At 43.7% G+C, this 72,089-nt stretch overlaps 1 protein-coding gene across 1 annotated transcript; it reads left to right on the forward strand.

Moving 5' to 3' along the window:
- The first annotated feature begins 20,506 nt into the window (after positions 1–20,506).
- Positions 20,507–55,939, forward strand: PDX1 (pancreatic and duodenal homeobox 1). Its single transcript, XM_085621632.1, has 2 exons — positions 20,507–20,914; positions 54,849–55,939. The coding sequence occupies exons 1-2, from the start codon at positions 20,533–20,535 to the stop codon at positions 55,238–55,240; spliced, it is 774 nt and encodes a 257-aa protein (XP_085477758.1). The 5' UTR covers positions 20,507–20,532; the 3' UTR covers positions 55,241–55,939.
- Positions 55,940–72,089: the final 16,150 nt, after the last annotated feature.

Below are 72,089 nucleotides of genomic sequence, written 5' to 3' on the forward strand. Positions count from 1 at the left end.
GTGATTTTGCTGCCCCTTATCCCTTTGAGGCGGTGTGCCTTTGACTTCTGTGCTTCTACGGTGCTGAGATGTTGCATACTTGGCTGATTTGGGCTCTTGGGCATGGTTTATCCGCAGATGTGTTGTTGCCGTCAGGGGTTGTTTGTGCACGTGGATGTGTCAGGGTGTGACCTGCTCCTTTCCGGATGTGTTCCACACTCAGCCACCTCAGTGTTGTGGCACGCAGCATGTCATGATAATTTGGACTGCAGCCATGCTATTCGTCATGCAGTGTCACTTAAATTGTCAGTGTGGCTCACAGATAAGCAGTTTTGCTGGTTTTCACACGTGTGCATAGGTTGGTTGTGAGATTGGTTCTGTGGGGGGGACACCTTTATGCTCATAGTGGACGGGGGCCTACTTGGTGTTTGTATGTGTGCTGCATTGTGCCAAGGGGATCAGGGACATGATCCAGAGTCATTGAGGGTGTGCAGTGCGCTCTACTTAATTGTGCATGTGTGCCATTGTGCCCATCTCTCCCCGTCCCCCAGTCCCCGTTGGGTACTCACCCTGGTGCTGTTGTGTCAGGTTATGTCGAGCAGTGTCCGGACCCCCAACTCCTGCCACCGTCTCCCCACTAATGACTGTGGACACCATTTCCTCCATCCCATCCAGCTCCTGGTGTTCCGCTGGACTGCCACCTCTAGTCTGCATTGCTGCCTCATGGTTGTCAGCGAATTTCTTCTTGGTTTTGCGCTTCACAATATTCCAGCGCCTCTTGACCTCTCCAATTGTCCTCTTCCTCGCTCTGACTGCATCCACCTTGTCCAGGATGGGCTGCCATGTTGCTTTTTTATTTGCCAATGGCACTTGGAGGTGACAAACAGTTTTTGGTGGTGTTCTATCACCTCCGTGATGATGATCCTGTTTTCCTGGGGACTGAACCGCGTCTTCCTCGTCTTCTTCTCCTTAACCTTCCGTGATCCCGAGGTCCCAGGCAGGTCCTCATGGGGGCTTGTGGGGTTCTGGTAGTCCTCTGTACTTGCTCCGGCTTCCTCCAAGGTGCTACGCAGTTTGAATTATTTTGTTTGTCTTTCTCTGTGTTTTTATTGTGCATTTTCCCGCATGGCGCGTGGGAATTGCAGGCCTGTTGCAGGTTATCGTTGATTTTTGTAACGCGATTGGCCACATCGCAACTTTTTCCGCGTTCGAGTTTTGCATTTTTTCGGCGTCACGTTAGTTTTAACAAGGTCATTTGGCACGTTGTCATGAGACTATCGCATGGTGCCGACATGTTGAGAATACAACGTTAACGTGGCGTTATTTTCCCGCGATAGACTGCGATGTGCAAAGTTGCGTTAAGCAAATTTTGCGATAGTTATCACACGTTCTTGAGAATACCCCCCCCTGTGTTGTTAGCACTCTTGGTGTATCTATCATACCCGTTAGTCTCTGATTGCACTGTCTATTTGTTTAGTTATTTTTCTCTGTACTATAGTACTGCTTTGCTTGTAAATGATTGTGTTTGGAGGTTGTTCATTTTAATATGTAATTTGAATTTGTAATATTATGTATGTATGTAAATAATGAATCTCATTCTATTTCATGCGTAAGCTATATTGTAATTGACATTAATTATTGCCTCATGCTGATATCATGGTCTAATAAAAAAGAATAAAAAAGAAAATTTAAAAGAATGATTAACTTCCAAAACAAGTACAAAATCAACGTTAAGGAAAAATATTTTTAAAAATTAAGTATATAACTTAACCAACAACTGGAGTAAACTAATAAAAAAACAGTAAACTTAATTTAAAAAAAGCTAAATATAACTAACAAATACTTTTCTATTAACAGCTTCTACAGACTTCAAAAAAACAACAACATAAACGAAATAAACTTCATCAACTAAAAATAGTAAGTATTTTTTTACAATTAAATAAAAATAGAGACTAAATAAACAAAATAATCAAACTACATGTGAAACTTTAATAAAAAAAATTAAATTCCCTTTTAAACCAACAGAAAAAAAGAAACCAGTGAATAAACCAAAAACATCAAAAAATATCCAACAAGAAAATTAAAGCATGACAAATGTACGTTTATTTTCAAATATGATAATTATACAAACATGTTTACTCTTCAATACTTTATAAATAAGAAGCAAATATATAAATATATTCACAGATATACAAAAAAGTGGCCGAAAGAGCACAATTCATCACATCACAAAAGGGAAAACTACTTCTGTGAAACATGGGCTATGCTTACATGCGAGAGAAAATAACAGGAAACAAAATCCATTGGAAATGTAGTAAATACTACTCCAATTCTTGCTACGGGAGCACCACAACAGTCGAAACAAATGTTGCTAATGTCAGGGAACACAACCATCCCCCCAATGTCACAGAAATCGGGGTCAGAGATGCTTTAGAAACCATCGGGGAAGCAAGCACCAGCTCCCAACAGACCTGTACCCAAATATAAAAAAATGTATTAATTAGGGTTCCTGAACATGTCACAGAACAACTAGAATCCATCCCCACTCTAAAAAGGTTAATAGCCAGAACTAAAAGAGCTATTGCCCAAACGCCACACTGGCTGCAGCACCGTTCACAATGTTAAAATGCCACGATGTGCATTTCCATGCACAACGAGGCAGGCACCGCGTGGTGCCTGCCTCCTTGTGCAAGGAAATGTAGGGGGGTACCATGGGTCCCCCTCCAGTGCACAACTGCCTCCCCCACCAAAGAGGGGACCCGTAACGGGCCCCCCGAAGCCAGCCTCCACCAGCCTTTCCATGGCGGTTCCACCACCATGAAAAGGCTGGCTGACGCCAGCATTGTGATCGGGTGGGCGGTGCCTGCTAGGCACCGCCACCATAACCCTGGTCTGCATCACTCCACCAGGCAATCGCAAGGATTTCCTGTGGCGGAAGCGAGCACCCGCCATGCTTGTGGAACGATTCTCCCCGCCATCCTAATGTGGCAGGGAGGAATGGGAGCCCGATGGCGGAGGCGGTGGCGGTCCCTCCGCCATCGTAATGAGCCCCTAAAATAGGCCCTAAAACCAGTAAGCAAGCAAAAATAATGTATGAATACCTACAACACAAAACCCGACTATTTCCAAACACTAAAGGGCTAGAATACCTAGACATGATTGCTAAATCTATACTTTTAACAAAAAACAATACTAAGCATCATAAAGCATTTTAAAATTATAAATTATTTAAACAACATAATTCTACTCTTTTTTAAATTGATAATTAAAATTGTCTTTTAAAAATTTAAAACTTACATATATATAAGACATATTATAATAATTAAAATAAAAAAGAAACAAACAAATCAAACGTAACAAAAAACATTTCACACACCATTCGGTATGTATGCTCTCATTGAAAGGTATAGGCATGCGACCGCACAGGGTTCAGTCACATCCTACTTGCAGGTCTGTAACCGACGACAGGAGGTCGCTCAGTTACAGTTCCTGACCAATGTCGGATGGATTCCGGTCCAACCGTTATCGGAATCAGGCCCTTAATTATGAACAACAAAAATAAATACATGTGTTTGCAAATAAAAACTTTAACAATAAAAACTGACATACGTCTCCTTTTTTATTTTAATTTACATAAAAAAGAAAATACTACATAATAAAACCATAAAAAGTTACTATTGCTAACTCCAAAACCAACTAAACTCAGGGAAAGTGCTGGATATTAAACCATAGCAAATTACTATTCCAACTCCAAAATCAACTAAACTCAGGGAAAGTGCTGGATAAAATAAACCATAAAATAATTACTATTTGTAACTCCAAAACCAACTAAACTCAGGGAAAGTGCTGGATAATGAACCATAAAAAATTACTAGTCCAACTCCAAAACCAACTAAACTCGGATAAAGTACTGGATAATAAACCATCAAAAATTAATATTCCAACTCCAAAACACACTAAACTCAGGGAAAGTGCTGGATAATAAATCATAAAAGATTACAATTCCATCTCCAAAATCAATTAAACTATGTGAAAGTGCTGGATAATAACTAGGGCTCCCAGTTTTATGGTGTTTATTTTTTAAACCTTTCCGTCTGTATTTATTTTTGGGCCATCTTATTGGTATTTATCCATATTTATTTTGTGTTATGAGGATCAATGCAGCTGTAAAATGGTATATTTCCTCATTTATTTAAGTCTTGAATGTGCACTCATACATGGATACCTATCAGAATTTAGCAAGTTAAGCAGCCACGTATAACAAAACGCTACACTCACAGGTACATATTAGGATTATACTACAAGTATATGCTAGCATATGACTCTATTTAAGGAAATCTCACCAGTTTTTTTTAACTCTCAATTCTGTCTATCTGCTAAGCTGTTGCCTGGAAATCATGAAAGACAACATGGAAAGTCTGTCACACAAGCACCATTTTCAGTATTTTTCTGCTTTTTAAAATAAATACAGACAGGAAACACATTGTTTTCTGCCTGTATTTATCTTTAAAAATCAGTGAAAACTGAAAACTGGAAGCCTTAATAATAACCCATAAATAAATGACTATTCCAACTCCAAAACCAACTAAACTGAGGGAAAGTGCTGGATAACAAACCATACAAAAATGACTATTCCAAACTCCAAAACGAACTAAACTCAGGGAAAGTGCTGGATAATAAACCATAAAAATGTATTATTCCTACCTCCAAAACCAACTAAACTCAGGGAATGTGCTGGATAATAAACCATGAAAAATTACTATTCCAACTCCAAAACCAACTAAACTCAGTGAAAGTGCTGGATAATCAACTTTAAAGAAATTACTATTCGAAATCCTAAACAAATAAACCAAAAGAAAATACCAAATAATTTAAAAATTATAAATATATAAAACTGTAAAACATTTCAAAACTATGAACAAAACAACAATGTATAAAAAAATATATATTTTCAAAACATTTCACAATTAAGGTGCCGATTCCAATCCTGTAAAACCCGGGTACGAATGGTCATACGGAGCGTTTTCTCCGTACGACTCGTACCCGGGAATTCCACCGTACAAACCAGCAAGTACGATTCGTACAGAAATACCATTGCCACACGAATCGTAAAAAACACCGTACGGCCAAAAAATACATACAATTCTGATCCTGGACAGCGCGTACGTGACGGACCGTACATACGCGAGGATTGGGGTACGCCTGGGGTACGGTGTGGACATACGCGGGTGGGGGTAGGCCTGGGGTACGGTGCGGACATAGGCAGGTGGGGGTACGCCTGGGGTACGGTGCGGACATATGCGGGTGGGGGGTACGCCTGGGGTACGGTGCGGACATACGCGGGTGGGGGTACGGTCCGTACGAACGGGAGGGGTGGGGGGTACGGTGCGGACGTACGGGGGTGGGGGGTACGGTCCGTACATACGAGGGGGGTGGGGGTATGGTGCGGACATATGCGGGAGGGGTGGGAGGCTGGGGGGGCCGTACGACTCGTACCCGAGGTACTCGGGGTAGGGGTCGTACAAAGTTTGGGCCTTTTCCATGCGCTTTTGTTTTCGGACGGGCGGTACGGATCGTACTTGCGTGCTCGGACTTCAGTTTTACAATTTGTAAGTAAAACTGTCCGGGGACGTCTCGTAGACTTTTCCCGAGGCGATTCGTATGTATTTTTCACGTACGAATCGTACTTCGCTGTTTGAACGGGACTTGTACAATTCGTACGTAAAAAAATACGGATACGAGTCGTACGGTAAAATTTTTTTAACGGATCGGAATCGGCACCTAAGAATTTAACACACACATTTTTTTGAAATTTCCAAAAAAAATGAAAATGAAAAAACACATATTATAAATCACAATATTTTTAAAAAGTAAAAATGAATACTAACAATTTTATATACCCCTTCTTACATAAATAAAAAATATATTAACATTAAATTCTGAATTGCCACTAAATTTTTCACATTTTAAAATTCTAAATTACTCAATTAAAAGAACAAATGTATTAGTACTATAAAATAGTAAAAAAACAAAAACAATAAAACAATTATATATAAATACATTTCAAAATATTTATCCTATCATATATTTCTTTAAATATTTTTTTCATTAAAAAAATATTTGTATATATTTTATGCAATTTATATCAAAATATTTGCACCCCAAAAAAACTTCCATTTCAAATAGTTTTATTAGTTGTTTTCAACCCCGAAAAAAGTCAACATTTTTTACAGATTTACATTTCACATTTTAATTTTGAAACAATTATTTGTATCTTTCAATATTTTTTTTATTAAAATGTCTTTTAACCTAACATTCAAAACTTACTCCAGGCCCTTATCCTCTGTAAACCCAACATCCTGCTCCTAAAATTTTACATAAAATCAAAACAAATATAAAACTTAAAAAAATATTTTTAAAATACTCCCCACCCTTATCCCCTATAGACGCAACATTCCGCTCCAAAAAATAGATAAAAATGTTAAAATTAAAAAATACATTTTAACTTATAAAATAACTGCTACCAAAATAATAAAAATATTAACAAATAAAAAATAATACAGTCGATATTATTTACAAAATTATTTTTGCCATCGATATTTTCAGATTCGATATTTCTACATTACACAAAAATCAATATTTTTAACAACGAAAAAACTACACCTCGATATTTTCCACCATCAATATTCTTGACTCGATATCCATGCAACTCGCTATTTCTACATTGATATTCTGTCTCTGCACCGATCTTTTAAATACTCTGAAAGAAGCAAAATCTTCATGAGGCCTATACCTAAATGTAGAAAGTTAATCTAGTAATTCATTTTTAATTAGATTTAAGTCATCACTGGCTTTTTGTTGTGTAACACTGGAGAGAACAGTCACAACACTGATACCTTAGAGCAATACAAGGTCATCTATACTTGGCGCATATGAAGTTAGGAATTGTTTACTGGAGTCACCCAAATAAATCATGCCACATTCATAGCTTTCAATGCTGTCATGATATGGATATTTAGGTGAGGATGATACCACATTACCAATCCAGTGTTTGACTATGCTAAAATATTCCTATTGCTCACCTGTCTCCTGCAAACAAACCATATCAGGATTTTGTTTACAATATTATATTTAATATGTTCTTATTTGTAAGGATATTTTTATCCTTTAAAATTTAATAAAACCACTTGAATGTAATATAAATAGCCACATTTAACAAAGGAAGCATGGCTTTAAAAATAGAAAAAAATAATAGCATGAGATATCATGTATTAAAATAAGCATTCTTTAAAGGATTTCCTCTCTATAAGTCCTTAAAAGCACTCTGTGCATAAAATAAATGTTCATTACTGCTGATATAGAGGTACATATGCATTTTCCTGTAGTGGATGCATTAGTCCTGTGAGCCATCAGATTCAAATTTAGTGCGGTACATTCAATTAATTTCAATTAGATCAAACTTGTTCAACCTTCAAACCATTAACTGACCAGCAATAAACATATTTTTGCAGCCAAATGTTAAAATATTTGCTTGCCCAGATTTATTGATAGAATGTCATCTAAGGGGCCGATTCCGATCCGGGTCGGAGAGCACTCCGACCGAGTCGGATCTGGAGTGTTTTCCGACCGAGCCGGACCCCTACAGTCTGACCGAGCGAGTACGATATGCACATATGCTCTCGGACTCGGTTCGGTCTGACTCCCATAGAAGTCAGTGGGAGCCAGTTGTACGACACGTACATGCACTCCCATTGACTGAATGGGTACGTCTCGAACAAGTGCGCCCCCTACAGTGGGTACACGTCGGTGCCATCCGCGCCGTACATGCCTGTGTGGGGGAAACCCATGTGTCTCCCCCTATGTGCGAGTCACACGGCTGCGGGTGTCAGGGGGTCCGACGCGGACCCCCGAAGTCCGACTCCAGGAGCTTTTGCGAGCCGGACACTCTGGCTCGCACAGGCTGTCCGACGCGTGCATCGTACTGGCTCTGTCGTGAATCGCATCCATTGCACGCCCCATTGCACGCCACGGTTTGCTTCCGACCGAGACGTACGGAGCGGTTCGGACCCGGAAACGACTCGGTCGGTGAATTTCATGTAGCTCGCATCGTACTAGCTCGCTCATACAGCTGTACGAGTCGGGCTGAAAACATGCGTACGGCTCGTAGTTTTTCCGGCCGGATCGCGTTCGGTGCCCTTCCGACCCGGATCGGAACTGGCCCCTAAGTTGTAATGTTAGCATATTTAACAAATGATCGAGGCCAATTAGTCTTTTCTAATAAAAAGAACATGATAGTCGGTATACATCATAGTTCATAGCCATTCAGAAGTATGAACCTTCCTTAGAAAAGAGAGGTCTGACGAGTATAAAATAAATAAATCAAAAAATGTGATATTAAACCCAAGTACCAACTGTGCTTACTCTCGCCCTATAATGACCTAGCTATGTAATATCATTTGGAATGTACCAGATAAATAGAACAGTAGCATTCAATATTTACCAGAAAACATGTTGCTGACATTATTTGATCTCATTCTTGGGAAACAGGCAGTTCCATTTTAACTAGATTTTCATGGTCTGGAATGCAATTAGCTCAGGAAGAGAAGTGAAATATTTAGAAAAGTCGCCTTTCCGTATTTGAATAATGGAAGGCTAAATTAAGCCATACATCTACATATATTCTTTCAGTTTTCCTCATGAAATGTGATCTGATTGCATACAGCAGTGGTTCTTAACCTTTTGACTTCTATGGACCACCACAGAATCACTCCTGAAAGCCATGGGCTCATGCATAATAACATTCTATGATTTGAACTTCAAACAATACACAAAAATATAGAAAAAAGTATACATCAAACCAATGCACAAATTATGAAATATTGAATTTAATTTAAAATAAAACATACGCAAAACTCAAAATGTTATTATTAATGGTAAGGTTAAAACTTTTCAGAATTTTGTTTTATTTCTGAAAATGAAAAAATATGCTAGATTCTAGCATATATCTTTTGTCTATGTTGTGCCTAATGAATGCTCTCTTTTATCAGGCATACTAGCGTTTCAATTTAGGCCCCCCAATGCCGATTTTGGATTCTGTTTGCCATACTTATGCTGCTCCCAAAAATCAAGACAAGAATAGCAACTTCATTGTTAGCTTCCAATGTCGAATTCCGGCACATTTACAAAGTGTTTTCAAATTTGCAGTTTTCAGCTTTTCAATTTTAGTTATATGTACTTTATTTATCTGCTAATATTATTTATTTTCTAAACAGTTGTAGACCCCCCCTTTTCACCCTGATGGGTATTGCAGAACCCAAAAGGTCTGATGGCCACAAGTTAAGAACCGCTTGTGTATGATATATATTTATTTTGCATGATGTTATTTATGTGTATCTAATTTCCTTCAGCTGTAAAAGAAAGGTTTTAGGTGACATTTTATTCATACATGAGTAAATGATCATTACTACATACATTAAGGGACTCATTACGATGTCGGTCAGAGTTGCCCCCGACCAACATCGCAGCAGTCTCGGGACCAACCGGTCTCTGGTATGTTGTCCCGAGGCCGCAATTACAATGCTACTGCACATGGTGCGGTCCCACAGTCCAATTTCTCTATGGGAGCTTGTGTCGCGGTCGGAAATCGGCCGCAGCACAAGCTCCCATAACAAAATGGGAGCTTGTGTAAATCCATGCACACTGTGGCAGGCACCACATGGTGCCTGCCACAGGGTGCAGGGATTTAGAGGGTGAAGGGTTCACCAGAGGGTACGGAGGCAAGGGGGCCCTGCTAGGGCCCCCAAAATTCACTGTCCGACAGCCTTTCTACGGCGGAAAGGCGGGCATGGAAAGGTTTTTACTGAAACCGAGACGATCATCCTGATGGCAGAAACGCGTCCTAAAGGGCATTATGTTGCGGTTACGACTGGCCGACGGGCTCCTTAAGCCTGTCGGAAGCCAGTCGGTCAGACCGGCCAGTTTACACACTGACCACCTTCATTGTAATGCTGCGGTCAGACTGTAAACCTTAGATGTCAGCAGCCACGGCCCGTATAGGGCGTGCTACCGGGTCAGTGACATAGGGCGGGGGAGGGGCTGGGTGGGGGTTTGTGAAATGCGGAATACGGCCGATTTCAGGCAAGTAACGGAAAAAAAAACTAATTTCGCTGCGAGCGCTGCATCGCATTTGGCGACAAAATTCGTTTTGTGCCACTGGAATCAAGTTTTACGTGGCTGATAAGCCCTTATCAGGGTGAAACTCTGGTTCAGAGAGTACCTAGCTTAGCAGTTTGAGCTGGATTGTTCTCACGAGGAGCAGAGTCAAGACTGATTTGAATATGGCTGGGTCCAAACTGAGGTGGCATGGTTGTGAAAAAAGATGGATTGGGATGTGGCCCGAGTGATTTCCGGTGGCTGAGATTAATTCAAGAATTCCATCCATCACCTTGTTGCTGCAGCTCATTATGTTTCCAGGGCAAGAAATGCTCTATGATTTGCTAATTTTAATTTATCATCAGATTTAATGACTAAGCTATTAGCCATTAACTTTTTCAACTGAATTACACTGTCATGACCCTTCATTTTCCATGGTGAATTAAATATGTGTACATTATATCGCCTACTATATCTCTTTTGATGGTGGTTTTGATACTAATTGAGTAATAATATTTACAAGGAAAAAAAATGTGGGCATTTGCTCGTGAATAGGACAGTACAGAGGATTTTAGTCATTCTGTACCGAAACTAGTCTCCCGTCAACTTCTGCTTTATGGCATTCAATTAACCTACACCCTTCCACAAATCAATGTATAAATGTAATTGACTCGCACTTTCTTGCACAGTGTGCGAGAAATTACCATGTGACATTTCCTTATAACCCTGTGCATGCTTTAGGCCTCTCTCCCATCCTCTCATTAATTAAGTCAGTCAAATATTTTCAACAAATGATGCCCTCTGTGCTGGTTAGGGGAGTGTAGTGTGAGGCAGTTCCATCTGATTTTAGATCAACTGTAAACTTTGTGGGAAATGCTTTAATACGATGGCTGTTGCAAGTGTATCAGGGAAGAACGTCCCGTTTAAATGCGGACTTATTTATGTGTGGACATGTAGCAGCGTTTTCCCTCATCAGTCATCCAGTCATCTAAGATAGGAATGCCTTGTGAGACAATAGTGATCAATACAGTCCGCTAATGTCTGTCCTCTGAGACAATACAACTGTGTTGAACACATTTTGGAAAGGGTTGACCGCTTACTTCAGACCATTTCAGACCTTTCAGGTGTATTTTTCAATTTCTCATTGATTCAGACTCTTTCTTATTTTCATATAAAGAATTGAGCTGTGTGGGCAGGAGGCCATCTTATGATATTTGCTATATGTTATGGGGTAAAAACGTGAGTGTTCAGTAGGGATTCAAATGGTTTTGGTATGCACTCTAAACCTTGATTTCAGGGGCAGTAACCACCAATCTTGCCTGTTACACAGCCCCACAACCTTGCATCATTTGATGAAATCTCCTAGCATTCCTGGCTTATAAGTTCTTCTATATCTTTGTGACAAGCTAACGGTCTGAGGAAGGGCTCCCACCTCAGTTACTATGGGCCTAATTATGATGTAAGGTGGACCGCCACCGACAAGCTGTCGGTGGCAGGCCACCTGACCGTCAGCCCTTCAGTCTGGCTGCCTCATTATAATACAGGCGGTCGGATCCTGGTTGGACGGAGACAAGCTACTGCCTCTGACAAGATCTATTGGTCCTGACAGGGCGGCAGTCAGAAGCGCAATCCCTGATGACAGTGTTGCAGAGGCAGGCACCGCCGTCGGGATTACGATGACCCTTTCCGACAGCCTTTTCATGGTAGTCCCACTGCCATGAAAAAACGGTCAAAAGGGGACTTTGGGGGTGACTGGAAAGTGTCCCAGGGGGGGCACATGTAGTGCCCCAACACAAATGTATACACCATGTGCCATACACCACATGGTGCATGGCACACAGTGCATGGATGGGCACAAAGTGCTCTTTTACACTGCTACTTGTGCTGTGGCCCTTTTCCAGGGCCGCAGCACAAGTCGCAGTCTAAAAGAGAACTTTCCGACTGTCAGCCTGGCGTTTTCATCATAATTTGGCCGTCCCACCACCACTTGCTTGTCGGTCGGTCTCCTGACAAACGTGATAGCAGGCAGTGGTCCGACCACCTGTTATCGTAATAAGGCCCTTAGTTCCAAATCCAAACTCCCTGAATGGTCTGTGAACCCCACTTTACATTCAAATGTAGCCATTTTACTGTTTTTTTCATGTGTATTTTAAGTGCATGTCCTGGTTTGAGGTATCTAGAAAGTCCATGTTTCATTAGAAGGAAATAGCTTCTACATATGTCCTTGAGGCAGTGAGGAGGTTCTTAAATTGTAGCCAACCCATTTTAATTTGCAATTTCTATATAAATATTTTTATATGTCAAGAGTTCTACTGATTTTATCTGTTGATTATTGAACTATTGTATATCATAAAATGGAGGGGACAGAGAGGAATTCAAGTCCAGCACACATCCTCACTAGAGTTCATATATCAACTCCTTGCTGTGCAGTTCCGTAGTGAAGGTCCGGGTCGCCACTTTAGGTACTCTGACCTACCTATTGAGGTCCTCTGAGGCGTCCTGATTTTGAAAGCACAAATCCTCATCCACCAAAAGGTGGCATGCTTCACCAATGGGCTGTCCTCCTCATTGAGCTGGTGCTTCAGTGCTGGAGACTGTTTATCTTGCCTCGAGGGCTAGAATAACCAGGCCAGTGTCTTCCAAAAGTAAGTATGAGGAGGAATTTACATGACAAGTAGATTGGTCTGAGGAGTGACAAATTAAAATTAAGTAAAGGTTCCCCTAACAACCTTTTTTATTGCTGGGGCCTCTGTTAAAGGGTAAGAAACTATAGGAATCCTAAGGATAACGATGCACCCTGAATTCATAAGAATCCGGTCAACATGTTTCTTGAACGCTTCATCCCAAGAAGGATGAATGGTAATTTACCAGGACTTAAATACAAAGCCAAATCTACTAATGGGGGTGTCCTATACGGTGAAATGTGTATAACCCCACCTACAATGATCTGCAAGAAGTGTCAGAGAGAAAAGAAATTATTTAACTTGCTACCTACATCCCTGATTCGATGTGTTGTCCAAAAAAACACATCTGACCCTAATCCCCGAGTAGTCGATCCCTTTGGGACTCGTGGAGATGGGTAGGATCAAAGTAGCAACTACGGACGGGGCAAATGACCTCCTGGTAGTCTGGATCCCACAAATAGGACAGCAGAATAATCTGGAATTGCTAAAGCTTTCGTATCTGCACAGGGGTCCTGTTGCCCTACCTGCCTTGCCGCTGTTTCTGGGGCCCTGACGCTGCGTGTCTCCCCTGCTGCCGCTATCCACCATCGCGCGGCTTCAGCAGGGGGAGACTACAGCTCCCAGCTTCCTTAGCGGGCACCTGACGCATTCCACGTGCCTGGAGGCGCTGAAAAGTCCGAGGCTTCCTCCGCGTCGCGGGACGCGTGCGGGCGGAGCCGGACAAAGGGCGGTCCGTCTGTGTCCGTCAGGGTCTGGAAGAGGCTGGGCTGGGCCACCCCCCTTGTCCTGAGCTTAGGTTGGTGAGGAGTTCATGGACGAGAGATCCTATAGTCGCCCGACGACTGTGCCAAATATATTACAAAAGGAACAAGGCATATATTGTTGATATAGGACCCACCTGCTGCTGTGAGACGTGCAGAACCGGAGGTCAGCTCCTGGGGGGGTCTCCCTGTTGCCTCCTCGCACCATCGTGCGGCCAGAGTCTACAGCTCCCAGAGAGCTTTTCGGGCACTTTTACTTTCCCGCCCTGATCGCGCCTGGAGGCACTTCTGAAGTTGAGTTGCTCCCTTCACGCCTGGGAGAAGGGAGAAGGGTGGGGCAGCCTGTTGCAGTTCGGTTAGACCGAGGCTACCCCCCTGACTGTTGCTCTACTTAAGTACGTATTGGACACAGTAATAAGATTGTTTATTTTAATTTGTGATTATTGTTTGGGACATTATTCAAGGAGTATTTGTAAGGCTTAGACACTGCTTTGGTAGTATTTATTTGAGGTTTTTCTACATAGTACTGAGAGTTAAAAGGGTACTATCGTGTACACTAATGGCTAAAAACAAATCAACCATGGATAATTACTTAGTCAAGGTGGTGAGTAAGATTAATAACGATAGAAGGAAATCACTGGGCCTGGAGAGTCTCCCGGAAATATTATCTTCTCCCCCTGACGTTAGTAGTAGCCCAAATGTTGTTGCACCTCTTGTCACTGATGCTTTATTAGTGGAGATTCCTGTAATAACGGCCGTAGACCAGGATGTATTAGATCAGGACCCACCAGATGATTCCATGGTCACTTCAATACTACGCTCTCCTGTTAAGAGAGCGGTAAGGAAGTGTAGGAAAACGCAGTTTAAGCGGGGGGGTGCACCACACAAGCTAATATCTGAATCAGTACAGAGAAGTACTATTGCCCATAAGGAGACCATGACCAACAATTGTGGCATCAATATAGATATGAATTCTGATTTTTTGGGTCATATAGCCAAGGTACTCGAAGCTAAATTAGAAGTTGTTGTATAGCCACTTGTAGAAAAGATCGATTCATTGACAGCTGAAGTGACTAGATTGGGTGGCCTCTTAACCCAAATAATCAATGACCAGAGTCTAATACAGAGGGAGATAGTGGAACAACCTGGAAATGTTGTACAGATGCCGTTGATAGAGAGAGTAAGTACATCTAATTCCAGGGAGATAAGCCGAACGGTCGGCAATACTACTCAGACTAAAGTGGCTTCAACTAGCTCAGTGTGGTCTTCAGTCCCAGTGAGAGAAATACGCTCCCTTAATTTACCACCAGATTGTGAGCCATATGTTGTCGTTCTCTCAAATGTTCCACCCCTAGACTCTTCACTACCTAATTCACGACATGAATCACATGATTCCCTTAAACGAAAAACAATTTCATGGTTGAACAAAAATTGTGGGTTTCCTACAAATTATTCGGACCAGATATTGTCTACTAGACGGGCTTCTTGGATTGGCAACGCTAGGAAAACCTGTAGAGGTGAATGTGTAATTATAAACTTTAGACATCCCCAACATGTTGCGACTGTGTTACTTAGAGCGGCATCACTGGCACTGGGGGAGAATAGTGTGGGTGTGCACCCCTTGGGATATTTTTATAGTCATCTAGGTAGGGTCCCCCTGGTCAGCACTATAAGTAGGCCTCAGAATCCCAGCAGATGCCCGATCTTCCAGATTCCTACTAATAATAGATATCTGGCATTGAGTACATTGGATCAGAATGATTGATTCCTGTCGGTTGGTAATTTTGATTTAGAGGTAACTGCAGACACTCAGGCTGGGAAGTTGAATCCGAGTATCATAGAGTTCGAACAATTAAGGATGGAGGCTCCCACACTATCTTATGATGTTAGATCTAGTTCTGCCTTGACTCGTAAAGTTGTGATAACAGATGAGCTCCCAAATAGTGTAGGAGCTAGCAATGTTAGTCTGGGCGAGGCTGGACAGTGTTGTTTTAAGAGCACTGAGGTAGAGGGAAATATTACTGAAAATAATCCAGTTGATGGAATAAATACCTCAATTAGCCCTGTAGATGGTTCAGCTAGGCATGATAGTTTGGCGAATGTATTTTCACCTTGCCCAGAAGGAAATTTACCTGTAAGATTAACATCATGGAATATAGCAGGTATAGCTAGGAACCTACGGGATGTAGCTTGGTGCTCCTATATTGAGGAGTATGACATCATTCTCCTTCAGGAGACTTGGGCCGTAGAAACGCCCCATAGGCTAGGGTACAAAACATTTTGTTGTGATGCAATCCTGTCAGTAAGAGGGAGAGCGTCAGGGGGGTTGGTGATTTGGGTAAGAGTCACTCTAGAAATAGATGTTACCCAACTGTCGATTTCTTCTCCCGACTTATTGGGATTAAAAATGGTGACCAGGGAAAAAGGTGTCATATATTTAATAAATATGTACAATAGACCACATTCATCTAATAAGGAATCCAAGGTGGTAGAGCTTTTGGATTCTTTTTTAGATACACTAAGACCAAACGCACAGGTAGTAGTCGGAGGGGATTTTAATTGTAAATACGAACCAGTGTCGGGTCTGGATAACTTATTCGATGAGCAGGATATTGCAAATAATGTCCTGTCTCTGGATTCCACTGGGTCAGCTAAAAGCACTATAGCTGCTATTCAGATTTTACAGCTGTCCGTGGCCCATGATTTAAGGGCATGCAATGGCCGTTTCCAGTCCGACAGACCATCGGCTCCAACATTTTGTAAAGGCAACTGTAGGTCACATATAGACTTTATATTGGTCTCTCTGAGCCTATGGTATTTAATAATTGATTTTAAAATAGATCATAGGACAGAGAGTGACCATCTTCCACTTCAATTATGGTTAGACCCTGAGCCTTTTATATCCAAACTATCTGGAGAAGCTATGTTAAATAGCTCTCTTGGGGAACCTCAGGCAACAAATAATAGGCGTGCTCTAAGATGGCCTTATATCCTGGCTAAAGAAGAGACGATGCTAAATATCTATAATACATTTGCTGATACCATTGAAGCATGCCAGATGCCTCTATTGGGCACCCACGGTGTTTTAGATTTGCACTATAAATTGGTAGATGTGCTAACTCCCCTCTTAAGTAAAATTTACAAAAGGGACACGAACCGAAAAGAAAACTATTTAGAGTTAGCTAATCAATGGTATAATAAGGAATGTCGCATAGCTAAGTCACATTTGATTCAGGCTGTCAAATCTAATAACCCGCAGGGTATAAGAGATAGTAGACAGGCATATAATAAAACATTGACCCAAGGAAAAAAAGCTTGGGATGATGCCTTATGGGATGATCTTTTAAATGCGGATAAATTGAGAGATCGGGGCGCTTTTTGGAATTTCATTTCAAAGGGAAATAAAAAGGGCAGATCACCTAAGGATATTTACCTAGATGAAAAAACATGGTGCGACCATTTTTCTAAACTTTATTCAAACGACAATGAGGGGTTGCCCATAGGGGATCAAGAGATCAACCTAGCATTGAGTATTGCTCCCTTGCGATTTAGCTTAGAGGAGACTACCCAGGTATTACATGCCGTCAAAATGGGCAAAGCGCCAGGTCCTGATAAGATCCCCTGTGATTTATTGAAGCATGATGTGGAAGTTTGGGGGCCCTATATTAATTTTTTATGTAACTCCATAGTGGCCGGAACACCAATCCCCGAAACCTGGAAAGGGGCAGAAATCGTAACAATTTTTAAAAAAGGTGATCGTTATGATCCGGGCCATTACCGTCCTATAAGTTTAATAGATCTTTTACAAAAGGTTTTTGCCAGACATATTTTAAATAGACTTTTAGAATGGATAGAGGGGACCCAGATATTAACTAAATCCCAGGCAGGGTTCAGATCAAAAACCAGCACGGTTGATCAGGTATTTAGGTTCACGTGCATCTGCTGGAAATACATTAATATAAGGAAGGGCAGTTTGTACGTGGCATTTATAGACTTGAGAGCCGCTTTTGACCTCGTTCCACGTAATTTGTTGTGGTCCACACTTAAGAATATGGCGGTCCCTGGTGAGTTACTTAAAGAACTCATCAGATTACATACAGGGAATTACGCCAAAGTCAGATGGGGGAAGGGTGGTGAAATCTCAAAGGCCATACCTGTAGGACGGGGTGTGCGCCAAGGCTGTGTGCTGGCGCCTACACTGTTTTCATTACACGTTAATGATATACCTATCTACTTAAGGGACTGTGACCATGACTCCCCGAAGTTAGGAGATGAGGCGATCACGGCATTACTTTTTGCCGATGATACGATTCTCATCTCACAGACTCCAAAGGGTTTACAAAACTTAGTGAATTCCTTCTATAGCTACTGTGTAGGGAAGGGGTTAGAAATAAATTCATCTAAAACAAAATATATGTCCATAAATTCTCAGAAGTCTTTTAGGAAGAATTTGGCCTTAAATAATCAAAAACTAGAGTACGTGGGGAGTTTTAATTATCTAGGAATTATGCTGGATAGTACCCTTTCATGGAAGGGGCAGTTGGAAAAAAGTAAATTATCCTTGAAACAAAATTCTATGCCTATTTTAAAAGTGCACGGCGGTAGCCATTCTAAAGCCATTACGCTGGCTCTTGAGGTATTTAAGGCGAAGGCCCAATCAGCGGCACTTTATGGTGCTGAGGTATGGGGGCATTCCTGTAAAAGCAACTTTGAAAAGGAAGAAAATTATTTTAGGTAGATTGCTTAAAATACCAATTAGAACCCCCCTAGTCCCAGTGTTCCTGGATATTAATCTTAAAAGGACAGACTATCAAGCCATTTTAAGGCCACTGCTGTATTGGGTTAGGTTATGGACAACCCCGGAGTTGATAGAAATAATTCAGATCGATGGATATAAGTAAATTGCATGGTTAAAGCACATTTTCCAGTGGTATAACAGGTTAGGGCTCTCCCATTTATGGGAAGAACCTCAGAACATGACGCCGCCCTTCAAAAAGCTTGTAAAGTCTACTTGCTGGTCTTATGTCAATGGTGAATTATTTCATAGCTCATCGATTGGCACATTGACTCAGAAATGTTTGACTATAAAGGATAATCCTGAATTTGAACAATTCATGGATGAAATAGGACTACCATTAGCAAAAACGTTATATCTGCAATTCAGATATGGGGTCCTACAGACTGCCGCAACTACTTGCAGGTGGGGGGGGTAAAAATGACAGTGATTTGTGTACCCTCTGCTCTCTAAAGGCAAAAGAAGATGATGTCCATCTATTGTTGTTTTGTCCAGTCTATAAAAAAGTTAGGGACCATTGGATCAAACCCTTATGTAAAAACATGGGAGTTGGGTCTTACAAAGAGGCAGAACGTATAATCAAGTCAAATACCTCGCTACTGGTAGTGTTTTGTATAAGTAGGTTTTTATTTAACGTGTACCTCATTAGGAAACAGATTGGTTATAAGTTGTAATGTATTGTTGTGGTCTGCAGTCTTCCTTATCCCTGTTATAGTTAGTATAAAATGCACTGATTCCTTCTTTTAATGTGTTTTAAAAAAATATCTTAAAATCTGGCTTTTTAAATTAATTTAAAAAAATATGTTTTTGATTTTTAAACCAGTAATTGCTCAATCGTTGATGTAGATTAATTGTTGTTCGCCCCACTGTATGTATTAACTTGAATATTTGGTCTGTGTATTTGTATACAATTGTTGGAAATGTCTTTTTATGTACTTCTTGCTTTTATGGCTATATTAGCCGAAATAAAGCTCAAAGCTCAATCTGGAATGATGATCTGATCATTGAAGAAAAGTAGAACCAATCTTACTCCTTATGGATTGTGGCGAGGAGGACAGATTTGGGGGCCATTAATATATTTCTTGCTGGTGATCTGTATTACCTGAAACCTTAGTCCTTCGGTCCACAGGCATATTTCCCTCCCTGCCAAGGTGCTTGTTCATCCATGTCGCTTTAAAATGAGGCAGGGCTGCAGGGGAGAGTGGCTTTGACTAAGGGTAGCGCAGTTCTGCTGCATAGAGCAAGAAGATTTTCGTGTGTACACTGGTATGTCTAGGAGGCAGGGCGCCTCAAAGTATAGACTGTGCTGGGGAGGGCTAAAGTGTCTGATCATGAAGATCGACGGATGAGTCAGTGAATGCTCAAACCTGGCTCTAGGCAGATGCTTCATTTGGGTCCAGTTTTAGGTCCTTTTGGACGGTCAGGCTGAAAACGAGACATGCCTTAATATTTCCTCTGCCTTCCCTCTCACCTGATAGGAGGTGGAAGGGGGGTTGACAGACCGATATACAGATATCTTGATGGGGGAGTACTCGGAACGGAACGTTATGCTAATATTTTTTTTTCAATCAGCATTACACCTTCTCCATGTGCACAAGCATCACTCAGCAGCTTCTTCACAATCAACCCCCCTGGCTTGACCTGTCAATCAATCCTCCTCAATCAAAAAACAGCAGCGTGGTCACTTTGTGTGAAGTCTAGCTGCTGCTCTGCGCTTAACTTTGTCTCAATGAAGACCTGTAACTCCAGAAGTCAGGCACCACCCCTAATGCCAACTCCACTCCTCACTACCTGCATTGCACCGCTCGAATCTCCGCTGGTCTTGGGGTTTGGAGGCGAGCAATATTCCGGTCCCGATTAAATTCCCTCTCCCCTTCTCCACAAGCCTCTGCCCCTGTTCTCGTCGCCACCTCACATATATCCAGGGGCAGTGAAGAACTCCAAGCTGTTCCAGTGTGGGCTCAGTGGGCACCTCACCTGCATGGCCACACTTATCGCACTCATCCCCAGCCCCGCCCAATGACTGGCCGCTGCGAGGTCACGTGGAGTTCGGCGCCCAATAGAGAGTGTTAGCGGGGGCCGAGCATGGCCTGCCCTCAGGTAAGTCAGGCACCTGTCACAGGTGGCCAGCAGAGCCCGGGGAGCGGCGAGCGGCCCCGACATGAACGGCAGCGAGGAGCAGTACTACCCGGGCCCTCACCTCTACAAGGAGCCCTGCGCCTTCCAGCAGCGCGGCCCCGACTACAGCCCCGGGCCGCCGCCTGCCTGCCTCTACATGGGCCAGCGCGCGCAGCAGCACCTGCAGCCGCAGCACTCCGCCTTCCCCGGGACGCTGGGCACGCTGCTGGACCCGGGCAGCCCCCCGGACATCTCCCCCTACGAGGTGCCACCCATCGCCGAAGATCCGGGCCCGCCGCAGCTGCACCACCAGTGCCACGCACACACCCTGCAGCAGGGGGCGCCCTATGCCACGCAGGAGCAGCGCCTACCCTTCCCGTGGATGAAGGCTACCAAGTCACACGCCTGGAAGAGCCAGTGGACGGGTAAGGAGCGGCCGCGGCGCTCAGTGCCTGGAGGCTGTGACTGAGGGTCCGATCTGGACCCTGTCTTCCACGTTCTAGACGGGGCAGGGTATTCAGTTGTCAGGAGAAGAGACAACTTATGTCTACATCTGTATGCGTGCATACACAGAGAGAGCTATCTACGCATCCAGATACAACCAATTAGGCAGTTATCGAATGAAATCGATGTGCCTATGGGGAGAGGGAGATATACAACCCTTTATTCAATTGTCACGGTAAATACGAGAGTATATCTGCGTTTCTATAGACAGCGCGACCGACAAATTCAACTCCTGATTCTATTGTCAGAGAAAATAAAACCGCATATCTACATAGCCATGGATCTGTGCGTATGGAGAGAGATAAATATACAAAGATACAACTAATTATTCAACTATTAGGTGAAATGGCCGAGTCTATAGCAATTTATAGCGAGAGATATATGGACACAACTATTTATTCAATTGGCACACTAGAATCGCAGAGTATCTATATATCTATAGAGAAAGAACCTTAGGTACAACAAGAGCATATCTATGTATCTATTTATCTGTCTATCCATATCTTCATAGATAGATAGATAGATAGATAGATAGATAGATAGATAGATAGATAGATAGATAGATAGATAGATAGATAGATAGATAGATAGATATGCAAAAACAGTTTTCTATGTACATTGCAAATTAACCATAATTACACAGTTGGTGTGTATATTTTTGTAGCAATACTAGGAGAAAGTTCATAATTATAATACATTTTATCATCATCCCTAGTGGCGAACTGGGTTGACACGTTTATACAGATGCTGTAAACAAAAAGTGAAAGTTAATAATCGTGGTGACGATAACAAGAATAAAACTTATACTACGTAGGATGGCTAATTGAGGCAACTCCGGGAGCCCCCCTCCCCATCAGGTTCCGGGCATGTAGTGAACTTCATATGCTGTGGGGTGGTGGCGGGGTAAATACGACTATTCTTTGCCAGTGGAGTTCCCTCGAAGCAGCATAGCACAGGCCCGCAGTGAAGGTGCGTTTGCTACCCAATGCCCAGACTTATTTGCCATTCTGGGGAGTGACCGTGTTTTCAGTTTTTTGCACGAGTAACTTTTCTAAGCGGACGGGACCCCTTTAACACTGCCAGACCAGAGAAGAGCGCGCGGCCCTTGTGTGTACTGCGGCGGCGGCCGCGTGACCGGGAACCGAGTGAAGACGATGACGCGGCTGCGCAGGGTACGGTCTTGAATCTGCGGAGATATAGCCCTCGCGCTGGGCTTGTGTTCGAGCCCTTCGTGGAATATCTGGGTGTACGCGTTTGTGACCCGCCTTAGCCCTTCAGGCAACCTTGAGTTTAGCCTATGTCAGGGTGCCGAGTCGACTTGAAAGTTAGTGATTTAACTGCGAAAGTCGCACGCATAAATTCATGGTTCTTTCGACGACCTTTACTATCTTGTTTAATGCTTAGTGGGACCCCAATAATTCGTCAAACGAATTATCTTTAGACCTCGTCATCTTCTTTTCACTGCTCTCTCTTCAACGCACAGGCACGCACACGTATACTTAACTACTCCACCATATAATGCGATGACTTTCAGACAGTGCATGTGAACAGGGTTAAACTATTGGGGCCCGTGGGCTTATATTCGCACTACAAGTCCTATTACGCTCAGGGCTTTATTCCGAAAGGTCACAAGTTTCAGGAAGTCGCCCTCTATAAAATACATATTCATATGGCCCCAACACGAGCGCGCTCACACAAATACAAACCCGAAAATACTAACACTCAAACCTATATACGTTTGGAAAACAACCGCCTTATTCGAGCATATAGACAGCCACTCTGGCTATTAAAATGTCTTCACTTAAGACCACCGCAATAGGTGTCTAATTTTGTAAGTACATTTTATTTTTGTGCGTGTGTAAAGCGTCTAGTGTGGTGTCCTTTGTTTTTTATCATTTTGATACTACATTCATCATAGTATGTTCACCTGAATGTGGATTCCACTACTGTAAAGGCTCCCTGCCTGCCAGATACTAGGCAGCACTTTCTACTCGACACTTTTCTCCATTATAAAATTCCAATATCGGTGTAAACAACATGCCATGTCAACAAATCGCAAATAATGTTTTAACTATGGGTCACTTTCTCTTAGCAACATTTTCTTGACAACACAGTTCAGCAAACAGAGATTTGCTTCCCGGCATCCCCCATGCTTAGGTATTTGTTTGACATTACCCGCTCTCCCCTATTCTCCACACTTCAATTCCACACAGTGTGTCGGTTGCCGATCTGCCACTGATTCTGTGTATATCGGGAGGGCAGAATGACACAATGGCCCCAAGTGTGAACAGACCAATTAGATGCAATTCATATATCGGACATTCACGTGCAATCGGTTTGTTGAGACTGTTATAAAACAGCTTTAGCACACATTTCTAGCATTCTTTAACTCAAAGGACTCCCGTTTTATAACAATGTGCCTTACAAAGCCCAGTACCTATTCGCACTGAGGTCTAACTCAGAAATATGTACCGTATCGACCTTAATGCCCGTGCGATCGATATCAGATTTCCCGGTGTAGTTATTCATCATGCCATTAAATAATATTACGCTTAAACACGCATTAAATATCTTGCTTTTATTCTTTAAATGATTTGAACATTTATTTTCGTTTATCTTTCCAGACAGAGTAACTGCTTTTAGGCTGGTGGTAACCCCTCTGCACCTCCTGCATTACAGTAATATCAGACCGTGACACGTGTTTCGTTCTCACTGGAGCTCTTCAGAGGAGTATAGCCGGACCCAGACAGGAACAATGCACGAGGCGCAAGTGAATCTAAGCTTTTCGGAGGCTCAGAGTAACACCTCCAGGATACACAACAGACTCTCTGGCAAGCTCACTGTTAGGCTCTGTTAGGCTGGGGCATCCCAGGTGAACGGCACCAGTCCACCAGCGTCACTCCCTATCATTCACTCTCTCTTGTCGCCAATTTCCAATATTTATCGTCACTGAATCAGCAAAATTCCAGTCAAGCTTTAAAACAACACAAGTATCTATCGCTGCACATTTTTTGTTTCCTATATGTAATCAAAGCCCACGTGAAATGTGCAAATTCAGTTCAGGCAGACATTGGGTTCTGAACAGTTAAGTGACACTAGTAGGTCTTAAAATTGTAGGTGTCACATATATGTTTTACATTTTATCTACATCATGGCTCAAAATTCTTAAAGTTGACACACACATTAAAATTATGATATCTCTCTATGCAAAATGTTATTTTGTCCAGACGCTACTTTTGCCCTTAACTAGGTGTTTCTAACTTTTGGTAGATAATGGCTCTAAGGCTCAGAGCATGAACAACATTTTCCTACAGTCACACAATTTAAACAAGCGAGAAAGCTGATACTCAAACCCTTGTCTCTAGTCTGAAAATGAGTCACTGGAGTGGCGTTCCTACCAGTAAACGGAGTGGTTAGTGTCAGCCTAGCTGTCTGCAGCAGGGTGTCCCTTAGCTTTGTCAGTGAAATCCTTGCCGGATGCGGATAAGCACGGGTTCACCGGAAGCCAGGCGCTGGTCGCCGCCGGAAGAGTCCACATCTGCACTCTGAGTTCGGTTGGCGCACAAGTGCTCGGTATCTCACCGCACAATGTTATCGCTTGCTCCCCGGGCACCTTTTTTTGTCACACCTGGAATGCAAATATTTTATTAATCATTCTGTTCAAACAGACGGTTGGAATTGTATATTCTAGCAATATTGCACATGCGATATCCTCTGCCCTTTAACCTTTACAGTGTGCAAAAACACCCAGGAACAGATAGAGACCACAGTTGGCTGTAGTGCACACACGTTGAATAATGGATTGCTTTATTTAACTGGGGAATGTTCACACTGCTGGCTCGTGATGACATTGACATACTAGTCTCTATTGAGTGGCAGCTCGGGCTTCATAAGTGCACAGTACAGTAGTTTACAACATAAAGTAGCCTGTTAGAAGAGCGATTGCAACCTATGTGTTGTAAAATGTGAACAGTGTGGTCGCCCACTCCTTATGGAGTTTAATTTTGGGAATCGCCCTTGAGCCACTATTCTCAATTTGAGTAAATAAGAGTGAATTTTAGAAAGTGTTTTTCTCTTTCTGACACCCCCGGTTTGTTATGCATTGAGCATCCTTATAAATAAACCACGGTGCAACGCATTGCCCGTCTCGAAGTCCAGTGCCCACAGTATTGCTTGGTCTAGCTTTGAACCAGTTCATCGTCTTTCCTTGTTCCCGGATCCCTTGGCACTGTGTCACATTGGCTAAAACTCAATTTGTCCAGGTGCATCAGTTCCCAAGTTCAGACTGTGGTCCCAGCTTACTCAAGAGAATGAAATGCATGTATTCCACACAGGGAGCACCACACAAGCATGGCAATGATTCCTGACCTGACCTGACCACCAGCACCCTACACAGTTGCGACACGTATCCCGGCCACACAAATACCCTGGAAATTTGCCATTTAATTCCTGATGAATTCATTATGTTTTGTAGCAGGATCACATGTCACCTTTTGGCCGCCTTGCAATGCTAATGTTGAGCGGAAACATCAAAGGCTCATGTCCCATGGGTTAGTTGGTAGCATCACTTCCAGGTGGAACAGGGATCTACGTGTTCGATAAGAGACTTGTCAATCCTCAAATATGTGTGTGGGAGGGTCCCAGAAGTGCTTCCCTTAGGAAGGACAGCGGACACGGCTCCCTCTGCATCTAGGATTTTCCTCTAACAAACAGGGGTTTAAGAAGGGTAGTTGGTGTAAAGTGGGAATGCTGGAGTACAGAAGGAGAAACGGAAATAAAGGAGGGGTCTGATAATGAAACAAATGTTGTGGATTTTGTTCTCATAGAAGGGGAGCAGTGGATTGAAGCCCTCCTTGAAGGTCAGGAAGCTGAGGAGGAACCCCAAAGAGTGCCGGAACGTGTTCAAAGTGAGTGCCCTCCTCAGTTTGGGCACTTCCACATTGTGTTACTTCATTTGAACACAGTTGTCTCGACTAGTCTGGTACTACCTGTTCTTACGTTTTCCCTTGGTCGTAAACAGTGGGGATCTACTCGAAATCGATAGCCGTAGCTGTGTACTTCAAAGACTCCATTGTTAGTCGTGGAGATTATAATCTAAGTCTTCGCCACTAAGAGTCAATGGTCTTTTTTCAAGGCTGGTATGAGATCGTCTGATTTCTTTAGATAGCAGTGTAATTGGGTTGTATGATTTTAGATCTGGATCTAAAGAATCTGGATGTCTTTTCTTTGGTAACTGACAAAAACTATTGGACCTATTCACAAAGGTAAATTTACATGAGTAGATCTACTTGCACGTAGATCTACTCCCACCCATAGTTGTAAATCTACACTTTTTTGCTAGCCTTCATTTCTGAGTGGAGATTTAAATCTAGGTATAGATTTAAGAGTTTTGATGCCCTCAAATGAGAGGGTGGAGCCTCTTACAACCCATTTCACAACTTAAATTACTAGCTTCCGCACTCTTGGTGGTGATCTCTGTCACTGGGGCGAAGTTCTCCATATAGCCAAATATAAGGGAAATTATCAAAGCTGGTCATTAAAAAAAAAAGAATATTTTTAATATAAAAAATAAATGTGAATTATTTTAAAATAACTACTATTAACCTAGAACTAATAAAATAAAAAGTTACAACACAATACCTAATATACATTTGTATTACACTTTAATAGAATAATTTAAAAATTGTTTCAATTTATAAATATAATTTTTAGACAACAATTTCAAAACAAAGAACATCATCACTAGCATTATATAATTTCTTTTGTAAGAAACGTGCTTAAAAGTAATTCTTTTAATTCAATTAAAATCATATAGTTTTTTAAATGAGTTTTAAAGTTTGTTAATTTTTAAATTAAATGTATTCAATGTATGAAAAAAATCATACTTGCATATTATCTACATATTAACATATATGTGTAAATATACATGTATTTATATATAATATATATATATATATATACATATATATATATAGATAGATAGATACTTTATAAGTTACATTTAGAATTCATTTATCATAAATTCCTATGGGGTGTTATTCTACACCCCTGCCTCCATTGTGTTCTATGGGAGTTTGTTGCAGTACTAGTAGTTAGCTACGTATGATGTTTGACTGACTCTAACGCTGGCTGGATGTTTGTGAACTACATTTTGCAGTATGTGAAATAATACTACACAAGTTTTGCTCCATAAGTTGCTGTAAACTAATTGGACAGACGGTTGGTCTTGGTGATTTTTACATTTTTTCTCCAATAACGGCTGAATTTCCTTCAACATCAAATGTAGCATCACTGCTAAGATCTAGAGGGCAAAGAAGGGGCTGACATTGCTTTAGGCAACTAGATTATTTGTTTTATTCACAGGGTGGTCCACAGTTCTTTGTGGTGAGTTGAAATCTAGACTGTTATCTGTGCTGATATTGAGCACCATGATTTCTGTCCTGGATCGACTGAGGCACAAAAGTTCTTCGTTAGATAGACACATGTGTTGAATGGAAGTGTGGAGATTTGGGGAGAGCGGGAAATGTAAAACAAAAAGAGCCTGGGAGCTTACCCTTGTTTGCTGAGCTGTAATGTCAAGAAAATGCTGCTGAAAGAAAGTGAACCATAAAACATTGTTTGAGATTTGTTGACACAAAACCTTGTTTACGCCAAAATTGGAATTTTCTAATTGAGAAAAACGTTGAGTAGAAACATAGTATTGCTGCTTAGTATCTGGCAGACTGGGAGCCTTTACTGTAGTAGAATTCACATTCAGGTGAACACCTATGATGGATGTAGTGTCAAAATGCAAAAAACGAAGACCAAAGTCCTAGACGCTCTACACCTGCATCAAAATAAAATGTACCTAGACAAATAGGCACCTGATAAAGGAGTCTTGTGTAATATGATGCCATTTGAACAGCTCATTTTAGAGATGTCTATATGCACAATCAAACATAGTTGTGTGCATGCTTGTATAAGTTTATTTTTTTTGCAGAGTTTTATATAGCGCGAACTTGACACGAATCCAATCAGGTATCAGAGCGCTTTACATAGCACCAGTTACGTTACATGAGGACACACATTCATTTTTTGTTAGGCACGGGGAGATTAAGTGATTTGCCCAGAATCACAGGATGTTCAGCGTCATTACCGAGACTCGAACCCAGTTCCCCAGGTCCGAGGCCGAGCGTCCTAGCCGTTAGGCCAACTCATCTCCCCAATTTCCACTTCCAGTTTCAGTGTTCTCATTTTTTCAGGCCTATATTTGTGTGAGCGTGCCCCTGATGGTTAGGGCCCCTAAATGTGTATTTTTTAAAGGGCGACTTTCTGCAACTTTTGGATTAAAACCCTGAGCACAAAGGGACTCAGATGATCTCCAACACAATGGAACTGAGGTGTTCTCCAGTCTGATGTGGTCATGTTGTGATTCTGTATGTCTTCCAAATATTTGTAAAACTTAAAGTACAGCTGTGTTATCATCTGTGCTAATGCGCCTATGCACATATTGAAAAGGAGTGTAGAAAAAAGATGAAGTAAACACAAGGAAATGATGGACGGAGCACTGAAACTTTTCAGACACTCACCCCCAGTTACAGATCAGGGTTGAATCCATCATCGTTCTATAGCTCCCTTCGCCCCCCAGTTCAGACCCAGCCATATGCAAATCAGTCTTCCCCCTGTTCCTTATAGGAATAGTCCAGCCCGAACTGCCAAGCCAGGTCTTTCCTTGACCGCAAACCAGCATCCTGGGATCGGTTTCGGGGTAACACCCCTCATCAGCCAGGCTAGCTTGAATCTGCTGTCAAAGTGAGCAAGGGGCCCATGTCTTGGCATACCCTGCCAACTTAGGGCGAACAAAGCAAACACAAGGAGATGATGGCCAGAGCACTGAAACCTTTTAGACACTCACCCCGAGTCACAGATCTGGATTGAAGCAAAAAAGACGAATCATGTTGGATGTGACAGTATTGACCTAGGAGGTAGTGGTACTGCCTCAGATTTGCTGGGTTCAGCCAGTAAGAAATAATGCTATTGAGAGCTGTACTTCTGACTCCTGTCCATTTCTGTATCTGAGTGATCCAAATTCAGTGTTATAATCCACTGATAGAGCAGGCCCAGGACTTCGAATGGCTTAAGCTAAAGAAAGTAAAGGTGGACAGTGAAGGTGCAGGAATTCCTTCTTATTGGTCTATACCCCGATTGACAGTCACTGAGGATTAAATGAGATTCTACTAAGTTTTGCAGCTATCGTTTTACATCACTTGTTGGGCTCTTGCTTGTTAAGGGTGCAGTGTTCATGTTTGTGACACAGTCTTTTGGCTCATCTAATCTGCTATAAGTTTCTTCAGCAAGGGGCTGTCAAAGAAAGTTTCTAACGCCTTTTGGAGCTGACTGTTTACAAATGTATTCGGCACCTTCAGGATTTGCGCAGCTCGCTGCTTGCACAGTGCACTCTTTAAAACTGGGCCGCGTGCGCCGTTGCGGCGGACTTTATAATTTATTTAGTGACACACTGACACACTGTGTCCCTAAATAAATTATAAAGGCCGCCGCAGCCGCAACGGGCCACCAGTGCCGAGCGGCCGCCCTAAATATAGTGCCGCCGGGGGCGGTCCGCCCCCACCGCCCCCCCCTAGCTACGCGCCTGTTCAGGAAGCCCAAGGCAAGAACTTCCATGCAATTCTGACGGTATGACAGTGCAGGTCTAAGGCTTTGCAGTAGTATCATCGATTTATAGTTTTATGGGAGGCTGGCAATATTGAAATAATAATTGAATGAAAGTGAGACTCTATACGAGTTGTTTGAAATGTATCATCATATATATGACTCTTGATCTTGATGAAGTTGAGAACTTCACAGGGCTTGGAAGATCAAAAAGGGTCTGTGTTTGACAGACTCTAGTTCCCTAATCTTCTAGAAGATTCTGAATAGCTTGTTGGTTTGGTTTGTTTCACCAACGAAGCAGAAACCGTACTGTGCCTTTTTGGCCCAAGTATTAACCTGACCACATCCCTCATAAGAATTTTGCTTTGGATTGTATTTGCTGTGCCCTCAAGTTCTTCCTCTTGCATTGAAATGTCTACCCTCTGCTCTTCATGGTCACCAGGGATAGGTCCATTCACTACTTCATTGCCTTATTAGCTGTCTCTGAATTTTGAATGTGATTCATGTCACAGCTTCCAGGTCCCCGCATGTTTATCTGCATGTTTTCTAGTAAGCGGATTAGCATTAGGGAGTGGGGAAGCAAAATCTCTGACAAGAAATTCTTGATCTCTGAGAATGACACTTATCGTGTAGTGACTGAAGTGTCAAGGATGTTGGTTTGGTCATGGACAATTTGGGTACGATGTATGTTGATTACGACCATCCATCCGTAACTTTACGAGGCCTCTAAGGCTGGTAATTTTAGGATGAGAGCACCGATCACGGATTTACTTATCTTTTATCTTATTTAGATACATTGCATCAAGAATATAGATATATATAGTTTTAACTTCTTCTTCCAGGGGCAGAATGCAGCTCAGTATCTGAAAATACACAATCCACATCTGAACGCAGTAGAAACCATTTACAAATGGCCAAATTAGTTTTCCACAAGTTGCCCTTTGCAATGTTGTCTCTTGATTTCATCATCATAGAAGGTAGCATTAGTGTTTGCATGAGTGTGATGGTGTGCCCTAAGCTAAGATGCAAGGATTCCTGAAAGTTACATACGCTTGATTGTAGTTTCATAGACTAACATGGGAGAAACAAAAAACATCTCCGAGAGTAAGTGCAAAATCTCACCCATCCAGCAAATGTACCATGATTTTTCGCATACCCCTTGCAAAGAAAATGAGTGTTATTTACATTTTTCTTTCTCTGCTTTGTTAATGCAGATCTTGCCAAAGCTCCGCAACCGATCTCCACACCGATCGGTGTTTGTTGTTGTTGACAAAGAACCACGTGGAATTTGTGGTCTTAAATATTTCAATCACCAAACTGCCATCTTCACCTGATACTGAGCTGTAAAATAATGTTTTCTGTCTGAGACTATGGGCCTGATTTCAAAACGCATCTGAGTTGAACATACGCATTCATGTGGCCTAGTTAACGGATGCAAGGATGTCACCAAAGGTGGCCTTGCACATGGAAATCTGTGCAGTTAATGCCAGATGGGTTCTCTGGGTGCAGATGGAGGGTTGCTGGAGGAGGGCACTGGCGCTCATGTTTGTGGAAAGGGGCTTTTCTTCTCATCCTAAGACCCTACCTCAGGTCAACAACGAGAAAGGCTGAAAAGGGAGGAAACAAACGATAGGAAAATGGTGACATCCGGTGAAAACAGAGACAAAAAAGCCAACATGAGTGACACAAAGAGACAGGAAGAGGGATGTTGGAAGGAAGAGACATGGGAAGGATTCTTGGAGATCAGCAACTCCAGCATTTAGCAGCACAACAGTGGGCTCCTAAGAAAATATGTAAATCTTGGAGTTCCTGCACCTTTTTAAAAAATTTTTTTTTACATTAGGCACTACCTGGTGCAATATTTGCCCACCAATATGTAGTAATATTCAGGAGTAAATCTATGCAGATTTGCAGAGTATTCCAAGACTACCTGGAAACTTTTCAATCACTTGCGTTTTCAATACTAGCAAACTTTATTCTGAACACATCTCGCCCTGGAAATGATAAGAGGTTTACCCCTACAAAGAGCAGAGGTAAATCCCTTTCAGGGTTGGAACTGGAATATAGCAACAGCAAATGCGGTTTATCGTGTAGTTTGGTAGGTTTTGTCACTGGAAAAATATAATATGAGTGAGTGGCAAAAAAAAGTGCCACTACACAAATTCGATGACATTTTATTTTGCACGGTTTTCCGTAATGTGGAAGTTTGCATAGTTCAAAGAGTACATTATTCAGAGATGTTACTCGGGCGTACTCCTGGAAACTAGAGACTGCTGATGGTTTCCACGCGCACTACTTGAAACTTTTGTGCATTCTCAAAACAGAAATCTTAATCCATGCGAGATTGTAAACCTGCAGGTGCAGAGCTCCGATGTTTTCCCGCGCTGCTGTTACCTCAGTGCACTATACCCTATACCCTTGGCCTTATGTTGTAGTAAAGTCATGAAGGTGTTGTGTCTGTAATCTAATACACCCCAGTTAGCGCCCTTCGCGTGCGTGTGGTGCGTGCATCTCATTATTCAGATTGTCACGTGACTTTGGCAACTGATAAATTCAACAGAATGTCCCGTGAAAATGTAAAATACAGTTTTTCCGAAGGAGCAACGTAAGAAAAGTCGGTTTTTGATTTTACCAATACTTTCTCAATATGTTTTTAATTTAAAAAAAAATCGTGAAAGGAGCACCGTCATACAATCAACATAAAATATATTATAAAATCACATAAAAAGAATCACATCGAAGGAACAGCTGTGAAAGGTACTAGACAGATTGGAGCTGAAATTGCGTGCATTCAAAAGGGGCCTGGTTCCACTAGATTCGGCAGTCCGTATATCAAATTTACATTTGCTTATAGTGCACGCACGTTGGAGAAAATACATTTGTATTTGAAAATGTTGCTGAATATTTGGCGACGTCAGGTCTCCTTGAAATATAAACGAACGACAGACCCGTGGAGCTTTTGCGTTATTGTGTTCCTCGCACTTTTCCTTCAATATTTTGAATGTGCAATTGTTTTTTGTTTTATAGTCGTGAATGTTCTCGCTCAGTCGCCGCCACCTCGCCAGTCCTCATTGGATAGATGAATAAAACCCTCAGGACTGGGCAGGTTCCAGCCACCTCTTTAATTCCAATCTTTTACCTCAGATCTGTGACATCTTTCATTTATTTCCAAACTGCGTGTGTCTGCCGTGTTGTCACTAGGTTCTAATTTACGGCGGGTACCTTTTTCCACATTTCCCTTTCTGAGCACTTAACAACGCTCTCAACTACAACTGTCTTCTATTTATTAACAAAAAAGCCCATTATTTCTCCCAGAGGAGCAACACGGCATATAACATAGCGGCATTTCATTCCCTAGATTTAAGTCAGATTTAACGTACGTCGGTAGTATTGAAGGTGGATAATTAGATTTTCTTTGCCGCAGGTGCGAGAGAGCACAGGTGTCAATGTTGCTTGAACGGTCGCGCGCTGACTGCCCCTGCCCTCCACCTCCCCTCATCTTCTTCCATACAGACATGGAATTATGAATTGTCCTCCCATCAGGCTGTGCGCCCGGCAGCCATTACTTCCTACCCCTTGGTCCAGGTGTTGAATTCTCCTCACTCTTTGGATAGATGGGGCAGCCTTGACCCTCGTTCCAACCGGAGCAAATGGTGTACATTTATAGCTAGGCATTAATGTAGTATTACTGCTCCTGAAGCCAGTTTGTGACCTCCCTGCTGAAAATTGAAACCAACCAGTTATACAGACATTCGAGGTGACCAGTTACACATGGTTTCTACTGGATCCAGTGGTAGCATGAAGGCTTTCGACTTTGGCTTTTATGTACCCAGTTGAAAAGTCAACTGAGAGTGTACTGTCTACATGCTGTCTCTAAATATGAATGCACGTGCTTGTCGGTATCTTTGGAGCAAAACCAAGCGAGTGCACAGCATGCCCCTGCTCTTCATTGTAAGCAAGCAACACACAAGTGCAGAAGCAGATCTTGACAGCAGAGAAAGGGTTAATCTCATCTCACAGCTGTCTGGTAGGAGGTCTGGCCTCGGGGTTAGAGTTGCCAACCTTGCACCTGGAGAAGCACATTTGAGTACCTGCCTCTGTTCAATGCTTGTGATTGTGAGCAAATGTCTTAATCTTCCATCATCTAAAAATGTGTAAAGTCTGTTTATATTGTGATGGCCTCTGGGCAAATTCGCACTACATAACACAAAAAGAAATTGGGCAGGTATGCGCAAACCCCTTTCGGTGTTAAGTTAAATGTTTTTTGGATAACTTTTATTAAGTTAATTACTAACTTCTAGGAGTTAAGGGGTGGGCTTGACATGCCGATGGATGTTGATTTGTAGTCATGGTGTGTATCTGACTAGTGCTCAACTCAGGGTTTCTTTTTCATTGCACTGTCCTCCAGTTTGATTGTGTCCTGGCTCCTTGTGTTCTGTTGCCTCCAGGAGATCTTTAGTTTATGGGCAGCTTGGGAGCTGCGATATTTGTTCAGGGGATTGCTAAAGCTGTTGTGGGCTGGTAGGTCCTCAGGGAGGGAGATGTAGTCCAGATCTCTTCAGTCCTCTGATGAAACGTGCAGTGGCATGGAGAACACTCCTGGGCGTGGCCTAGATGGAATCTGGAACACCTCAGAGCTGGATATCTCCACAAGCGCCAGGGCTTGAGCAGTTGCTCTGAATTCTGTTTTGGGACAGTGTGGTTTAACTTCGAATGGGGTAAGAATTGACAAAACTCTTTTTAAGTTTTTTTTTTATGTTGTTCGTTATAAAACAGGCCAAAGTCAATGGCAAAGGCAAGTGTTTTGTACATAGGATGAGATGACACCAGTCCTTCCAAGTTCAAATTGGGGAGTAACTCCAGGATTTAGTTTCATTGATGTCATCGGGGAGGGGAATGCATGTCACCTTGGTTTGTTCACTTTCAGGTGTGTGGCCAGCCTTCATGCTTGCGACATAGTGAGGCATTTTTTATTGCAGTCAATGTCTATGGCTGTGCGAACCGCCTGGATTTTCCCTTAGGAAATGTTCTTTATTCATAACTCCAAAACTGCTGTACTAAGGTCCACCAACGTTTTATGGTAAAATGATCTTTCCCACGTTCTTTCTGTAACTTACCTGCAATCGGCCGTATGCCGCATTTTGCAACCCCCCACCCTGCCCGTCCTCCGCCCCACGTCACTGCCCCGGTAACACGCCCTATACGGGCCGTGGCTGGATCAGGTTCAGTACTTTAGGGCTTTTCTCAGGTCTCAGACAGCAGTTTCATTCCCCTTTTGATGTTCCACAGGTCCATGAGTGTTCTCAGGTGGGTGACTAGAGATTGCACATTTATGTCTGGCTCAAGCCCAATGAGATAAGTTTCCCAGTGCCAACCGTACCCTCTTTTTGCATTTTAAAGATGGTTTAAGTCATCAACCATACTAAACGTGGACTCTGAGGGCTGGGGTTTGAGTAAGGAGTATACTATGGTAATCCTACTGTCTACCCACATCTAACAATGATATCTTGTTTTCGGCAGTCCCTCTACCCACAACAACCTCAGAGACAGAAGTAAGACAAAGCTGAAATTTCAGTAATCAGACAGTAGGTACATACAAATTGTTTTGACCCTCTGTTACCCTCCTTTAAAGTGTGCCAAAATGTCATATAAAAAGTCCAAGCAGACCTGTCAAGCAGGCCTTGACAGCCCAGCAGGATCTGACACTGTGATGCCAACAAGAACCCTTCTGTGAGGGTGGCCGGTCTGGCTGGGGCACGATAAAAGGGTGTAGATCTGGGTGTATTCTACATCTGCTTGTTATGTGTATTTTTACAGCCCGCTATCACCCGCAAGGGTATCCTGGCACTGAGCAGGTGTGTGTGCCTAGCCAAGCCTATGGTAGGTTGGTTAATTGAAAAGCCAGGTCTTCAGCTTCTTGCGGAATTCAATAATAGAGGAGGAGGCTCTGATGTGGAATAAGAGGCCTTTCCATGCTTTAGGAGTGATGTAAGCAACTGCCCATCCTCTCGGCCTGGCTCTGTGTATCCGTGGGATCTGTGCTAGTAGCAGTCCTAAGGAACAGAGGTGTGTCGGTGGTTGGTGAAAGGAGATGTGTGTATTCAGGTAGGTGGGGCCTGAGTTGTGTAGTGCCTTAAATGTGTGTCTGAGAAGTTTGAATTGTGGACATTTGTATATCGGGAGCCCGTGGGGCTCCCTTAGGTTTGGTGTGATGTGAGTTCTGTACGGGAGTTTGAAGATAAGCCTGGGTGCTGAGTTCTGGATGGTTTGTAGTCTTTTAGTGACTTGCCTGGTGAGCCTGGCATAAAGGGTGCTCTCATAGTCCAACTTGCTGGTGTCTATGGTGTGAGTGACAGTTTTTCTAGTGTTGCTTGTGAGCCAATTGAAGATCTTCCTAAGCATCTTCAGGGTGTGGAAGCAGGATGCAGTAACAGCGTTGACTTGACCAGTCATGCCCAGTCTGCTTTTGATACTTATTCTGAGGTTCCTGGCATGGGTTCTGGGTGTGGGTTCGAGTTCCGCTGGCCACCAGTTCGAGTTCAATGGTGAGGTGTTCTTGCCGAAGATCACTACTTATGTCTTGTCGGTGTTGAGCTTAAGATAGTTGGTTTTCATCCAGTTAGCGATTTCGGTCATGCACTCAGTGAACTTGTTTCATGTATTTGGGGTTTTGTCCGAGAGGTATATGATGAGTTGCATGTCATTGGTGTGGGAAAGGATGTTGATGTTGTGTGCCCAGATGATGTGGCCAGTGAGATCGTGTATGCGTTGAAGAGGATGGAGCTGAGCGATGAAACTTGTGGCACTCTGTAGATGAGTTTGCTGGCTTCTGAGGAGTAAGGTGCCAGACTGACAGCTTGTATTCTATCTGTGAAGGAGCCGATCCAGAAGGGAGTTGGTATATGGATTCCAATCTCATGCAGGCCCCAGATGTGGATAGGGTGTGAGACTGTGTCAAAAGCTACAGAGGGGTCCAGAAAAATTAGGGCGGCCATGTCTCCTCTGTCGAGGATCATGTTGATGTCGGTGGTGTTGCCAATAAGTGCTGCTTCTTTTGGGCCTGAATGCTGACTGCATGGCGTCAAGGAGCTGGTGGTTGGTGAAGTGGTTGAGGAGGCATCAGTTGATTAGTTTCTCTAAGAATTGTGCTGAGTGTTGTAGGAGAGAGATGGGTCTGTAGTTGAAAAGCGTAGTTGGGTCAGCGGATGGATTTTTGAGCAGGGGCATGGTGGTGGCATGTTTCAAATTGCCCAAACATGTGGCTGAGTTGGTGGAGGCATTGAGGATGTGTGTTTGTTAGTGCTTTCCTGATCAGTAGGAGTCCATTGCTAAAGGCCTGTTGGGGTGAGATGGAGCCCCCAAGTGGTTGGTCTTTATGGTAGCCACAATTTTAATGGTGGTGATGGCAGGCCATGAGGTCAAGATTAGTTCTTTGGCCATGGTGGGAAGCTGAGCTGAAACAGTGACAGGGTCCCTATGGTATAGCCAACACTGCAATGTTTGAAAGTATTTTCTCTGTAAGGACATGTTAAACATTAAACTGTTACATGTCCTACTTTTAGATACTATGCACCCTGCCTTAATGGTCAGTAGGGCTCACTTAGGGGTGACTTATAAATATTTAAGAGGTGTATTTAAGGCTGTCAAAAGGGGTTATTATGACAGGTAGAATTTGTAGTTTAAAACCTGCATAGCCGGGCTACTGGTGGCAGTCCTAGATTTATGCTTGCATTCTCACTGCAGTGGCTGGCACAATAGGTGCTGCAGTACACTTGTGGCATTTAACATACAGGCCCTGGAAACACCTTGATACAATACATTAAGGACTTATAGGTAAGTCAAATAAACCAATCAGGTGTATAGCAGTTTCATCATGTTGGAGGGAACAGCACAAGCACTTTACCCATGGAGGTAAAGTGCATAGAGTTCTATAGCCAGCAACAATAGATTTAATCAAAGAGGCAAAAATAATCTGGGGTAGCCCTGCAGAAAGGGCTTATATCCAACAGCAAAATGTACAAGTATGGAGTAATTTCACACACACCTCCTCGCCTTGCCCAAAGGGTGGTTCACATATGCTCCCCTCCACTCTACTTTGCAAAGTGCGCTGGAAGATTACCTTAAAAAAGGGGAACTTGGCAGCTCAATGCTGCCTTGGTGCCTTTAACTCCCACCCATCCATGCCCAGTAGAGGGGTATTTTGCATCCTGTCACCTTACGCAAGGTTGGAGAGAATGTACACCCTTCCCCCAGCTTGAACAATGATGGGAGGATGCTGATTACATCCAAGCCCCACATTGTTGAAATATGGAAGTGGTGGATTTCCAGTGTCTGCACTCCTACCTTGTGCACGTGTAGAGTGTAAAATAATAAATAACACACCCTGCTCTACCAAAGGGCAATGGGGTAGGGTTCAACTGCAGGCACATGCTAGGGCAGCTAACAGATGCCCCATCACCCCAGCACATTTACTGTGAGCATTAAGGGCCATTCTTCAGCGTCAAAGAAATGAGGGTGATGAAGGCTAAGGACTAGCATTGGGTATAACTTGCGCTGTTTGCAGTAGCATGATTACAAAAGATTCTGCAGAATTACGTGAGGACTGTAACCCTGCATTTAGCACTATTTTCTGAATGCAAAATCCATGTCCTAAATGAACTCAAAGGGGCATTTTGTGCCAAGATATTAGTGGTAAATGTAGCAGAACAGAAGTAGCCAGCAGCGGCTTGTGCTCTGTTCTCGTGCTCTTACGGAGGCATTTTTGCCAGAAATTACACTAAATTTTGCTAGTGGTCATGACTGTGTAATTTTTGGTAATTTTTTCAAGAGTAACACAAACATCAAAATTACTTGATTACTCTATCAGAATTACAATTTTGCTTAGACCTAGTGAGGGCGGCCAACAGTCGTCCTGTCATCAAATTGTGAAAAATGGTGCAGGAAAACTGATAGTTATGAATGGTTGTGACAGTTTTCTGCTGTCTGATTTGCAAATGCACACAGTGCAGTGGTGCAGATGTTATCTGCCTTGGGGGTCTACTTAATGTCACCATTTACCCATAGAAAAGGCGGAACTATGCAAAAATATACCCACACTAGCTCCAGATGGAAGAGGGTTAAGGGTCAGGAAGCAGTTCCTTCTGCACCCTCCAAAAAATGAGAATCAAGGAGGGAGGTAACCAATGACAATTGTTGCGGCACCGTGTTTGCAGTAGCAAATAGGACCTATTGTAAATCATGCTGGAGTAGAATATTTTAATAAATTTACACCTATACAAATTATTTTCATTTCCGAAAAGAACACTAAAATGAAAGGGGAGTTACATTTGACAGGAGGTAATAGTTACCATATCATAATAGCTCAACAGTCATGACATTTTCAATTTAAGGTACTATCTTAACCTTAGCAACCTCTCTGCACTGTTCTCACTCAACCTTACACTTTCTCCTAACCTGAAACATATTTTTACACATGCAATACCACATTGATAATTCACAATATCACAAAATACATCTATAATGAAAACACATGGCTATCGACATTCTTAAAAGGCAAAAAAGTGTAATAACACAATGCAGCCCAGAAAGTGCTGAAAAACCTGGCCATATAAAAAGCAGGTTAGAGAATATGGTTCCATCTATAACTACAACAAAACAAATAGTGCTAAAGCTAATACATCTGGCTGTGGCAAGCTGTTACGATACTAAGTTTTTCTTTTGCTGGCATATGCGGGAAAAATAAAAAATAAACGTTAAGTAATAAAAATGCATCTAAATTTAATAGAACAGCAGGGGTGCTTCCTAAAAGGCAAGTATAACTATAACCATTAGAGCAATCATTTTTTGTTCTAATGCATATCAGAGGAAAAATGTACTGTTAACTTTGAATAACTATAACCAGAGGACACAGTTTAAAACACAAGGATGACTTGAAAAATAAAAAAGGAGAAAGTATGTAAAGAATAAAGCATTGGCCACATAAGGTATTGACCCACCAGTCCTATCACTGAAGTGCCATTCATTTTAGCTGGATATACACATGTGACCAGGAAAAAGTCCGTAACTCCCAGTGCAATATTGCTGGACCTATCTCTCTGCAGGGTCACCTGAAAGCTTTTTGTCTATTCTTGATGAATTTGTTGTTGCTAGCTTTAGGACTCAGTGCACTTTATCATTGCTTACCAGTGCTAAAGTGCTTGTGCTCTTTCCCCTAGACATGGTAAAATTGGTTTACACCGGTTTGGCATATTTAATTTACTTATAAGTCCCTAGTAAAGTGGTATACCATATTCCCAGGGTTTATAAATTAAATGCTACTGGTGGGCCTGCAGCACTTATTCTGCCATCCACATAAGTATCCCCTTAAAACATGTCTCAGTTCTAACATTGCAGCCTCAATGCAGTTTTAAACTGTCAACTCGACTTGACAATATAACCCCGTCCTAAGCCTGAAACTCCCCTTTTATTGGATATGTCACCTGAAGTTAGGCCCGAGGTAGCCCATAGGGCAGGGTGCATTGTAATTAAAAGGTCAGATATGTAAATTTAAGTTTTACATGTCCTGGTAATGAAAAACTCCTAAATTCGTTCTTCACTACTGTGAGCTATACCTGTCCAATAGGATAACATTTGGTTGCCTTATTCGATTTAATACGTGCTAACCTTTGATTGGGAGTAGATACACGTTTCATGTTTGGTATGTATGGAATTGTAATGGAAAATCCACTTTAATGACAAAGTCAGATATTAAATTATAATTTTGAGAATGCCACTATTAGAAAGTTATCAACAACGGAGTGTGAGGGTGTTTGTTCAAATTGAAGTAATTTATAAAGAAACCACCTTATCTATTAGAGTGGTTTTGTGTTTTTATTACACTTTCATGAGTTATTCATATTTTGACAATTAAATTAACTTTTTGAGTTATGTCAACAACAAGAAAAACAATGGATTAAAAACAGTACACTTCACCACTTCGCGTGAAAAGCTATAACACAATTGACATTGAAACAACTACAAATGCTAAATATACAAAACAATGCAAAACAACATTACAAAACATACAGTTAACATAAAGTGACGAGTCCATTAGTTATATAAAGAAATGTGGCGGTATAAACTTTTTACACTTTCCAGGACTATAACCTGCCAACACCAACTAGTTGTATGTAACAATAGCAACAGGCACTTTGCCTTGTTTGCACACTGTGTAATTCCGTGGTTGAGAGAAGGATTTAGACTAGCTGGGTAGGGTCAACGCGTTTCAGAACCCCTTATTTCTTTAAGGGTTCCTCCTCAGGACCGGGACCAGGTCAAAAACATGGGATATTATGTGGTAATTGCTGGACTGTGGATCCCCAAGTAACAAAAATGCTCTCCTTATTTTTATATTAGAATTTTTTTTTAAGACTTATTCTGCCCATACTGGAGTTGGAAGCGTACTGCTGTATTCAGCCTGTTCATTATGAACTGGAAGGGAAGCTGTAGATGATTGTTACGGCATGGCGCCCTTCTTATTGTGAAAAGCCATAAACTGATTCGTGGAGTGACAGGGACCGGTCATTCATTCAGTTCCTGATTGTTAAACTGCAACAAATCCAGCGTTCCTCCGGCGTTCACGCATCAAAGCATCCCGGGTGTGGAGAAAGTTGGAATTTTCTGCCCTTTGTGATTTGGTGCCTGCAACCTGTCCTGGGTCACATGACTGCAGGTAGCTGGCAGTTAGAATTTGTGAATTCCTCCCGGACAGTCACAAAATAGAGTGATTAGATTAGGTGTGCCATCTGCTGGCAGGATGGCGTGGAGCTGGGCAATGCCCCACTTGCAACTGAATGGGCCGTACTCTGCCTTGGCTAAAGGGCTTGTCACCACTGCATTGTTCCTGCAGCCAGCTTGGAGTTAGGGCAGTGGAGTCAGGAAATTGCTAGACCTTCAAAGAGAAACCTCTAGAAATGTCTACTTCAAAGAAGGCACCAGGAATACAAATAGGGCATCAGACTCACTCTTCAGTTCACTTACTGGACCTGCGGAGGGACTCTCAGAGGACTGCCTGCTGCTGTGGCCTTCTGTGTACTCCACAAGACTGTTTTGCTGCCTGGAGCCTGCCTTGAACCCTCAGAGGCCTGCCTTGCTGTTGAGTCATACTTCTCCACCTGACACTAGGACTCCCAGAGTGACTACAAGGGCTAGTTTACTGGCCTCATGTTCAGAGCCATAGGGACATAACAGTCTCCCACCATCTTGAACCCGCACCTGGACCCAGCCTGAGTGAGTCTTAAACCCCCCCCCCCACCCCCAATAAAAGTGGTGCTCCTTCAGTCCTGGACGCTTAGTGGTGCTGCTAAAGGTGCCTAGATAGCCAAAGTCAAAAAATTGGCATGTAGAAAATGTTTGGCTATAAAATCTTCTGCGAAATGAGAGAAGACGGAGACCAACCTGCTTGTCGATACACCTGAGGTGCATCGCTGAATGGCCTGAATTTGCTGTAGCTCCCTCTGTGTTATCCTCCAAAGCAGCAACTTCTGTTCAGAGGTCCTTCGCCAAAGGGGAATCCGCCCAGCTGGAACGCTCATCAGCTAGAGCTTCCTGGAGATTTTCAACTTCCAATGTATAAAAGTAAGTAAGTCGGAATGTAGAAATCTTCACCGCAACTTTGTCCACCAGCTCCCCGATGAAGACGCTCGCTCCTTGGACACCGCCTGCAGCATTGCCCTCTTGAACTATACCTTCTGTAGCCGACCCAAGCTCTTTGACGGTCGGCCATATTATTCTACTTTGATCCAGTCTCGTATGACTAAATATTGGAGGTTGGTGGTTTGATTTTTTAGGCGCTACTATTGACTGAAAACTTTAAAATTTCATAACTCCAGTTCTACTGATTGGATTTTTTGTCGTTTTGGTGTCAAATAATGTATTTGAATTTACTCTACTTTTCTAGATTGGTGTGGGATTTTTCTTGTGTTTTCTTGTGTTCTGTTTTCACATTATTACTGTTTGTGTGCTGCATAAACACTTTACAAATTGCATTTAAGTTAAGTCTGACTGCTTTTGTGCTAAGCTACCAGAGCTTTAAGCATGGGTTAATTTAGTGAGTTTTGTTGCTCACCCCGACAGAGATTGTGGCTGTTACTTGAACAGGGGTCGCCCCATTCAAACAACAACCCAAGAGGGCTGACCCTTTGCCCCTAGATATGCATGTATGTATTTTCCAGGGTTTTGTGTTTTTTAGTACATGAGGATGGCAACACACATAAAGCTGGCTTTAGGCCAGATGCAAAAACGCCCACTGATATCCTCAGTATTAGACGTTTGCACAAAATAACAATACTTTCACAAAGGAACACTTGTGTACTCTCTCTTTCAATAGGATAATATACACCCTTACACACTCATCCACATACTTACCTTGTGTCTCATTCACATCTCATTAATTACCCCAGGTCCCTCCTGTCCTCGTCCCCTTCATTAATAACAAGTGAGTTAATCCTATCTCACCGACAGAAAAAAAGAACAAAGGAATGCTGGTACTAACCCTCCCCCTCCCACTGGGAGTACATGAACGTACCCTATTCCAGCGTTCCCCCTGTTCCTTTTTTCTGTCTGCTGACAGTTGTAAGGGCAAGCAGGTGCCTGGACGGCTCCTGCATTCATATCACTTCCCTGCTGCCGGGTGGCGGGGATGGCGCTGGTTCCTGGACTCCCTTCTTGCGGGCTTGAGGGGAATCCTGTTGACCCCTCCTGGGTCCTCGTGGTGGCTGGAGGATTGGATGTCCACGTTCTTTCTTTGGAACTGCAAGTCATGCAGGTGCGGGGGTCTGTGCCACGCCTCCCAGATTTCATGGCATGTCGGGGGCATGGTGTTTCTGGGATTGAAAGTGATCCCCTCTTGACCCGGCGGTTGGTTGGTGTTGGGGCGCTTCCGGGTCGGCATTACCTGACTACCGCGATTGGAGTCGGAAGTCAGGCATTATGGTGCAGTTTGGCGGTCAGCTGGCTTCGTGTTGAAATGGCCGGCCTGCAGTAAGTACAGCATAGTGGTTTCTTTTCTTGTTGTATGTGTTGTGGTGTACTCCTAGGCGCTCGTTGCACTTACAACGCTGCTGTTTCCAGTTGGGAACCTGTGGAATTCTCTTGTTCAGGCGTGTGCTGGGACTCATTTCTGCCACTTTCTGGCTCTTGACTACATTTGCCATCGTCTTTGGGGGCACCAAGTGCCGTATGTCTGGGCTGAAGGGGGTTGGCTGGATTCCTGGTCATTTCTCCTGCTTCTCCAGTACCTGTAGGTATGGAAAAACATACAAGAAGGAGCAGGCATGTGGACTATTCCTCCTCTTTATCATCGGAGTCTTCTTCCTTGCCCCCCCCTGCATGCACCAAACGGCTCAGGGAGAATGATGATTCCGGAATTAAGCGTTTGATTAAGGAAACGCTGCAGGAGATGGGTAGTGGTCCCCAGCCCAAAGGCTCTGGACGTGTTCCTCTTTCTCATTCCTCTGACTCTGAGGAGGATTGGATGGGGGGGTGATGAACATATGGGCAAAGACATAGACAAGGATATGTTGCCGGACTTGCTGAAGCATGTCAAGTCCAATATGGGGTTTCCTTGCGACGATACACTTGGTACTTCTGGGGGTTCCTTGCTTCACCAGTTTAAGAGCACTAAGGCAGTTGATGTCCCGATCCATCCCTACATCCATGAGGTTCTTAGATCGGAGTGGAAGGATCCTGATTGCATCATGCTGCCCAGGTTCATGGCTAAGCTCTACCCTCTACAGGATATGGGCAAGGATTTGCCTGACTCAATTCCTATTGATTCTTTTGTGGGGAGTCTGGTGGGTCATACTTCCTTGACTGAGGATGCAATGGTCAGGTATCCCGTGGACAAGAAGGTGGATGCTTCCCTTTGGAAGGTTTATACTGGTTCCCATCTGGCCCTGCGGGTCGACATCTATCGGAATTATGTTGCTCAGTCACTTATTTCTGATATTAAAGATCTTTATGGTTCTTTGGATGACTTTTCTGACTGTTAGGGACTTTTAGAACATATTAAGAGGCAGGTGGAGTTCCTCTCTGATGTCTCTTTCAACATGGTGAGAGCTTCGGCCCTTCCGGGGGGCTTGTGTGGCGGCCCGCTGCAATTTGGGTCTCAAAGACTGGACGATTGATTCCACCCAGAAGTCCTCGGCACTTTGGTTGCCCTTTCAGGGTCCCATGATGTTTGGTGAGGAGTTGGAAGGCAAGCTACATAGGCTTTTTAAGGAGAAGAAGCATTCCTCTTCCTCTAAGCATTGCTCCTCGGTAGCGGCACCTGCTAAGCCCAGGTCCTTCTTCCATCCCCCCTTCAAGACATCAGTTTTCTCGTGGTCATGGGAGGTTTTCTTCTGGTAGGGACCGGGACAAGAAAGCTGGGTCTCCACCTGCAAAACCGCATTCCTGACTATCTGGAGGCCGATGCAAGATTATTGTTCGGAGGTTCGCTTCAGCACTGTGTCCTGTCTTGGGTGCATTCGCATTCCGATTAGTGGGTCCTGGACATTGTGAGACTGGGGTATCTCATCAAATTCTCTGAGCCTTCTCTGGAATCTGGCATCCGCCCTACTCCCTGGCCTTTGTCTGGGGTTCAAGGCTCTGTTGGACAAGGGGACTATTGAGGAGGTTCCTCCTCTGGAGAGGGGTTTTACTCTCTGATTTTCCTGGTGCCCAAGGTGACGGGGGGCTCTGTCTGCTCCTGGATTTGAAGGAACTCAACAAATTTGTGTTGTAACTGCCCTTCAAAATGGAGACCCTCCAACAAGTGATTCCCCTGGTTGTACCAGGTCATTTCATGTGCACCCTGGATCTCCAGGACGCATATTATCATGTCCCTGTTCACCCTTGTTCTCGCAGGTTCCTGCGGTTTTGTCTAACGGGGCGTTTCAGGTTCTGCCCTTCAGTCTGAAATCGGCTCTAAGGTTGTGGCACCTTTGGTGGTTTGGTTCCATCTTTGGGGGTCCTGACTTATCCTTACCTGGACGATTGGCTGACCCATGCTCCCTCCGGAATCTGTTGTTGAGGGATCAGGAGTTGGTGTGTTCGGCGTTGAGGGCCCATGGGTTTCTGCTGAATCGCCCCAAATGTCAGCTGGTCCCGTCTCAAGACTTGCAATTCATAGAGGCCCATTTCCGGACCGATCTAAAGCAAGTTTTCCTCCCTGTGGTTCGATCGGTGACCTTGTGTTCCCTGGCTCATCAATTTCTGGAGGGGTGTTTCTTCCCGGTTTGGTTGCAGCTTCTGGGTCTTATGCCTGCGACAGTGTTCACGGTGCCTTGGGCCCGGTTTCATCTGCAGCCTCTTTGGTCACACCTGTTGTCTCGTTGGGATGCTTTGTCTTGCAATTTGTCCCTCCTGGTTCTGGTGCCTCTGTCAGTCCTCCCTGCCTTACGCTAGTGGACGGTGTTGGTCAATCTCACCACGGGTCTGCCTCTGCAGCCCTCTCCTCCAGTTGTCCTGACAGCTGATGCCAGTGCAAAGGACTAGGGGGCTATGTTGGGGTCAGCGTCCCTTCAGGGTTGTTGGTTCCTTCTGGAAGCGAGGCGGTCTTCGAATTGGATAGAGTTGTCTGCTGTGTTCAGAGCTGTCATGGGTATCCGGAATCAGTTGTTGGGTTACAATGTGGTGGTTCGTTCAGACAACATGGTGATGGTGGCCTACCTATATCATCAAGGGGGTATGTGGTCCCGGTCCCTAAATGCGGTGGTGTTCCTGTTGTTTAGTTGGGCGGAAGGGTACCTGTTGTCTCTGTTTGCTGTTCATATCTGGGGGGTGGACAATGGGGTACTGGATGCCTTTAGTCTGTGTTTCCCCGCCTCCCAGGAGTTGTCTCTGACTCCGATGGCCTTCCGTCTGGTGTGCATGAGGTTTGGTCTTCCTTTTCTGAACCTCTTTCCTTTCCGGCACAATACTCAGCTTCCCCGCTTCTAATCCCGGGTCCATCAGGAGGGGGTTTGGAGGGTGGATGCCTTGACTCTCCCATGGCCTTCTCACCTGCTGTATGCCTTTCCTTCACTTGCCTTGATCCCCAGGTTTCTGTCTCATCTGTTGTTGGAGGATTGTGAAGTGGTGGTGGTGGTACCATTTTGGCCCCGGCGATCGTGGTTTCCAACTCTTGGGTTGTTGGCTGTTCAGGATCCTTGGTTGTTCCTGTTCCCCCCGTCTCCACTGCGGTCCTCTCAGATGTTGTCCCTTAGCGGCTTCATCTGTCGGTCTGGAAGTTGAGAGGCAGCGGTGGAGGAGTGGGCATCTCCCGAGCATTTAGCAGTGGCCATTAAGCAGTTCAGGATACCTTCTACTCTCAAGTACTACAGTCGTCATTGGGGTAATTTCCAGCATTGGTGTCTGGCTCTGGAGTTGTCTCCTTTGGTTTGTCCCCTTCCTGATGTCCTTCAGTTTCTGTTGGGGAATGTCTGACAGAATATCGACGGACAGAAAATCGGCCTACAAAAATATCGACACAAAAATATCGATGTCAAAAATATCTAAGTCCTATCTACATAATGGTAAGTACAAAAATATCAAGAAAAAAATATCGTTGTCAAAAATATCGATGTTTAAAATATCGTTTTTTAAATGTTTTAATAATAATGAAAAATTAAGTAAATAATTCATTTAAATAAAAGAAACATAGTTAAAATATTATAACATGTTTAAAAAATAATAACTAATACATATAATGTTAAAATAAATTTAAAATATACATATAAATTAATATATATACTTACTCCACATAGTGCAACAGTAGGGAAAGTGTTGGATAGCGTAGGGGTAAAATGTACTATTCCCACTCTAGAGAGGGCAACAATAGGGAAAGCGTTGGATAGCATAGGGGTAAAAATTACTATTCCCACTCCAGTGAGTGCAACAGTAGGGAAAGCGTTGGATAGCGTAGGGGTAAAAATTACTATTCCCACTCCAGTGAGTGCAACAGTAAGGACAGTGTTGGATAGTGTAGGGGTAAAAATTACTATTCCTGCTCCAGGAAGTGCAACAGTAGGGAAAGCATTGGATAGCGTAGGGGTTAAAATTACTATTCGCACTCCAGTGAGTGCAACAGTAGGGAAAGCGTTGGATAGCGTAGGGGTAAAAATTACTATTCCCACTCCAGGGAGTGCAACAGTAGGGAAAGCGTTGGATAGTGTAGTGGTTAAAATTACTATTCCCACTCCAGTGAGTGCAACAGTAGGGAAAACGTTGGATAGCGTAGGGGTTAAATTAACATACTTATTAATTAAATGAAATTGGTCAAATAAATAAAATATTAATAATTAATTAACAATTTTTTTTTAATAATAAATACCAATATAAATTAATTAATATTTACTTAAATAACATTAAATTACTTCCCATCCTATTCCCCAAAAACATACAACACATAAAAATAACAAAATTAATGTATATATCAATTAATCAATTAATAAAAAATGATCACCAATTGCTAATAAATTAACAATAAATTAATTAACAATAACAATAAATAAAAAATAATAAAAAATTAATTATAATTAATATCATTAGAAATTAATCAACTAATAACATTCAATTACCAATTAATAATTAATTAGCATTAAATTAATAATCTATAACAATGAATAAAAACATATTAATTAATTATAATTTAATTACTTCCCACCCTATTCCCCTATCAACCCACAACCCGCTCTGATACTAAATTGCAAAATATACTTTAAAAAAATTACTAATTTCTAAATATTTATTACATATATTTAAAAATAATAAAAATACATTACAAAACATGCTAAACATACATATAAAATACATACTAAAATACTTAACACTAATATAAATATCGATATTATTAACAACAATATTTTTTCTAACGATATTAGCTACTTCGATATTACTTCGATATTACAAAAAACGATTTTACTTACCTTAAGGTCGATATTTTGATCACCGATGTTCTTGACATCGATATTCTGTCCCTACGACATTAAAAACTCGATATTATAGTAGGTCGATATTAAAAAATCGATATTTTGACTACATACCCTCTTGAGGGAATTGAGAAGGATTTGGCTGTCTCCACTTTGCGTGCTCAGTGGGCTGCTGTCCGAGCTTTCCGTTCACCTTGGTGGAATTTGCCTGATGTGAACGATTTGGTCGCTCAGTTGCTTTGCAGTTTTTCCTTATCCTGTCCTGTTGTGAGACCTTCTTAACCTTTTTGTGACCTCCCTTTGGTGTTGCGTGCTTTGGTGGCTTTTCCCTTTGAGCCTTTGTCAGATATGGATATGAAATTTGTGACTTTCGAGGTTGTCTTTTAGGGGGTCATTACTTCGGCCAGGCACCTTGGGGAACTGGGGGCCTTGACGGTTTAGGAGCCTTTTTTATCCTTTTCTGACGATGGGGTGGTCCTGCAGTTGGATTCTTTCCTTGTTCCGAAGGTTCCTTCCCAGTTCCACCGCTCCCAGGAGCTGGTGCTGCCTGCTTTAGGCTCAGGGAAGGTGGCGGTGGATGATCTTCCTTGGGATTATCTTTGCATTTGCAGGGCTTTGCGTATCTATTTTGACCGCAACGGTCCTTTTCGAAAGTCTGACTCCTTTTTTGTGTCTTTTGGTGTTTCTTCACATGGGTACAGGGCTTCTTCTTTGTCCATTAGTCACTGGTTATCATGTGGCCTACTCCCTTTCTGGCTCTCCTCCTCTGGCTGGGGTTAAGAGATGTTTTACTAGGGGGATGGCGGCCTCTTGGGCTGAGGTTCGGGGTGTGTCCCTGGCTGAGATCTGTTGGGCTGCGACCTGGGCTACTTCTAATACCTTTGTGAGGCATTATCGCATTCAGAATGTTCTGGGGGATTGTGCTAATTTTGGTTTGGGGGTTCTTCAGGCAGTATGCTCCTGATTTCCTCCTTTCTGTGCTGTTTTCAATAAATCACTGGGTTTGCTGCTGGTTCTGTGTCCTAGGGGTTTGTTGTGTGATGATGGCCAGTTGCTGCTTGGGTATTCTCACTTGTTAGTAATGAAGGGGACAAGGACAGGAGGGACCTGGGGGTAATGTCTTATTTAAGGGTGGGCCTAGTTCGCGAAGTAGCACTTCGCGAAGCTACGCAAAGTGAAGTTCGCACTACGCGAGCTACGCGTAGCACTTCGCGAACTGCGTAGTAACATGTTCGCACTGTGCAAGATGTTGTTTTCAATGATTGCACAGTGCAGACAAGCAACCGGCACTGTGCAATCATTGAAAATGGCATCTTGCACAGTGCGAGCTGTAGTTTTCTGCTGCTCGAGTAGATTTTTACTCGAGCGGCAGCTTTCTCAACGCGAACTGGTAGTTTCTCATCGCGAGCGGTCGCGAGCATACGCGACCTCTCGCAATGAGAAACCTGACCTCCTCGCGTTGGGAATCTCGCCGGGAGGTTTATTTTCCATGCTCGCGATCGCGAACAAGGAAAAAGTCTCGCCGGGATGTCATTTTGCTTGCTCGCGGTCGCCAACTTGACGTGGAGGACCGCGAGCAAGCAAAAAATGACCGCAGCACTACGCAACACTACGCTACGCGTGTTCGCACTGTGCTACGTGCAGTTCGCGTAGTGCGAAGTAGCGCGAACTTCGCAAACTACGCGAGCGTAGCGTAGTGCTTCGCCCAGGCCTAGTTTTATTACTTACCATTAATCATCATTACTCCTGGTCCCGTTGTCCTCATCTCCTTCATTACTTCCCTCCCTCCCAGACTTACCGGCCCTCATCTGGGGGGACTTGGTGATTCGGGAGGATGGCTGGGATAGGGTACGTTTATGTACTCCTAGTGGGGGGGGGGGATAATACTAGCATTCCTTCATTATTTTTCTGTTGGTGAGAAAGGATTATCTCACTTGTTATTAATTAAGGGGACGAGGACAACGGGACCAGGAGTAATGAAGATTACCGGTAAGTAATAGGACAGTTACACCTTCAAATGGTATGGAAGGTGGGGTAAATAAAGGTTGAGGGAGAGCAGATGGTGCAGGACCTATTGCTATAGTAGTACCTTACAAGTGAAGTTTGTGTTTTAATGTTTTGTGGTGCACCCCTCATTAACCCTGTCAACTTCAATTCTCCTCAAAGTTTAGTTTTATTTTCTGGATCTATAGAACCTGTATAGATACCAATTGCTGCCCTACCCATTGGTTGCAGAGTTTTCTCCGTACTTCTGACTCCAATCCAGTGCTAGTTTTTCCAAACAAGGTATCAATATTTTGCTTCAAATTTCAGCTGGTGTTTTAAGTGAATGTACCATTTTCTTGTGAGGTAAATTTAAAATCGTTTTCCTTATAACTTCAAAATTGGATGGATGTTGAAGATCTTTTTTTCCACCAACTTAAAAGGAGAACAAAGCCATGATTTTTATGTGACTCTGACATGCCCATATCTGCACATCCAGGGATAGCACCCATAGTAGACTATTATGCGAATTTTGTGAATGAAAATGTTTACAACATTTTAATTTTCACATCCATAGTCCATAAATGTATTACAATCGTACAAAGTTTATATATCCAGTTATCATGATAGTCAAGCATATTTAAATGTTTCCAGGCCTGGAACGGGGAGTAATTTATGGGCTCTGGAATTACCAGTCCCATTATAGCAAGTGATACACTGATTTCGGGAGCATTTCCACACAAATTCCATGTCCACTCCGGGGGTGGGATTTGTGAATGGAAACACAAGTGGAGTTATCAGTGCAAGTCAGCACTCGGTCATTTCGTATTCTTCCAGATACTACTTTGCACTACTTGTAATCAGGTCCATAATGTAATATTATGTCATTACAATGATTTAAATCCTCGTGTGTGGTTTATGGCTCAATATATTTGTTGAAACCCAATACACATGAAAACACAGCACAGCATAAACCATATTTTCAAATTCTCCTGAGTTGAATAGATAGATAGATAGATAGATAGATAGATAGATAGATAGATAGATAGATAGATAGATAGATAGATAGATAGATAGATAGATAGATAGATAGATAGGTAGGTAGGTAGGTAGGTAGGTAGGTAGGTAGGTAGGTAGATAGATAGATAGATAGATAGATAGATAGATAGATAGATAGATAGATAGATAGATAGATAGATAGATAGATAGATAGATAGATAGATAGATAGATAGATAGATAGATAGATAGATAGATAGATAGATAGATAGATAGATAGATAGATAGATAGATAGATAGATAGATAGATAGATAGATAGATAGATAGATAGAATGTAGTGTATTGTATTGTATTGTAATTGCATTTTATAGTGCTTACTACCCGAGACGAGGCGTTGAAACGCTTTTTTGGCGAGTAGCACACTACTCCACAACCCATAAAGGATTAGTGTTGAATTAGTATACTGAAATGTGAAAGTAATTTGAGTGGTGGATAGGTTAGTCAGTTATTTGGATTCAGAAGGGTAGCGGAAGGATAGAAGATGGGAAAAAGGTTTGTATTTATATAGCGCTTGTTACCCCTGATTGGGCGTTGTAGCGCTTTTTTGGCGAGTAGCACGCTATTCCAGAACCCATAAGGGATTAGTGGTGAATTAGTATAGTGAAATATGAAAGTAATTTGAGTGGTGGATATTAGTCAGGTATTTGGGTTGAGAAGGATAGCTGAGGAATAGAAAAGGGAAAAAGGTTTGCATTTATATAGCGCTTGTTAACCCTGATGGGGTGTTGAAACGCTTTTTTGGCGAATAGCACGCTACTCCTGAACCCATAAAGGATTAGTGTTGAATTACTATAGTGAATTATGAAAGTAATTTGCGTGGTGGATATGTTACTCAATTATTTGGATTGAGATGCCATAAACAAAGTCAATAGGTACTAAAGCAGAGATCTGTTGACACTGCCCGAGTGAACCTTAGTTTTTAGGTCGAGCCTAGAGCCAGCGCACATGAGCTGGTCTGCGAGACTTGTTGTCGTGGAGTAGCGAATAGAAGCCCCGCCCACTCTCCGCCCATATTTGCCATTGGCTTGTGTCATTGTCTGTCCTAAATGCTTCTGATTCGTAAATAGGCTTGTTAGTCCCTCCTTAGTGCTGCCTCCTCTTCATTTGTCACCTCCATGGCCCCTTTACATCGGTTGTTACACAGTACGTGTTATTTAGACTGTGAGCACTATTTTCTTTAGGTAGATTACACATGTTTAATGAAAAGACCATTGTTGTCCCAAATGCATGGATATTTCAAGAAATCCATGAAAGTTTCATTTGTGGTGAAAAAACTGAGGGAAGATTTAATGTGGTCCTAAAAGCCAGTATGTAGGCGAAACTCTATGCTTCGTAATTCGTGGTCTGGAAACTAGTACACTTATGGCGTCTGTCTATGGCCAGTCACAGTCAGAAGAAGGTTCTATCCTTCCATAGGCCCCAGCCTCATCGAGTGCCCACCTCGGTTCTCTGCCTTTCCTTCTGGACAGTTAACATGGCACCGATGTTTAAGTATTCTGCTGACCTTCAAACCACTGTCCAGCAAAATCTTTCTTTCTTCAATTTTAAATTAATATCTACTAAGCAAGAAAGCTGCCAATGTTTTCAACATTTACAATAGTTAAAAAATAAGAATTGAAATGTTGAGGCAAACATGTAAACACATTCAGCCTTTTAAAAACATTACGCTCAAGAATGTAGACATCTAAACAGCACCGGTAAAATAGGTAATCACTTATAAACCACCCGTGTTTTGATTTAATTTCATTTTGATCCATTGTGTTTAATTATACATGTTAAGTATATTTTCAATCACATTCCAAAACGTAATAATAGCTTCAGGCGTGCCATCTGAGCTAGGCGTCAGACACAACCGAAACACGTTCTTGTACAAATACAAAGAAAAGTTTACCGGGGAAAAGAGACGCTTATGATGAATTGTTTGAAGCTGAGGGTGTAGAATCTAAGAGATCTTTGGGCTGACCTCAAAACCCCTGCTCCATCCGTACAAAGGGTCATGTAAATCCAGCTATCCCAGGTGTCCTGGTGTCCTTCTGCCTCCTAGAGGCTGGACTCCAGCAACCTTGGTGTGATCTTCATAAATCGGATACCTGAGCTCTAGTCCCGGATCGGAACTTAATCGCCCCTCCGCGTAGCTCCTGTACTTCAAATGTGTAGGATACATATATAACTCATCTACTGGACATGGTTATGCTGAGTTGAATCCTAAATGTCCGCTCTCTTCCATCGCATTCTGATTTGTGCAATCCAGTCCCAAAAATCGCCATGGTCAAATCAAGGTGTGTACAGCAAACCATGTTCGAAATGCACTGCTACAGCAAGAACGTTCTCTGTATAGACGGACCTTTCTCATTGGAGCTGGGTTCGGAAACATCAAATACCTAACTCTGATAGGTGACTGAATACACGCTTACATACATTGCTAGTCTTAGTATCATTTGACAGTGCTAGCCTCTCAGAAGCCCCTTCCGAAGTGTGCTGTACAAAAGCTAAACCGCCCCTTCCGGTAAACGCAACTGCATTATCCGCTGTAAAAGATTGCGACTTTTAGAACAAGTTTATATTTATTATTATAAATGGTTCATGTTTGAGAAGACCTAATCAAATAGTTCATCAAATGGTTAGGCAAATATTTGACAAGTAGTAAAGTATTCTCTAATAGTTTGGCCAGCATTCACCGAACATGTGATGAAAGACAGCGTTCGAGGTGTTCGCCAAATAGAACTTCTTCAAGTATTCGCCAATAGTTGCGCAAGTATTCGCAGAGCAGGCATATAGTTTGGAGCATACTCTTTTCAAGTATGCACTAAATATTTGCGCAAGTATTCGTCGAAGCTGAATCTACAATTCAAAATGTGATTTTTCATAACTGTGATAATTTTTTTTTTATTTATGTTGCTTTTTTATAATAGCAGCGAAAAAGCATGTTTCTTTTATGCATAGGATTGTACAAGCACACTGTATGCAATTAGAAAAGTCCGAAAATAACAAACTACCAACAAGTAGATATTTGCTTTAAGTTTGTAAACCGTAAATTGGCCAAACATTTGCCAAATACTTGATTATTCCGTAAATGATTGGTCAACTATTCGAATACTTTGCGCAGCTATTCGAATTTGAAGTCTGACCCTGGTCCGCTCCAGTGACGCCTCATCTCTGTGTGCGTTCGCGGCCCCTGCTGTACATGTCGACTGGCTCTCACATGTCCGTTCTGACCTCTGCTTCTCTCCCCACAGGTGGCTCGTATCTCCTGGAGCAGGAGGAGAACAAGCGGACGCGGACGGCCTACACGCGGGCGCAGCTCCTGGAGCTGGAGAAGGAGTTCCTCTTCAACAAGTACATCTCGCGGCCGCGGAGGGTCGAGCTGGCGGTCATGCTCAACCTCACCGAGCGCCACATCAAGATCTGGTTCCAGAACCGCCGCATGAAGTGGAAGAAGGAGGAGGACAAGAAGCGGGGCCGGGGCGCCGACCCCGAGCAGGACTCGCTGGTCTCCTCGGGGGACCTGCTGCTGGGCAAGGAAGAGCTGCACGGGGCGGGGGAGGCCACCGGGGATCTGCTGCTCTCCTCCAGCCTTGCTCCCCGCTCCCCATCGGGGGGCCCCAGCAGGCTGCCGGAGAAGCGGTGAGCTCCTGGGAGCGGCTTATGCAAGGACATACCATGCCCAGACCGCTGGGCACAGAGGACTGCAATACACGGACCCTCGCAGGGCGGCGATCACCGCTCCTCTCCGGGACACTTTTAGGGGTTATTGCGCCCGGCGCCTATATTTTGTGTTGCCAGTTACAAAATCGTCCAGGGAGCTCGCGTTTCTCACGCCAGTTTTGAGTAGACATTGTAACCGAGGGTCTAGCTTTATTCCTGTACCTGCAGTTTTGTTAAATTGTCACAGTGCAGATACCGGACTACAAGTACCAGAATGCAGAGCAAATACAGGCCCGCTTGAGCAACTCTCACCAGGCAGCCTGCAACCTGAAGTACCTAAACCTACTAATATTACTGTACGGTATATATGTTTATGTAATCTTGTTTTCTTCTGTGACTGGCCTGCTCTAATCGCAAGGCTGCCCTTTCGAAAAGCGTTTCCTGAGTGAAGTATTTTACAGTGGTCAGACGTCCAGCCTCTTAATATACAGGCTCACCAACGTTTTAGTACACATCCGGGATAATTGTTCTGCAGGCTGTTTGTGTTATAGCTGTGTGTTCCTCGTGTACATATTTGCCTCGCGCCCAGTATTGTATATACTGCATTCATCCACATGATTGGGAGTATTTACTTGTTGTTAGTTAGCAGATGATTCATAACAACGATAATTTAATCATGAAACTAGCCACGTGCATTTATTATGGAGGAAACACAGACAGAGTAAAACACGCAAACGAAAAACAGACTCAAATGTGGGCATGCATCCTGTGAAAATTACGATTTTATCGAAGACAGATATGTTTAATGGTTTCTTACTACCCCCCTCCCCCCCCCCCACCAACACACACCCAGCTCCACCACATTGTCTCCACTTTTTTTCGGACTTTATAGTAATTCGTCTTGTCCTTCCACTGGGTTTTAGTAAACATCGCAGTGTCATATGGCTCCGTAGCGCTGTGCAAGAGACCAGCAAAACCTGGTTTGCGCGCTCACACACTGCACGTGTTTATGCACGCACACTTATATCCACTCAAACAGACAGGCGCCCGTGCGTATTCACCCTCACACACATTCGATTAATACGCACACGAGGACGCAGGAAGCACGCACACATCATCACGCACACATAAACGAGAAAGCACACATACAGACATAGGTACTGAGAGGAGCAGACACACGCACATCTACGCTCACTTATACACACATACATACAGAAGCGGAAGCATGCACATTCGCGCAGATACCACAGACGGACACACACAGAAACACCGCCCTACGCACAGACCCGCTCACAGCCACGCGCACATACCCACACTCGTCTATTCTCATACTCATCATACACACACACATTTCTGCTGAAGAAGGAATGCCAGTTAGAGAAATTGAAACCACGGTGTATTTTACCATTAACAACAAATACATATTCGAGCTGTTTCTTACTGCATATTCGCAGTGAACTTTTTCCGTTTGTGGTCCAAATATTGGTTTGTTGGGTGCACATTGTAGCTGGCATTTATTTTCTGTGCACGTAAATATATTCAGATTCAGAGCCGTGTGTCCCTACTCGCAGGCGTACGCATCCTAAGAGTCGACAGTTCCACTCGTGGGGCTCACTGCTCGCATCCTGTCAGCCACTGAGCTTGAAAAATATTCTAATTGGGCCAAACTATCAGCCAATCAGAGACAACATGCACATTTATTATCAACTACTCAAATCTCTGTTTATGAAAATGCCGGCGTTTAAACAACGAAACGAACGTTATGAAACAGCGTGTGCCAGTTTCACGCAGGTCACAGTATCTTCTGATATTTGGACCCCTGGTCTGCCTTTATCTTTCAGTCTTTTAAACGGGCTGTGATTTTAAAGTACCAAGGAAAGCCGTCGTTTAAAATGTTCTTGGAAAAAGATATACCATCCCGACAGCACCGAAGTCAACGTATCCCTGTGGACTGTAAGCGGCCCTTAAATCCTGCAGAATTTAGCATTTTTGGAAGTCTGTCCTAAGCAAAGTAATGTAGAAATACTTTTTTGTAAATTGTGTTAGCTTTTGATGAAAGTGGAGCATACTGTTAAGAATTATTTTCCCAATCCGTTTCAGTTAGTAGCCAAAACAGTGCATCCATGACTTTGATATTTAAATATTCATATAACCTTTATTAAAAAAAAGTTTTATTTTATGAAAGCGGAGTAAACTGTTCACGATTCTTTTTTCGGTTCTTTTGACCGTCTGCAACCAAAACGCTGCATAAATGACATTGGCATTTAACTATTCATATTTCCTTTATTAAAAATGAAAAATAGTAATATGTATCAAAACACAATATTGCCACCAAGGTGTCCAAGTCACATCATAACCCAAGAGGTCAAAGGCAGAGTGTTTTGTAAATGTCAACAGAACTCATATACGGCATTATAAGACCATGTTACACGTTACCCATTTTGGGGCAGATTTACAAGTCCCTTGCACCATTTTTGCGTCACTTTTCCCATGTAAAAAATGATGCAAAAGTAGCGCAAGGGGCTTGTAAATTAGCCCCTTTGTGTTTTTATATTACATGCTTTTTGGGGTAGCTATCTTGAAACCCCTGTTTTCTTCACATTGCAGCTACCACTTAGGCACCGATTGCAACAACAATATTTAGGCTCACCATTCATGAGGAAGTTGGTGGTAAAAACAATGGTCAAATGCTGAAAGCCAGATGATTTATGCAATTCTGTAGCAGCAACATTTACCTTGTGGTTCTCAGTTTGCTGCATTTGTCTCTTAAGTTGCTGGACAAGCTGCAAAACTTGCAGAGTTCACAAACAATATTGCTTCTAACTAACATGGGAAATAATAATACTACTAGAGAATGTGCCACATAATTTGCAGTTTTTCCACATACTCAATAAAACCATGTCACATTATTTGGTTCTCTATGTCGTCTAATCCTAGTAGCCCAGTCAATGTTAAAGTTTTGTGGAGTCATTTAGGGTCTGTAATTATGGTGATGAACAGGGAACCATGAAGTATTGCCCATATTTTACAGTGCACTGTGAAATATGGATACAACTGCATTTGTGTAATAAAATCACCAAAACAATTATACACACACACACATATATATATATATATATTCACTGAAAAAACCATAGGTTTTAGGCACGTTATAGTTAGAAATTAGCATTTAAAAAACCTTACAAATTCAGTGAAAAAACCATAGGTTTCAGGGACATTATTGTTAGTTGGACATTTCTCCTGTACAAAACCATAGAAATTCCCCCGTTATAGTTAGTTCAGCTAACTATAACTCACGCACCCGCAATGCACTGCTGATGACATCACATATTACATCATTCATGACATGATCAGTGACATCACTGATGACATCACTAATGACATCATCCACGTGAAAATCTGATGCACCTCCTCACACTGACCATGTCATGAATGATGTAATATGTGACGTCATCATCAGTGCATTGCGGGTGCGCGAGTTATAGTTAGCTGAACTAACTATAACAGGGGAATTTCTATGGTTTTGTATGAGAGAAATGTCCAACTAACTATAATGTCCCTGAAACCTATGGTCTTTTCAGTAAATTTGTAAGGTTTTTAAATGCAAATTTCTAACTATAACGTGCCTGAAACCTATGTTTTTTTCAGTGAATTTCGATGGTTTTTTAAATGCTAATTTCTAACTATAACATCCCTTTTAAGTCCCCTTGAATCCTGATGGTCCCTGGTGGCCAAGTAGCCCACCAGGTACATCCAGTAAGCACCACATAGCTGTGTTGCAGAGAGGTGTTCTGAGGCCACGCCCCTTTTTATCCCACGATGCAAACGCGGCTTCTGGCACACTGCTGCTTAGAGGATGAAGTTCACTTGTGTCCTTAGCTCCTCAGAACACAAGAGGACCTCATTGCCCCCACCAGCAGTGCACCAGAAGCTGCGTTTGCAGAGTGGTGTAAAAAGGGGCGTGGCAGCAGACCACATCTCTGCAACGCAGCCCTGTGGTGCATACAGGAGGTACCTGGTGGGCTAGTTGGCCCCTCAGGGAACCTCAGCATTGAAGGGGAATTAATCCCCCAACTTAAAACGTGCCACGGGGTGCGTTTGCACTGTGGTGCAGGGAGGGTGGGGCCTGATGTGACAAGTGCACAAACGCACCCTGTGGCACGTTTTAAGTTGGGGGATAAAGTCCCCTTCAATCCTTAGGGTCCATGGGGGTCAATTAGCCCACCAGGTACCTCCAGTAAGCACCACAGGGCTGCGTTGCAGAGAGGTGGTCTGAGGCCACGCCCCTTTTTACACCTCTCTGCAAAGCAACTCTATATCAATCAATCAATTTAACTTTATTCGATTCATAGAAAGAATCATAAAAGTTTGCAGTTCAATACAAATTTAAAAAGAGAAAGTTATTCGAATCATTAAAAACCGATTCAATTAAATACATTTACAAATTTAAGATGCATCAGTTAAAAACTTCCTTCTGGTAATCACAGACCTCAAAAACCTTGCCACTACCACACAAGTAAACAAATCCGGAAGCAGTTGTAAAAATATATAGGCCGGTCTACATTGTCTGAAGTTTAAGGATTTCAATAAAGGCTTGATAAAAATAGTCCTTAAATCAGAATAAAATTTACAAAAAAACAATACATGAATGGTTGATTGTCTGGAGATCTGGTCGCAAGGACAACATATTAATCGACGAGACCAATTGTTTCTATTAGGGAAACTAGTCAAGCGATGAAAAATATCCAGTCTGAAGCGTGTCAAAACAAATCTATGTTGGGCATTTAAAACACCGATTAAATACGGTTGTATCGTATAACAGGTCAATATCATTTGATTTTGTAGTACGGTGGGCTTCACAAGTTCCAATGTTAATCTTTTTTCCTCCTGGTTGTTCAGACATACTCTTTTTAATGATTCTCTGGAAATATGCAGTAAAGATTCAGGCTTTGCATAGTATTCAGGGTGACAAATATCATGCATGAAATTTTTTACGTATTTCAACCATGTTATTTTCATTGCATGATCAGCGCCACAGCAATTGTGTAAAATGGCTCTATTAAAACTTGTGTGATCCGATGTCCATAACTTGTGCCATAGGAGGACTGGCTGCACCCTAATCAGGTCCTCCAGGTAGGTTAAACCCAATTCTGCATGACAGACAAAGTTAGAACAGCTTTTAGGTAGCCCTAACAGATTTTTAAGGAACCCGTTTTCTACCAGCTGTAGAGACTCAACATCTACATGTCCCCACAATTCAGACCCATACATACCTATTGACCGGAATTTTGCGTTATAAATACTCAACATATCCCTATGGAGTTTACGACCCAGTTTCCTGGAAAGGTTACTCAGACCCGCAATTGATCTGAGGAACTGCATTCTTCTTAATTTTACTGCACTTTGCAGTTACCATTACTATCAAACATTATTCCTAGATACGAAAAAGTTAGTGTTTGAGGTAAAGTCTCGTTTCCTATTAAAATGTTACGTCCCTTAGCTGACTTACGGCCAGCTTTCATTACAAACGTTTTACCTATGTTAGTTAAAAGACCCAGATTCTCCATAAAATTAACAAATTCATCTAAAAGATATTGAAGTGCATTAGGTGTACGGGCCATAAGCACTGCATCATCAGCATACAGTAATACTGGTACTGGCCTGTTGCCAATTTGAGGCAGGTCCATACATGAGTCCACAAGGGTAGCACCCTGGCCATTGATATATGAATTAAATAAGAAAGGCGCGAGCACACACCCCTGGCGGACCCCCTTTTTGATGTCTACTGGGCTTGTACATTCACCGTTCATACCATATCTGATCTTGGCGGAACTCATTGAATATAAATATCTAAGAAAGTTAATGATGGCACAGTCAACGCCCATGGAGGTCATAATAGACCAAAGTTTATCATGGACCACACAATCGAATGCGGAGGATAAGTCCACAAGCGCCAAGAACAAATTACCCCCTTTTATTTGTGTGTATTTGCTCACTAACAGATTCAGGTTAATGGCCTGCTCTATGGTCCCAACACCCTGGCGGAAACCATATTGGAAGTCAGTCAAGATATTTTTACAGTCTGCCCACTCCTGTAGTCTGTCTAACACAATACGGCCCACCACCTTAACCAAAGAATCCAACAATGAGATGGGTCTGTAGTGTGCGGGGCAGTTTCGATCTCCCTTTTTGAATATTGGTACAATATGTGATTCCGATCATGACGCTGGGAAACCAACTTCCCGAAAGGACTTAAAAACCAGGGTCACAAGGGGACCCCAGAGATCAATATTGTCCTTAAATATATCAATCGGAATCCCGTCAGGGCTGGGTGCCTTTCCTCCCTTGCTCGCTCTAAGGGCCCGTATCACCTCCTCCAGTGTGAAATTAAAATCAAAATATTGCCGTGAAAAAAAAGCCCAGTAGGGACACCACTCATCCCTATTATAGAGTTATCTTGTCTTTCTTCAGTTGGGCCCATATATAGTTTCGCAAAGTGGGCCATCCATTCTTGTTCTGTAATTGCTACCTCTATACTAGGCTTATCGTTGTCACAGAAAAATGGTGAATTTATCACACGCCAGAATAGTTTAGAGTCCTTGTTCTGGCTTGCCTTCTGCAGATGATCCCAGGCGTCCTCTTTCAAAATCATTTTGCGATGATTTAAAGCTTGCTTATAAGCCCGCCTGCAGTTCTGTACTACGGAGATATTCCTAGGTACCTCCTTCAAGGCCCGCTTTAACTTCTTGTGTGCAAGAGTGCACTCATAATCAAACCACCCGTGCTTTTTTGTGGCCCTACTAATCTGGTTAGTAGTCAACCCTGCACTAATTTCCTCCCTAATCTGACCAAAGGCCTTCACAAACGCGTTGGCATCCGCAGTTTCGTCCAAACAGACCTCAAAAGCCCTACTCTGGTTTGTACATATTTTCTGTAGAAATCGAGATGGATCGACCATTGACCAGCGCAGGGCAAAGCTGTTTAGACGAGAGAGGGCTAAATTATCCGCTGCAAGGGTGGGTTGCCCTATGCCAGGCTCACCTTGAAAACTGATCTCCAGTGAGAAACTCTGTGGAAAGTGATCACTTAATGCGATGTTATGTAGTATAAAGTTAAAAACTAGGGCTGAGTAGCGATTGGAAAATAAAAGAAAATCAATGACACTCCTTCCTTGGCTACCATCAAATGTACGAGGTACAATGACCGGGCTGTCTCCAAATTCGTTGCTAAAACCTAGATCATATTTAAAAAGCAACTCATTGAGTTTCTCTCCGTACCCTGAATGAGAAAAATGGGTGACGTTGTCACCCTTTCCAGAAATCATACCACAAACTTTATGAGCAACAGATTGGCAAGGTTGAATGTTGAAGTCACCCCCCCAAAGCAGGATTTTTTCATTAGGACCCTTGTCCAGAATAGATTTCAAATCCTCATCAATTTGGCAGAGAGAATCTATTATGTCCAGGTCACGAGCATTATCGTAAAAATTAACTAATATCAAAGAAATGGAGGTTGTACACACGACCTGGACTATTTGATAAAACAACTTGGGTGGGTGTATGATAGCACTAGTTGAGGCCAGTTTATTAGATACGTAAACACAGAGGCCGCCCTTAGATCTTCCGTGGTTGGATGGAGTTGCTTTGGAGTGAAAGATCTTATACCCATTAAGATGTATAGGGTTATTACCCCAGGTTTCTTGCACCATCAAGATCTCAAAGGCTGTCATAAACTCCAACCATTCCGGATTACTGCATTTACTGCGTAGCCCCGCCACGCTCCAACTTACAATACTAAAGCTATTCCCTGGTGATGTTATCAAAGTCCTATTGTCATCACCAGTAGCAACAATATTATTTGCAGTTGGCATACATAGATCAATAGTATTGTGAGCCAAGTTGCCAGGAATGATTTTTTCTGCACTACACCTGTGGACACCCTGATCTTCACAGTTCCTGCTGGAAGCGTCATAATTATTGCAGGGGGGAGAGGCATTGAGAGGAGGACTGTTATTATATGGTGTAATTAAAGGTACACAGGGAATCATTATATTTAGCTGATGTAAGCTGTGTTTTTTATAACAGAATTAATTACTATCACCTTCACCCTCCACATCTAAAAGGATATCAGCAGATGGCCCAACACTGCACAAATTTCCGTCATCTTGTATGACATCGCAGGTTTTTTGGTCATCTATCTGCTTGGGAGGAGCGGAGCTCAAAGTTGGAGTTGGCTCATGTGGGTGGCTTATAATGGGCTTACTCTGCACTACATGTCTAGGTGTCTGATTGAGTAAATCTATCGCCTCCAGGGAAGAGAATATGTCAAATCTATTGTGTAGTGGGATATTAGATTGAAGATGAATATTTGAGGGTGTAGGTCTCTGCTGTAATACTTGATGCTGGACATGAACTGTTGGAGGGTAGAAAAACCCTAGAGTAACTACGTTTATGCTTTTAGTTGTCACATGAACACTACCAAGTCTTCGCAAGATCTCCCGTATTAAACTGGGCGATCTAAGTGTGAGAACTACACAATCGCCAGGTAGTGTTTCCTCCCTTGTCCCTACCCAGCCCACCCTTCTTACCATTTTGAACTCGGCAAACAAAGCTTCTGTTAGCCCAGTCTTTGTTCCAAGCCAACAGAGCGCCTTGTTCCTTAGTGCCTCCCAGGTTTCATTGGCTAGGGGAGGAAGAGAAGGTACATTTGCCAGTACTATTATGTATGGTGTGGCTTCTGGCGGCAAGTGCAATCTCGCCCCTTCCTTATTCTCCCACTTCGTGTGGGCTACATGGGGCCTAGGCAGTGGTTGGGAGCGGCTAGAGTTACTGTTTATTGAGGTTTCGGTGTATTTCATATCTATGATATTCTCATGCCCTTCAGGTACCCTTGCTAAGGCATGAGAAATCTCTTCACGAGGGGCAATAATTGTCCTATCGTTATCCGATATAGGAGTAGGTATTACGATGGTGTTTGAATTATTCGCAGAACGTGCCCCTTGGTCTCTTCTCAATACATCCTCAATAGCAGAAACCCTATCCAATATTTTCTCGATGGGACCTTTAACTAGTGAAAATAAATTATCAACACCCAAACCCTCCCCTTTAGCATTAGCATCAGCAACATAAGAAGACACACTCTGAAGCACTTTTTGATCGTTCAACTTCCAAGTTATTCAAGACCATGTCTATATGTTCTAGGCGTTCGTTCATTTTGGCAAGATTAATGTCAATCTGATCTGTAAGCTTGTTTAGAGCATTGTCCAGAGCAGACTTGCCAGCCTCGATAGTCGCATTTAGAGGGATACCGGATATTAGGGGCAAGAGATCATCGGTCTGTGTGCTTATAGAGTTTGTTTGGATCAATGCAGGGTTAATATGCTGCAGATCCTTTTGTACTTTACTCTTATGTATGTCCTTGCCTTTGCCCCGTTTACCCTTCGCTGTAAGGTCTTTTTTCGTTTGATCGCTCTGAAATTTGGAGGTTCAAGTCCTTAAGGCTATACTTGGCTCGTTGGAAGTGTCCATAGTGGGGGTCTGTGGTTCATAAATATATGTAGCCTGGGATGTCCCCTGCGGAGTAGCTGTCAAACAGGCTAAAGGGGTAGTTGAAGCAGCAATACCTAAAGAGGAGCACCTCTGCAGGGAAGAGGGATCTAAAGATAGCCTCCTCTCCGTAAGTTCAATTTCATGACTGATCAGTGATTCGGCCCTTATAATAAATGCATCCAGTGTCCCTTTCACCCCCACAGACCCCTTGCTTTTACTCATTGTATGGGGGAATAGGAGGATTAATAGGATGATCAATACCACCTCATCACAGATGGAAACAACATCCAGCTATGACAAAGAATATAATAGCACTGTGGTACCAGGCAAGAAAGGTCCTCGCTCCTTGGTCCTGTCTGTGCTGTCAGTTGTATGAGAGGGGGCCCTGCCCTGCCTCCTCCTGCCGCTGACAGGTACCTCCAGGCGCAGGATGGTGACGTTGCAGCATGCACCGCTTGTGGTGCTGGATGCGATAATCCCTCAACAACTCCAGTGACTCCAGTGGCTCACTCCAATCCCGTCTCCCTGGTGGCGGGGGCAGCGCTGCGGGTGAACAACAGCCAGACAAGGCCGAAAAAAGTTTTCCTTCTCCTTTTCCTTTCTCTTCCCTTCAACAACTGGCCTCAAATTGTCCAATGCTGAGAATTTGCCAACGTTATTGTAATCTTTAGTTTGCAATCTTTACTGCATCCAGTGCCACACTGCCGCCTCCGCTCCTCTCACTGGTCCTAATTATGTAATTAGCTCCTATCAACTACCCGGGGAGCGTCTGTACCTTCTGTTTTGCTGTATAAACAGCCTCACTGCTTTCACCTTAAGCTTCAGGCCAGAATGTTTTCAGGCTGCACAATGCACAATGCTCACCACGCTCTTACCGCCGTGGGACAGATGCAGCGCCAGCACCATTGAGCCTGCAGCCCTTCACCCTGCCTGCGGTCCTCCTTCCACAAATTTTTGGGATTTGGCAATCAGCCCGCAACTCTCAGGTCTGCAGAGACATTCTTACGGCAGCTCGTGCTTACAGCAGAGTGAAATACAGCCTCAGAATTATCACTGTAACCGCGATAAATCACAACGGCGGCTCTCGGCGGCTCCGCGTTCTCGAGCGGTCCTCTATATAGATTGACAGAGGAGGAGTAAATCCAAATAATTTTCTACTTGGAGAATGGCTGCACTATTCGAGAACTGTGCTCTTCCATCCAGGTAAACTGACTAAACCCTCCCATGTAGAAAATTAGACACCCAGGGGACTCCAGGGTAGTGTTCCCTTCATGAATTCCACAATGTTTTCTTACCCACAATGCCCTGAAAACCTTAGATGTTGCCTAAAATCATGCATTTTACTCACATTTCTGTGAGGGAAAGTTCCAGAATCTGTATGAATTTACAAATTTCCTACCACCCGTGTTCTCCCACTTGTCCTTATAAAAAAAGTACCCCACGTGTGTGACTGACCCTAACACCTGCAACACAAAAGGTCCCAAAACAAAAGATGGAGAAATCGGCAATAGGGGTAGCAGCCTAAACCCAGACATTTCTGAAAACTATATATCCAGGGGAGTCCAGGATGGTGTGCTTTGCATGGATCTCAAGAAGGTTTCCTACCCACAATGCCATGCAAACTTCATACTTTGCCTAAATTCTCACATTTTCCTTGTATTTCTGTGATGCAAACCTCCTGAATCTGCAGGCATCCACAAAATTCCTACCACCAAGCGTTCTCACATATGTCTGATTAACAACTCAAACCCACTTGTGTCACTGGGCCTAGTGCCCGTGACAGGAACAGATCAAACCAGGGTGAATAAGAGTCCCCTTGTGAGGGCTCCCATTGACCCTGGTTTGATCTCATATCTTAGATGGAAAAAAAGTTATGGAGGTCTAAGCACAAACTATCCCAAATATCCCAAAAGGGCTCAGCACTGGGGTGAAAAAGTCTCAGGAGTTAAGGGGTTAAGGGGTTAAATTACTTATTAGATCAACAAATGAGTCTGACAAAATGCTATAGGTTTTCTGAACGGGGAGTAATACAACAACCTAAATCGATTGTTGGACACATAAGCTTGTCTGTAAGCTTTCAAAACGCACAAAAGAAATTGGATGATTCAGAAGTAAAACACTTTGATGAATGTCATCGACTTTTTATTTGTTTTCACCCAAAGGATCGGTGCAGTGGAGGTAGGACACTTATGGAGACCTGGCTGCTGAACATCACTGAACAATAGATCCTTTGGTCAACCTTTGCTATAAAGGGCTGAAGTCTGAGCAAGTAGGGTGTTAGGTGGTCATTAAGGGGCGGTCACAGGGTCTGGCCACAAAAAAAACCTTACCGGCAACCCCCAGCTGTACAAGGCCGAAGGATTGGGTGCAGGGTCTGGCTATAAGGCAAGCACACCACCCAACCCCTACTGTATGTCCAGTGCAGGGTCTGGTGTGACACCAGGCCTTGCCGACAACTGTTAGTGTGTATGTCCAAAGTCGGTGCAAAGTGAAGGTTGGCCATGTGTGGAGGGGGGGTGCACACTAAGCCCTGTGTCAAACATGTCCTGTTTATGGATCAAGCTCACGTGCAGTGAGGGTTGATGCTTGAGGAGAGATAGATGCAGGGCCTTGCCCACACACATTTTACAAAGATTTTGCAAACCGTGTGCCATATCTTGTAACAATAAAAAAATAATTTTATTAAAATAATGTCAGAACACAACATATATTTTAAAGTCATCCTACCATACATACACTCAGAAAAATATTTAATTTATTTAAAAAAAAAAAAAAAACAGAAATTCACTGAAAAAACCAAAGGTTAAAATAACAGCAACCATATGAAGAGGAGAATTTGTTAGCGTGAACATTAATGTTTTGAACTAAAAAGCAACACAGAAATTCACCAGCTGCTAACTATAACTTGTGGCCCCGCCATGCACTGCTTATGACCTCGTCAGTGCCGGTCGCTCAACCCGCCGTGTGGCTCCTCCCGAGGTCACCCGGTCCCCCTGCCGTCACCGCCTGCTCGTTGCCGCCTTGCCTCCGCTGTGCCCCTGACTGCGTTTGGATCCCTGCGCCTGCATCTCCCGGTCCCTGCGCCTGTTTCTCCCTGCACTTCTGCTGTGCTGCGTTTGTATCCCTGTGTTTTGCCCGCTGTCCCCCTGACTCCGTTATTGTGCTGCGCCCCTGATTGTCCGCCGTTTAGCCCCCTGCCTTTGTTTGTATCATAGCCCCCTAGCGCTTCAGCCGCTGCTCCACCCCGCTCCCTGCTGCTGCTCCCCCGCAGCCCCGTCCCCTCGACATCTGGTCCCTCTCCCATCCGCCACCCCGCTCCCACCTCCCAGCTGCTCCTCCCTCGCTCCGCCCCCCCACTCTCCATTATGGCAGAGTCCACGCGTACGCGCAGCGTGCACACGCAGCGTGCACGCGCAGCGGGCGCGCCAATGGTGCGCCGAAGGCGCGCCAAAGGCAAGCCCGTCTGTGCCCGTCCATGCCTGGACCGCGCCCAGCGCCAGACCCCCTGGCCCCCGCAGATGCCAGCCCACCCGCTGGACTTACGACGCCGCCACCCTCAACGCACTCAACACCGGCCGGACCCCCGGCTGCTACCGAGCCACCCCAAGACGCACTCATGGCCCCTTCGCCTGCCAGTCCTGCAAGTTTTCCTGCTTCCGGACCGGTACCGCACCAGCCAAGCCGAGCACCTGCAGCAACCACCTGAAGTGCATCCTGCTCAACACCCGCTCCGTCCACAGACACGCCGTGGAACTCTGGAACCTGCTTGACACCACATCTCCAGAAGTCGCCTTCCTCACGGAAACATGGTTGAACGCCTCCTCAGTGCCCGACATCGCCATCGCCATCCCGGACGGATACAAGATCACCCGAAGGGACCGCGTCAACCAGACAGGAGGAGGCATCGCCATCGTCCCAAGAACACCATCCGCATCACGACCGACTCTGACGACACCCTCTCAGCCGCCGAACATCTTCACTTCCAGATACACACCGACCCCAAGACCACTCTCAGAGGCACCCTCATCTACAGACCCCCAGGACCCCGCACACAATTCAGCGAAGACATCACAGACTTCATCAGCCCACACGCCCTCCCCTCCGCCGACTACATCCTCCTAGGGGACCTCAACTTCCACCTGGAGAACAACAACGACAACAACACCACCACCCTGCTGGACAATCTCGCCAACCTCGGACTCAAGCAACTAGTGAACACCCCCACCCACTACGCCGGACACACACTTGACCCAGTCTTCTCCTCCAGCAAGTACATCTCCTTCAGCCACTCCACCGGACTCCACTGGACAGACCACAGCTGCGTCCACTTCAGCTTCAGAAAGACCACGACTCACCACCACCCAAAACAGGTTCCCCGTAGGAGCTGGAACAAGATCACCACCGACCAGCTCACCACATCACTGAGCCAGAACCCGCCCGCCAGTTCAACGAACCCCAACCAAGCAGCCGACAACCTCACACAGTGGATCACCAACTTCGCTGACGACCTTGCACCTCTGAAAAACCATCCCAGCAGGCCCGGCAGCAAGAAAGCCTCCTGGTTCAACGACGACCTCAAGAACTCCAAGAAGAACTGCCGCACCCTCGAGAAAGCCTGGCGAAAAAACCCGACTACAGACAACATGACCGCCCTCAAGCACGCCACCCGCAAACACCACCAGCTGATCCACACCACCAAGAAGACAGCATTCAAGGAATGACTCGACAACAACGCACACAACAGCAAGGAACTCTTCAGCATCGTCAGAGAGCTCTCCAACCCCAGCGCCGGAAACAACGACATCACTCCCTCGCAAGACCTCTGCGACTCACTCGCCTCGTTCTTCCACAGCAAGATCGCCGACATACACAACAGCTTCGGAGCACAGACTACGCACCCAACCACCGAACCGACACCCCCCACCACCACCCTCCGCGCCTGGACCCCGATCAGCACCGAAGACACCATCCACACGATGAACACCATCCACTCCGGATCACCAACCGACCCATGCCTCCACCACGTCTTCAACAAGGCCAACTCCGTCATCGCACCCCAACTCCGGGACATCATCAACTGCTCCTTCAGCACCGCCACCTTCCCGGAGAGCTGGAAGCATGCCGAACTCAGCGCCCTCCTGAAGAAACCATCAGCGGACCCCACCGACCTCAAGAACTACCGCCCCATCTCGCTCCTCCCCTTTCCTGCCAAAGTCATCGAGAAGACCGCCAACAGACAGCTTGCCGCCTTCCTCGAGACGAACGGATCCCTCGACCACTCGCAGTCCGGCTTCCGTGCCAACCACAGCACCGAGACCGCCCTCATCGCAGCCACTGACGACATCCGAGCCCTGCTCGACAACGGGGAAACAGCGGCACTCATCCTCCTGGTCCTCTCCGCAGTGTTCGATACTGTCTGCCACCGCACCCTAGTGCAGCGCCTCAGCAACATCGGAATCCAAGAGAAGGCACTAGAGTGGTTCATCTCATTCCTCACCGGAAGAACCCAGAGAGTCCGCCTCCCCCCGTTCAGATCCAAGGCCACCAAAGTCATCTGCGGCATACCACAAGGATCATCACTCAGCCCCACCCTCTTCAACGTCTACATGAGCCCCCTCGCAGCCATCGCACGCCAACACAACCTTAACATCATCTCCTACGCCGACGACACCCAGCTGATCCTCTCCCTCACCATCGACCCAGCCACCGCCAGAACTAACCTACACGAAGGGATGAAAGACGTAGCCGAGTGGATGATGAACAGCCGCCTGAAACTGAACTCAGACAAGACGGGATCACCACCCTCTGCCTGGGACGACTCCTGGTGGCCCCCTGCCCTGGGCAGCGCACCCAAACCAACGGACCACGCACGCAACCTGGGCTTCATCCTGGACTCCTCCCTCTCGATGACCAGACAAGTCAACGCCGTCTCATCATCATGCTTCAACATCCTATGCATGCTCCGAAAGATCTTCCGATGGATCCCCACCGAAACCAGGAAGATGGTCACACAGGCACTCGTCACCAGCCGACTGGACTACGGAAACACCCTCTACACCGGAACCACAGCCAAACTCCAGAAAAGACTCCAATGCATCCAGAACGCCTCCGCACGACTCATCCTGGATCTCCCCCGACACAGCCACATCTCCGGACACCTAAGAGACCTTCACTGGCTCCCCGTCAGCAAGAGAATCACGTTCCGACTCCTTACCCACGCACACAAGGCCCTCCACGACCTGGGCCCCAAGTACCTCAACAATCGCCTGACCTTCTACACTCCCACCCGCCAGCTACGATCAACCAGCCATGCCCTCGCCGCCGTTCCACGCATTCGCAGATCCACCATAGGAGGAAGATCCTTCTCCTACCTGGCAGCCAAGACATGGAACTCCCTACCCATACACCTCCGTCTGACCCAAGACCACCTCACCTTCAGGAAGCAACTCAAGACCTGGCTGTTCGAGCAGTAGCGGACCCCCCTCCCCAAGCGCCTTGAGACCCTCTGGGTGAGTAGCGCGCTATACAAATTTCTTGATTGATTGATTGATCTCACATATGACATCACTCATGACATGTTCTATGACATAATTTATGACATCACTGAAGACATCTCACATGACAATTGATACCATTACTGATGACATCATTAAAGCTACGTTTTCCTGCATATTGATGTATAAATTGCTATGGCTGTCATTGTAGCATAGTTCACATTAACCACAGAGGTATAAGAAACCCTCATTCAGTATTGTGTTATATCTCTATTCAACTGTTCAGAAAGAGACAAAATAGTGAATGCCAATTCCAAAACAAATGCCCTACCATGGACAGCTTTCATCTATATCAAACCCCTAACACACACCGATCTTACATTAAGAAATTAAGTTGACATCAGTAGAGAACCGAGTACTGTAAACAGAGCTTACTCTATAGAAAGAGGTTGCTTTATACCACACAGTTTGAAAACACTGAAACTTTCATAAGAAATACAACAGACTATTAAAAAATATCTACTATGAACAGTGCACACTCTATACAACAGTTGTCAAAAAAGACACTATATCCTAAAAATATCCAAGATCTAAAGGTGCTAACATTCTACTACCGGCACCATTCATACTATGGTGAATATTTACAGATAGCCAAACTTCTGAAGCAAAACAAGCACACGTACATTGGATAGTACCTGGTGGACACAGTTTTCTATGTTAAGTAGAAATATCATACTGAGGTGATTCTCTTCAATAACTCAAGGCTGCTGATAATACTTAATATGTCGTA

The sequence above is a fragment of the Triturus cristatus genome, chromosome 8 (genome assembly GCF_964204655.1).
Source record: "Triturus cristatus chromosome 8, aTriCri1.1, whole genome shotgun sequence".
Lineage (NCBI taxonomy): Eukaryota > Metazoa > Chordata > Amphibia > Caudata > Salamandridae > Triturus > Triturus cristatus.

Coding starts and splice junctions, on each gene's coding strand:
- PDX1 (XM_085621632.1), top strand. CDS start 20,533: ATGAACGGCAGCGAGGAGCAGTACTACCCGGGCCCTCACCTCTACAAG. Junction 20,915..54,848: donor CTGGAAGAGCCAGTGGACGG/GTAAGGAGCGGC, acceptor CTCTCCCCACAG/GTGGCTCGTATCTCCTGGAG.